This window comes from Talpa occidentalis, unplaced genomic scaffold (assembly GCF_014898055.3).
Source record: "Talpa occidentalis isolate TD23 unplaced genomic scaffold, MPIMG_talOcc4v2.1 talOcc4.6, whole genome shotgun sequence".
In the NCBI taxonomy this organism is placed as follows: Eukaryota; Metazoa; Chordata; class Mammalia; order Eulipotyphla; family Talpidae; genus Talpa; species Talpa occidentalis.
This window is the reverse complement of record NW_023604972.1, coordinates 118625221-118697309: the sequence shown is the minus strand read 5'-3', so window position 1 is coordinate 118697309 and position 72089 is coordinate 118625221. Positions and strand designations below refer to the sequence as shown.

At 36.8% G+C, this 72089-nt stretch overlaps 1 protein-coding gene across 1 annotated transcript; it reads right to left on the bottom strand.

Annotated features, from left to right (window-relative positions):
* Positions 1-11729: 11729 nt before the first annotated feature.
* C6 (complement C6) lies at positions 11730-69847 on the bottom strand. Its single transcript, XM_037529490.2, has 19 exons — positions 69763-69847; positions 66486-66574; positions 65952-66114; positions 64444-64600; positions 63066-63210; positions 52221-52362; positions 48114-48252; positions 42710-42910; positions 37513-37753; positions 32508-32630; positions 30453-30619; positions 28675-28900; positions 27348-27519; positions 26706-26817; positions 24984-25116; positions 23938-24126; positions 20431-20521; positions 19021-19262; positions 11730-13539 (listed from the first exon to the last, which is right to left on the bottom strand). Exons 2-19 carry the CDS (start codon positions 66508-66510, stop codon positions 13358-13360), a joined length of 2850 nt encoding a protein of 949 aa, XP_037385387.1. The 5' UTR covers positions 66511-66574; positions 69763-69847; the 3' UTR covers positions 11730-13357.
* Positions 69848-72089: the final 2242 nt, after the last annotated feature.

Sequence of the window (72089 nt, the reverse complement as noted above, 5' to 3'; positions counted from 1 at the left end):
TCTCAGCATTAGCACCATTCAGAGTGTTCATCATCTTTTCCTTTCCTAAAGCACTTCAGTTTTTATTTCCAACAAGCTGAATGGGAGTGACATAATCACTCTTATCAGATTAGAGAGGAAAGTGATCCATCACAACCTTTTGTCTAAATCCATCAGCAATTGGAGGATATAGCTTAGTCACCTGACTTTAAGGATAGTCTGATCATCAGGTCAAAGTCAGAAGCTGCTCCTGGAGACTTTTTTAAAAAGTAGTAATATCAAAACCAAGCACAAGGATGACAGCAAACATCAACAATATTCAGTTGAGAATGGTTAATATTAATTAATGTGTATATGAAATAGTAGATCAAATTGAAAGCTGTGGCATGAAGACAGTGCACATATATTCATAAGGCCTGTTTTAATCTTAGTTATATACATTATTAATTGATTGAGTTGGGCAAATTACCAATGATAATATTTTCTGCAGAATTGTTTTGAGTAGCAAATGAAACATTCTAATATGAGAGAGCTCTTTTAAAATGTTAGACCTGTTTCTCTGAGCCACCATGAAAACGCTTTTCTGGAGTGCTCTTATATTTTCAAGAACTTTTGGTCTTTGGCTCCTTTGTTTTACAAGTTTCTTTTTCACGTCAATCCAATGCCATATTTTAAAAATATTGTCAAGATTAAGCAGGATAGGGTTTTAGTGGTGTTAATCCTTGTATGACCTACTAACTTCCAAATAAGTTATGAAACAGCATGCTCATCACAATGGCATTTATAAAATAAAAACATTTACACAACTCACTTGTTCATTGCTAAAGAGATAATTGAATAAATTATGGCATATTCACAGCATAGACATTGTAAGAATTTAAAGAGTTAATGACATGGCATAGTAATAGTCAACAACCAGCACTAATTTATCAGATGGGATGCTGGCCATTATGCTGGAGTAGAGTTCTGGAATCCTCTAGCAGTGTCAGTTTCTGAAATGTTAGGCAGTCTAAGGAGACCACAGGGATGGAGTCAAGGCAAATTATACAGGAGCATATGGGAAGGTGTGGGGCAGTGACTATTTCCAAGCACTTTGGAGATATTTCAATATCTCAGTAACTGAAGTGTTCGTAGTGTGCATTCCAGGTGGATATCAAGCCATATGTGAGCTCAAAAGGATAATATAAAACTGTACAGTTTGATGCCATTATATTGTATGTTTATATTTATATGTGAAAACACCAAATATGATATAATTACATTTTCTAATTTTGTTGGCCGATATTTTTCCAAATTTTCCACAGTGAGATTTTTTTGGGCATTTGCCATTTCTAGTTTTTTACTGGAGTAACTTAGAAATGATATGAACATTTTTCACATCTTTAGGTAAAATGTACAGGAATTTCTCCTGGTTATACCCTAAGAGTGAAATTGTTAGAAAGTAGGATATATGGTCACTCAACTGCACAATATGCCACTATTTTCCCCTGTGCTATACCCCCATCAGTCCTTCATAAAGGATCACACTCAATGATAGTGCAACGGGAACAGTGGGGAGCCACCTCCGAGCCAGTAGGTGGAGCTCATAGTCAACTCATAGCCAACTTAAGTCCTTCAAGCTCATAGCTTTCTAGACTTCACCCCCTGGGGTCATCTTGATGGTAGAAGATGGAGCTTTAGAACTCTACTCCCTATGGGGAGGCTGATGAGGAATAGGAATGAAGCTGAGGATTTTGGCAATAAACTGCTGGGTTTTTGATGTAAGCTGCTGGGCTTCTACCAGTTAAGCTTCTGGTGAGCAGGAGTGTGGATAAGCCACCATCTTGCTATGTGCAGCTTTGGCTTGGACCTTGGTTTCTGCTCAGTGGGAGCTATTGCCAGCAGGACAGATGGCCTTTGGCCACATGCCAGCCTGTTAATACTCTCCTATCTCTCTCTCACAAACAGTCCCTCTCTCCCCACAACAAACTTTTCCTCACTCCCTGTGTAAGTAAATCCTGTCATTGTTTCACACTGTGTTTGCTTTTGGGTTGTGCCCTGCAGTTGTAAATACAGGTGAGGACCTGCCAACTGGATCATTCCCTCTCTGCCTCCAGGTTTGCTCAGTTTTAATAGCTATTTTCCCACTCAGAATTGCCAGATTTAACTTTTCCTAATATGAGATACATGCTATTTATTACAATAAATGAGTTATTAAATGGGTTGTTAAATTTAAAATGTTTGTCTTTAGTTTTAACATTTATTAAAATGTTTCATATTCTTTAATTCCTGAATCTCTTTTCATGTTTCTCTTCTAATTTGAATACTTTTTGCAAAGCTATTCAGTATAGGCTTTTTAAAATATCTTTGGAGACCGTTTATGCTTAAGAATATATTTATTAGGGCCTCCCTAGTGGTGCAGTGGTTGGGCGCTGGGTTGCAGCCTCTGCAGCGCCGGTTTGATCCCCGGCTGCTCCCTGGCCACCGGAGGAGGGTACCACATGGCGCGCACACCTCTCCTGCCGCCCGCTGCTCCCCTCAGCAGTGTACTTCGGTCCTTCTGCCTGCTCTGCTCCCCGCTCTGGCTCTGGTGAATTCTCTCACCCTCCCGCGCTTCTGACTGTACCCAGTGCTTGTATAAATAAATAAATATTTAAAAAAAAATAGCACATTAAACCTTTAAAAAAAAAGAATATATTTATTAAATCTGCACATTGGAATTACAATTTGAGCTTACACTTGAAAGCTACTTGCTAGTTTGAAACTATTATTTCATTTTCTTTTTCTATCCAGTGTTCCTGTTGGTGAGTCTGACATCAACCCGATTCCATTTCTTTTGTTTGGTATTTGCTCTTTTTTATTAGAAGCTTTGTTTTCCACTACTCTTAAAATTTACTGTACTGCATATAGGTGTGGTTTATTTCTCTCTTGTGCAATACTCCACCTGTCCTTTCATTTCGAACACATCCATTAGCTCTGGCGGAATTATACTTATTCTCGAAAAAACTCTTCCTCTTCTTTTTTTCTCTACTCTGGGACTCCTATTATACTGATGTTTCCACTTATAATTGTATATCTTTTTTCTGTTAAATTATATTTTTGGAATTTTGCTTTAGTTCTCATTTCCTTTTTATCTAAAACAGTTTCTAAAAGTCCTAGAAAAAAAATGCAGTAATTCCATCTTCACATAATTCCTGAATAATTCATTCTTTAATAATTCTGTTGTTTTTCTATGGAATTTTTACTCATAATTGCTCCCCTTGGTATATTATCATATTATTTGAAAATTCCTGGGTTGTTTATTGTAATAATTTCATTTCCAGTGTTTTACAATTCTTTTGGCAGTCATTGTACTCCTTAAATCTGCTATCATTTTGGATTGTGAGTCTATATTCCCTAGAGTATTAGCAACTTTCTCTGTAATGTATATTGGGTACAAAATAGAATACAGTGAGTTCAAGAATAAAGGAGATGGTGAGCTGTAGTCTAGAAAATTCATAAAACCATACTTTGGGAAAGTTCTCTCCCTCTTAGGTGGACATTTCTTTGCCATTCTATTTTTGATTGTTTTGAGGAATGTTTTGTATTTTTTTTAATTCAGTTACTATTTCAGAATTCTTCATTTATTTTTGCTAATAAAATATTTGCCATCTTTAGATAATCCCTAATATTTTTGACAGCTAGAATTAAAAATATATTTAATCTAATACACTTGGCTTTTTTTTTTTTTTTGCATGCCACCATTTACTGATTACAGCTTTAGTAAGCAGTTGATAGAGATGAGTAATTGAGGGTCACTTTTAATTTTTGCTTCTTCAAATCAGCATCAATTGTTATTCTCTAATAGCATGTAATTAGAAAAATAAAAGTTCATATGTGACCAGATTTTATAAGTATTTCTTCTCTTACAGATTAAATGCCATTCTGAAAAAAAACAATGCAGCCAAAATAGTATTTGTCTTTTTGTGCTCTCATATTGGCAAAGAAGGAAAATTTTGTAGTATTTAGTATGGGTGTGGAGTGGAAAAACAGACATTCATAAATTTTCTGTAAATTATTAAGTCTTTAAAGGAAAATTGGCAGTTTAAAAAACAAGACACTTTTAAAAAGTTGACTTTCTTTAAAAATAATTATTGTAACATTGGTTCATGTCAGTTTGTATATTAGAAGTGTAAGTTCTCCCCTTTCAGGTTTTCTTACCACATCGTACCCACCACCAAGACACCCATAGTCCACTGTCATTGATATGGTAGTCTTGTAGGTCACAAGCTTTCAAGAGTTTTCATTGTAACTTAATTATTTGTTTTATAGGTTACATTGTAGATTGGAGTTTTGTCCTTTATTTAATACATTTTCTAGCATTAAACATGTAATACTTCCAGGCATTTTATCAGAGATACACTATGCTGATATCCTGCCAAATTTGGTTCTATATGAATACATTTAGAAATTATAAAATTGGCAAGATATATTTAAGCTGAATGGCTTCCCAAGTGAAACATGCACAAATTAAACATTTTCTTTAAGCATTAAGCAATTTCATGAAACAGATTCAAAATAGTTCCTTCTGTGTAAGTTTTTTCCCATGGGTTTCTTGTTAAATATCCATATGTAAGTACCTCACTGGCAGTTTCTATTTGTGATCACCCTTTTTTTCTTTCTGTTGCTGTTCCTTGGGTGATGAGGTTAAGGGTTCTTGGAATCACATATCAAGAGAACAATAACTGCATCAGGAAAGATAATCCAATTAATTTATTTGGATTTTAGTTGTGAAAGGTTGGATTCATCATAATCCCTAGCTCACAATACAGTTTTGTCATTGGTTTATGCATGACTTTCTTTTAGCTCTTTATGTGTTTATGGAATAAACTTTAGTCTTCTACATGCTAATATTCATACAATTAGAGACATGTTGCTATTTCTGTGGGCAAACAAGAATACATATTGAATTTAGAATCGCTATCTTCTACAACAATCTCAGTCCTAGCTACCATCATCTCTTACTATGGCTTCTTAGATGGTTTGTTTGGTTCATTATTGTCAAATGCAAATTTATTTTTGCTTTCTTACTTAAAACTATGATGTAGAATAAAATTAAAACTTTACCATGAGCATGATCAGTCCTGTGTATATCTTCACTTTATTTTATTTGCTAATATAGCCCATCACATTGGTCTTATATTTCCTTCTTTTTAAAAACATAATTTTAACTTAATAATCATATGTATACTAATGTCTTATCTCTTAGCTCTAATATTTTGGTCTCATGAGAATATCCATTTTATTGCCTATTATTTTTTCCCCTTGATTATTGGTCATATAATCATTGTATTGGTCGAGACTGCTCATATGCCTAGTAATTTTTAGTTTAATAACAGACAATCGTGTGTATATTTTAAGAACTAGTAGAGGCTCCAGTTGATGTTATTACCCATCAAGATATTTTTGTTCTTCCTTTGCCAGGCAGAGTGCAGAATACAGCACCTCAATCCACTCCTTGACTGAGTCCAGTTGCAATTCACCTCCAGGTCATCCTGTTCTTAATGCTTGATACTTCAGGATTTTTCGCTGAAAGACTTGCAGAACTTGGTCTCCTCAATGATAACATATGGTCAGAATTTCCACTCTGACTTTGAGGGTTTTTTTTTTTTAAGCCAGCTTTATTGAAAAGTAATTTCTGTGTTTAAAAATTTACCCATTTAAACTGCACAATGGTGTTTATTCTATAGAGTTTGCAGTCATCACCACAATCAAATTTTTAAAATTTTGAGAGATTTGACTTAGTTCTTCAGGCTCCCATCTTGCATAATTCAGGACTGCCAAATGTCTTGAGGAAGTGACTTACTCTGTGTTTGTGTCCATGTCTCCACTCTTGCCACTCTTAGCTATACAACTAAGTTCTGCTGGCTTTTCTATCCCTCTATAGTGGCTCTTTGATAGGAATCCAGTCTAGAGTGTCAGCCTTAAATGGCTTATGTGCCATATTGGCACATGATCCTAAGTAAGAAGTGGGTGGGTGTTGCCAGGGTCATATAGCTCTCAAGGGCTCTCAACTCTTGTTCTCTTTCCAGGCCTTTTGCTCCTAAACTTTGGGAAACCGCAAGAAATCTCTCAGCTGACCATTTTGCCCTCCTGCTCTGCATCTTTGAAATTAGTCACTATTTTGAGGGAAAAAGCACCATGTGTCTGAAGCCATTCATTTCTCTAATTTTTCACTGCAGTCCTTCCCTAACAAAAGATGCCACTGGTTTCTCTATTCCTTGGCAAAGGCCCACTTGATCTTCAGCCAATGTCCAAGATAGGCATGTGCCTCCAGAGACAGAGGCAGATTCTCAACTCACTTCTCAAAGATTCTCTCTGAAATGTTATCTTTTTGTCCCCATTGCTTCTACAGCCCTCTATATTATAACTAAGTAGATGATTTTAAATTTTGTCCTGTTTTTCTGTTTGTTTATAGTAGCATGTCAAACTGAAATGAAAGTGGAAGTCAAAAAGCCTCATTACTTGGAAAAGTGCCGGATTCCTTCTCACCTCAGTGCCATTTCATGGGCTGGTCACAGCATCTGCTTCTTTCCCCCAAGACTCACATGTCTGCCGTCTTCCGGCTCTTCCCTTCTGATCACCATTTATAATAACTTATTTGTTAATAATCAATAATTAATTTTTGTCTCTACAATAATTTATGCACCATGAGACTAATAATAATGTGTGTCCTTAATAGTGCTTTTAGAAAGCTCTCACTTGAATGAATAAATACCAAAATGAATTATTGAATGAATAATTCAAAATAGAAAATTTGGCTTTATTCTCTAAGGGAAATTATTTTTATATAGATTTTTGTGTCAGTGGCAGACGATTTCCACATTTATATTTCTAATCTAATATTTATTTTCCTATACTTTTACTTTAATTAATGACATATATTTTGATCACTTGCCGGGTACATAGCTCTGTGCCAGCCATTATGATATATATTAAGATTTTTAACATAACACCTTTCCTCATGTATATTATGATCAATTTTAAGAGACACATTAGTAAAGCCTACAAATCTGTTAGGATGTCTCAAGCTGAATTAATTTTCTCATCCTGAAATCTCTTCCAGGTTATGCATACTTTTATCAAATTATTGTTATTTTCCTAGATAATAAAACAAGACACTTTAAAATGATCTGCAGTAGATAAATTAAAAAAAACAAAAACCCAAAATGATCTGCAGTCCTCATTTTCGAAAGCATAATGGATTTGTATTAGAATCCCAACTAGATCACCAAAAAACCAGTAATCTTTTTAGAAATTTACCTGTAAATTGTGGGTATTAAAACCCACTCCATATGATAAACATGTGGATCAAATAAAATATAGAAAATAAAAGAAATAAATGTTTTCCCAGCTATGGTAAGGAATACATACAAATACCTAATGTTTCACGTGGTTGGGTTAACATACAGGGCTAAGAGCCAAACTCTTTGTACTAGCTCCTATTAATAAAAGGTCAGAAGAAGAGGCATGCCAAGGTAGGACAAAGGGGCTAGTAGGTTTATGATCCAGGGCAAGAATGGCTCTTTACATTTTCTTGAGAACAACTGTGTATACAAGTAATTTACTACTGTGGCTTAGATGCCCCATGGTACCTGTCTACACACTAAGAACACCAGATGCTGATATCGCCAACCCTGGAAGAAGTTAAATTAAGGCTTCAGGTGGAAGCTGAGTTTTCTCTGTCTTGATCTGTCCACAGCTGGACAGCCTGGGCCTCTGGCATCCCTCACCAGACAGTCTTGCTGATTTCTTTTCATAAAGTCACCCCCGAAACAATCTGGGAAAGAAGTCAATTGGATTTTTAATAGCACCTTCAGCTTTTGTTGTAATAGAGCAGGGCTGAATTATAAGGCCCATTATGAGTACCTTTAGAGTCCCAACAAGTGCCTGGTTCTAGAATCCATCCTGAGCTCTCAAAAACAAATTCTAAGGTTCAGTTGGAAAAGTGGGTTGGAACCAGACTGTGTCTAGGAAAAGACCTGAGAGTATCCACATACCCTTCTGAAGAGCAGGTGGAGGGCAAAGCATGGGGCTACCCACAGTCCATTGAAAGTGACCCTTGGATCCAGTTTGCAAGGTGTTCATAAATGAGGAGGACTCAGCATGTGGTGGCTGTCCAAGCAAACATGGTTACAGGTGGCAGGTGGAGCAGCACTTAGGGCCTTCGTGAAGAGTCAGAAATGAGAGTCCATCTCTCCTGAATGTAGGGACGAAGGCATAATGCCTGAAATTCTACAAAATCCTCGGTAAAATCTGTATCATTCAGAAATAGCTTTGGGGCATGCGATAATATGCTGTTCATTTCTTCAAAGTGGGTCAGGGTGATATGAAACTGTCTATATAGGATCTGGTTATGTTAGGATTATATATTACAAAGTGCTTGATGCTACACCTGATAACACTGGCACAAACCTGGGAAAAGCTGTGGAGGCTTGGAAGTCTGTGTTAGAAAATGGTGGGTACTGCAATTCAGACCAGAGCCAGTCTTCAAGCACTCAGAGCACTGAGTAACTTAAACCAATTGCAATTTACTTCCAGTTTCTGGTGTGGATACTGGGACCAGACGTTAGAAACACTGGCCATTAGCAGGGAGCTGAATGGACTGGGGGCAGGGAAGGGTAATAAGTAGTACCTGCTACAATATGCTATTTTAAAGACTATCCAAGCACTAGATATTGGAGTAAAGAAACCATTTTTGTATATTTGCATTAATAGTAAATGCCTGAAATTCTTAAGAATGCAATTTTGATAAGCAATTAGTGTGAAATATAATAGGAATGATTTAGTAATCAAGCAATATGAGACTAGTAATTAACTTTGATATAGTAAACATTTCTAAACTTCTATAAAATTATCCAAAATTTTATGATGAGTATCTTAGACATATATTCAATTTTTGCATTTATGGGGATGGTCCTCGTGCTGAAGGACCAGCCACCATTTCCAATATGCCACAGGGAAAGCGGAGCTGTGGGAAATGTTCATGCCAGCAATTACATGTTATACCCAGAAGCTACACATGTACATCTGTTCACATTTCATTGGTCAGAAAGGGAGACACTCTCCAAAGCAGTCGTTCATTTTTGGTTATAAACAAAATAGAAATGCTCCAGCGCTCTCGGTCCTGGTGTTGTTATAAGCACTGCTTGACAAGGGAAAACAACTTCTGGTCTATGGCTTTGAACTATGATGTGGCTTTACTTGCATGTTAAGGATCATGTTTTAGGGTAGAATATATCCTTTTCTAAACTTACAATGTCCCTGAACACTGACAGGGTGGTAGCAAGCAAGTAATCCTATAAGTGTGTTTTCATTTTCTATTCATGGGTCTGATACCATATATTGTTAGGTTTATGATTGCAAACATTGGGCCATGTCCATTTATTTGGCATAAAGGGTGATTCATTCTACAATGAACTTAAAGCCTTTATTGCTGATGTTGCTCATTCTGCCCAGGCCTGCAAGAGCCAGTGAACAAACATATCTCAACAGCTTAGTCAGATGTGAAGTCTGAATGTTCCTACCATTTCCGTCCCTTGAAAACTCTAATAAACCCTGGGATTCTTAATAAATCAGCTTTCAACGTTAAGATTAGTAATAGAGGAAGTGCTTCATGTGACAGGAAATAAAGAGGAAAGTTCTGTCACTCTTCTCCACTGGTAAGAAGTAGTAATAAGGAGTACACATTTCATTCTAGACTCTTTAGTATTTGTTACATCTCTATCTGCCTATCTATCAGTCAATCAATCATCCATTTTTTCAGTCAATTCTCAAAACAAATAGAGTTAAATTGACTGGCTTGAACTCCAAAGTCACAAGTTGATTATAGAAAATTTAGAACATGCAGAAAAATGTAACTAAGGAAATAAAAACAACTCTAAACCCCCAAGATTTGTTTTCCCCGTCACTGTTTAACTCATTGCTATAGGTTTTCATCACTCAAATCATATATAGTTTTGCAGGTTGGCTTTCCCACTCTTTATTTTGTTCCTTATTTGTTTTAAAAGATGCTTGTCGGTGGTCTCCTTTTGTTCTTTCATATGGATGACCCATAATTTATTATTGGACATTTAGGGTCTGTCAATTTTTGCTATTATAATGTTGTGTTGAAACTCTTCCTCTATAAATTTTATGGGTATGACTTTCAATGCAACATCTGTCCCTTGCAATCCCTTGATTGGTGACACACACCTCTACTACCTGACATCTGACACATGGAACTGAAGCTGGGCAGTCACAACTTGTCGAGAAGACAAATAGGGGAGCAGTGACCGATCTTACTCTCATAAAACAGAAAGGATACAACTATAATTTTGCAGACAATTTGTACGGTTAGAAGGTTGATGTCTCATTGATTCCACACATGATGTATTCCAGAAGAATGAAGGTGACCTCAGTGAGAACCAGTCACTTAGAACCCAATTCATCAAGTTTCAGGTTATTTGGTGGTTAGAACCACCCAGAAAACCAGTGACAATTATCTTCCACTTTCTTGTTACACAGAACCAGAATTTAAGAAGGGATGCAGATTAGCTGTAGCTTTTAGGTGCTCTTCTGAGAATAACAGAGAGCTCAATATTTACAGTTATGGAATTTGGTTGGAGGAATTGCAGGCTTATGTAGAAAGGGAAAAAAATAGTAACATTTTAAAATTTAGTGAGCTCTACTGAACACTGTCAAAAAGGGGAAACCTTTTGTTAAACTTGAATGTCACCATAAGAGAAAAATGTAGAGTTAAAAATCACTCTTTCATCTCTATTTCCAGGAAGTCTAAAATACAGGGTATATCTATTTATAAAGATCTTTAAAGTGGGGTCTCATTTATACTGTTAATATCTAGCAAAATCAACAAAAATTAAAAGCCATAAGACCAACCAGAATTGGTTGCTAGTTACGTAACTCACAAGATGAATGTTTAGTATTCATCTCAAATAGCCTAAGATGATAAAACTTTAACCTTTGTGCTAGCATTTAATATTCTAAGATGCACTGGAGAGTCTAGATCAAAATTTCAGGGTTTTGATATGTTTCAGTTTTGTTCTCTGCCTCATGATGACAATTTTATCACTAGCTCTTAACACTTATTGTACTAAATTGCTATATTAATATTAATATCAGAGTGTGAAAAATTCAACTGGTAAGTGGTATGCAAATTACCCTAATGCAAACTTTAATGGATTAGAGCACTCAAAAATTCTTTGAAAGAAAGGTAACTAAAATGGTAAAAAGAGCAAATAAGCATCATTCAAAGAGAACATTGGTGCAAGTAAAAAAAAAAATAGTTTAAAGCAAGCATGCCTGATTTTAATCAAACAATATGAACATGATAGTTGGTATAATCCTGGATTATATTATGGGATAAACAGGAAATATTTTTTCTCCATCCTAGTGTTATGTTTTGAATCGTGTCTGCAAAAATGAGTATGTTGAAGTTCTAACCCTTGGTGCCTATGAATATAACCCTATTTAGAAATAGAGTCTTTACAGCTGTAATCCAATAGATAGAAGCATTAGAGTGGGTCTAATCCAACATGACTGGTGTTCTCTTAAATTAATGCAAATTTAGGCAGAGAGTCATTCAGAAGGAAGACAATGAAGATAGCCATGTGGTGATAGAGACTGCAATGATGAATCCATAAGCCAAGGAATTCCAAGGATTTCTGACAAACACCAAAAGCCAGCAAATACAAGGAAGAAATCTATCCTTTAGGGTTCAGAGAGAACACAGCTCCGCTGACACACTAAGACTGCAAATTTCTAGCCACCAGAACTGTGATATAATATACTGCCATTGTCTTAAGCCATCTAGTTCATCTTTCACTATCCTAGCAACCCAATTCCATTTTGTCTTGCCTCAAATAAGTCTAGGGAAGATTACATAGATTTTGGATTGGTTCTGCTTTAAAAAATTGACCCTGTATAAGTTTCCACTCTCATGTCTAATTTATATCTCCTTTCTTGCCTCAATTTCTTGGTCAGGCTTGTGGGTCAGAGGGTCTGGGGTTGGGAAGACATGAAGGCTATTCTTGTGCATTTCCAATCACTGCAGCATCATAAAAGTGATGGGGAGGAACCTGTCTCTGTCTAGCTTGCCTCTCCCTGCTCCATCTGCTGGGTCTGGTTCTTTGGTGTTGGAACTCAGGAACTGGATTAGGAGAGATGGCAGGAGTTTTATGTAACAATCAGTGGTGGGGCATCAACTTTGAACTTGTTCTTACTAAATTTGGTTCTATAATATTGGCAGGCCCTGTGTTTCTTGGGGTGATGCTTTGCCTTACTCCTACCCACTTAGTCCCCCCTAAACTTCTTGTGAGAGAGGTATCTATGTCTCCTTTTGGTGCCTACCATAGGGTCATGGTCAAAACTCAGAATGGTCTCAGAGCTCCTGCCTTTCCTCTTCATGTGCTCCTTCTCAGAACCACAAGAACCACCAGTTTTCCATCCCTCTGCTGTGCCTTGGAACTCAGATGGAAAGGGGTATCTACTTGTTATGGTGTAATATAAAAGCTACGACTTACTGTAAAATCATTCTTTCACAATTCTCTGATAATTTTCCATCCATCACACAATTCAGCTTAAAAACTTTGTGGTGCCCTTTAGCTGAGGCAAAGAGAGTATCTTTTCTCCTTTCTAAGAGAAACTCCAAAATTTATCCTTATCTACTTTAAATAAGATAATTTCCATTTGAATCCAGTCATCCTTCATATTACTATAAATCCTGTGGAAATAAGGTTTAATAATAGGATTCTCCCTTCTCTGCATTGTATTCTCCAAAGCAAATATAATCATCAAATATACTATACACTTTACGAACCTATTTTATTCTAATTTTTTTTTGTATCTTTTCCTCCACATGAATGTGACCTTCATGAAGGCAAGGGTTTTTGTCTGTTTTATTCACTATTGATTCCCCAGGGCCTTAAATAGTACCTGTCACATTGGAGGCATTCACAAATTATTTATTGAATGAATGCATGAAGTTTGGGTTTCAAGAACATGCTTCACAAGTTTTAAATTTCTACAATTATTTATTCAGTGAAGAAAATTATGGTCTTGTTCTTTTTCTGCTTGTGAGAATACTTAATAGCATAGGCTCCTAAACTTCTCAGAAGTCCCATCATTTTTGTACAACTTGAACAGAGGAATTTACTAGATAATGTGACTATGACTTAGCAGTATGCTACAGTGTTGTGGACTGGAAGTGGATAGGGGAGTCTAAGATAGCAGAGGCAAGGGAAATAATCACATGAAATGAGCACATAAGAACTTATGAGGATGTGCCAGTCTGCTGTTTGTACAAACATTCCCTTTTGCAGGGGTTATTTCTGGACAGTAAATCTGTTTACCAGTGATTGTGTTAGGCCAAACACCTCCCAGCATGCAGTATTTCCACTTTTCTGTTGGCACATCTTACAGCCCCTATTTCACAGATGTTCACTGTTTTCTTACTCACTGATGATCCCATTTTAACACAGTAGAGATTTTCTCCGCCCTTGAAGCACTGGGATGGTAATAGGCAGACACATTTGGAAGTGGAGGCTGTAATGAGAGAAAGACAGTATGACTCACCACAGTATTTCAGGGTTTGATTTTTAGCCCCAGAGTGACAAGTACTTAGTGGCAATGAATGAGGAAGCCAGAACAAAAGAAATACCTGAAAATCCAACTGTGGCTGAATGGAGTGATCTGGATGTAAAAGAGCAGAGTGCACTAATAAGTCTATAAGCTGGAAGAGCTGCGTCATCTTTAACCCCTGCTCTCTATCACTGTCCACTTCCATTCAGTCACTACATCCAGCCATACAACCTATTTTCTCAGTATCTTTAGTCCTTTCTACACTTTTCTCATAGGCACTACCTGGTACATTTATAGTTATTAATTACTGAGCTGTACTATGAACCCATACAATCTGCCAAACACTTAACATGCTTCATTTCATTTAACTCTCACAGTGAACATATGAACTATGTTATGCAAATTCTACAGGTGGGGGATAAGCTCAGAGAGACTAAGTGGTTTGCCCAGGTTCCACCATTAGTGTGTCACAGGCAGGTTTTAAGTCACTAATGACTGTCAGGATGGATGCTTTATAAAACTTACACAGCATTTGTTAACTTATTTCTAGAATATTCCTGGGTTATGCTTGGGGATCTGTATATTTTAATGAGTAGTTAAATTGGCTGCTTATGAGGAGTAGTTTCAGAGCCACTCAATCACTTCATCATTCATATAAATATTATGTTTATAAAATAGTTTGAAAATAATCATTTGGGGGAAAGTTATCAAAGCCAAAGATATTACATTTAAATAAATGGATATAAGCTTATCATATACAGATCTTACCAGACTTACAGTGGGTTAACATCCTGATAAGGCCATCCTAAGTTGAAAATATCATAGCTGGAAATGCATTTTTAATACATCTAACCTACTGGACATGGTAGCTCAGTCTAGCCTACATTGAAAGTGCTGGGAACACTTACTTTAGCATACATATGGGCAAAATTCCCTAACATAAAACCTATTTTACAGTAAAGTGTTGAATATCTCATACACTTTACTGTATATTGTGCTGAAAGTTAAAACAATCTGTAGAGTACTGGTTGTTCGTCTCATGTGACTGAGGGACTAACATAGAGCTGCCCCAGCATCATGCTAACCAGCCTCCTGTGAGAGTATTTAATCACTAGGAACAGATCAAAATTCAAAGTATAGTTTCCACCAAATATTTCATAAAAAAAAATAAGCTGAGTCATCATAAGTTGGGACTATTCATACATACGTGTTTAATCAAAGTTCAAAGTCCTCCACTCTGTGGCCTCAGCATTCCTGTTCAATGTCAAATTATTTCCTCCATTCCAGGTAGAACAGCTCCCTCTCTCTCTTGCGAACAAGACCCACAGCTATTCCAGTTTTTGTCCTTTTGCCAACACACTCCTATCAGCTGATGTGCTCTTTCCCACTTTCCCTTACACGTCCAGTTTCTACAAGTCTCACCTTTCCTGTGAAGCAATTCATAGCCACTTACCTTCACACAAATCTTTTCCTTCGCTAAACTTTAATGATGTAAATTTGCCAGCACTATGTGATGTCTTTATACCTTCTTGCTAATTAAGATTTTCACGTCTTTCTTCTAAAGCAAATAAAGGTGCTCATGTGTCATAAGCAGTAACTATGGCTCATCCAACTGTATGCCCCACTCAGTTCTTAACTAGGTGCTCAATTAACTGTTTCATCAATTGATTTCACGTCTAAATTTGAGGTGCAGGGTTAAGTATTCAAAAAGAAATGTATTTGATGGGCCTAGGACACATTATTAAATATCTGAAACACTCTGAGAATCAGCAGTGATGTCATTAATGAGTTGCTTTTAAGCAGTTATCAGTTCTTTCTCAGAAGTCTTAACTGATAGGACAAAGTATGGAAAGAATGTAAGAAGATACACAGAAACCCATAGATTTCCTGCCCTTGGCAGGAGATATTTAATGAAAAAAGCATGCATTGCCCTTCTTTTCTGGCTCAACCAGATTCTTAACCAAATAGATAAGAATCTATCAATAGTTGAGAAAAGTCTTCATCATTGGAAAGGACAGTGTTTAGTGAAGAAAAGGAAACTGTTCCATCCCTGGAGAGAATATGGGTTTCCCAGGCTTGTGGAAAGAACCTTGTCATTCCTCACTGCATTTAGTAAGATTATTTTCAGACTACAAGCACTGAAAGGTCCTTCCCACCACTTCCACTAATTCATGTTCCAACACTCAGTCCTCATGCTTAACAATCCCTCCAGGCCAGAAAATACTTTTCTCTCTCTCACAGCTCTTATCACATACTACCTTGCATGAATGTTGTTCATATAATTATTGTGTTAAAGTACTCCTCCAAGCATTGTGAACCATTTGAGTGTACAAAAGGTCCTTAATCTTCAGGCCTGTTACCATAACCTCTTCATTGCCTTCCACATATTGGATACTAAATGTTTACTGAATAAAATTTCCCCTTCTTTTAGATGATGGTGGATATTTTGAAATTCAGGATAAACATTCATCACTCATAAAAAAATAAAACCTCCTTGGGAAGTCATTTGTGTTCAAACTTTTGAAGTGAAATTCATCTTACATTGAACTTCTATTTTAAACATTTTATTTTAGCTAGAGAAGAAAAAGAGTAGCAAAGCACACCCTACAGTCAACACAATTTAAAGTGGCATTCAATTCAACTCAAAATTAATAGTATCCCAATTTGCCAAGAGTGGGTTGGGTATTAAATACATTTCAATACTTTCTCTTCATAAATGCTGAGGTTTGCACAATGATACTACTCTATAAATACAGATGAACAGAATTCTCTGTGACACTGACTTCTGCTACCAACTAAAGAAGGCTGGCTGGCAGTGGGGGAAATTGCTTTTAGTTTCTGATTATGTGCTAGATCAAATAATATTTTAAATGGCGTACATCTCATATTAAGAAATGTTCATGTTTTAGTTTGATTACCTTAAAAATTAAAAAATGAGTCAGTATTCAAACATTTTAGTGTTTTTTTTTTAAAGTTAATTTACACTCCTGGAGATTGTGCGATCTAGATAAACATACAGCAGAGAGGTAAAAGTAAAGACAGTTACTTTGATGTAACGTAGATTATTTTTCACTCAAATTTCAGAGAATAATTTGTGAGAAAATAACAAAAAACAGTTCTTTGCAGTAGAAGAGTTCCACGATAAACAAGGAAGAATGGAAGCTGATATTAAACATATTCCACATACTTATACTGCATAAATATTATAGTATACATCCATTTTTATTCTCCTTGCTACTCAATTTCCTATTTTTTTTGCATGTTTTTGACAATAATGTGCTTACACTATAATTTGCAGAGAAGAAGGGTCATATTTTAAATAAAAAATGATGTTGCATCATTTTGAATACTACCATGAATTATTGTTCCTGACAGAGGTATCAGGTGGGAAATGGAGTAAGTCAGGCAGCTAAACAATCAATAGTAATGTTTATCTACAAGGTGATTTCACGCTGATTAGAACTGGGCAAGGTGTACACTGGGCCCTGGTTTGCTGTCTTTTACATGCAATTGCATTGTTCAGGTGTGGCATGAAGTTTAGAAGCTCTGGACACTGACTTCTGAGTTGCCTCCATCATATGACCAGCTGACTGTGGCACCTATGTCTACCCTCTGTTATGAGTTCAGTCCTGCCACCTGTCAAGGGAGCTGAGTCTTGATCATCAGATTTAAGTGGATCAGGAAGGAACTGGATTTGGATAATAAGACTTCTCCCCTTTCCGAAGACCAAGCTGAAGATCATTGAAATGGGAAGTAAAGAAGAGTCAAAAGCAACAGTAAGGTTTTTGTCTTTGTTTTTGCAAAAGTAAGGTGGTTCTAGCACAAGTTAGATATAACAATTCACTAAGTTTCCATTGTATACTTTATGCCTCTATTATGAAGATGTGGCATAAGGGAAATCTGTTTATTGAGTTGTTAATTGAGTTGTTAAATCTTAATCCTCCAACCCATATTTACATATTATATGAAACTTTAGTTGGACTATTTCAGGGTCAAATTTTATCTTACAAATGTACTGCTGTGAAGTTTCTGCTTTCAAGCAATTCTCAAATGAATATGCCAATAGTCAAAACGCTTATGGAAAATGGAAATATAATGCCACTTTATAAGTGTCAAACTGGCAGTGACATAAAGGAATGATAGCTCCACATTTTGGAATTAGGTGGAAGGAAGTGTGTATCACAAATTGTCGATAGGGATAGAATATAATATGATATAAATTTCTGGAATGCAAGGTGATATATCGTATCAATAAAAACTATAATATAAAGTAATATTTACATAGAAATTCCATTTGCTAAATTATGTCTTAAGGCACTAACTTATAGATTTGTTTGTGATAGATTTGTCTATCATGGCTCTGTTTATAATAGCAAAATATAGGGGAAATCTAAATGCATACTATAAGTTTGGTTAATAAATCACAGAATATCCAGACTCTATCACATACATTCAAAATTATGTGGCAGAATAGTATATAACATGGAAACAGTTTCAGGATATTAAGTGAAAGACAGCAACACATAAAATAGGACTTAGAGTGCAATCTCATTTTATTTTTAAACAATTTATAATATAAACAGAGTCATCCTAGAGGCATTGGAGACCCTCAGGAAAATTTTCCTATGGGATACCTAACCATATAAAGAATTAAAATCACTCAAATTACAGTGTCAGCACCATACTAGCATGCACTATCAGCAAATCTTAAGAAAGAACACCCTGCTGACTTGGGCTCAGCAGACTGCTCTCTGAGAAGGAACACCTAGGTCTGAGCCAGGGATGACTCCATAGGCTTGATTCCTATGCTCCTCAGAGTACCGGGGTGACCCTTACATGGTAGAGGAGAGAAGCAATGGACGGTCAGAGAATGTTCTACAGAAACAAACTGTCTAGACCTTTGAGGAATGTTGTCTAAACTCAAGACATTCTGTCTGAATAACATTGCCAGCCCTTGCTGTTGCCACACACTGCAGGACAACTTAAACACATTGAGGAATGTGCTCCCAGCAATTGGTATCCATGCAGAACACACCTGAGGTCAGAGAACTCTACCCAGACAGCATGCTGGTGCCAGCCAATCCCAACTGCTAGAGGAAAACTTAGACAATGCTGATGAAGGTTCTCCAAGCTGTGGGTGGGGAAGTGTGCCCAAAGCATGAGATTGGGTCAGGCGTTCTTCCTACTGGGCTCTAAGGGTGGTTGGTTTATATGCAGAGAAAAAAGATTAGAGAGATTTACACCAAAATTGTGAAAGCAGATTTATAATTGTGGGTGGGTTATATTTTTCCTTTCCTCTCAAACCATTTCATAATTTTTTAAATAATGAAATGAAATTTTCTTGATGAAGGAAAGGCTATTTTAAGAAAGTATATACATGCAAGTAAGATGTTCTAGTTGACATGAAGATTAAGTGAAAACATTTCTAGTATTTCTAGGGCTTACCTGAACATTTTTCCCAGTCATAGCAGGTGTCATAGCCACAGGATTCTTTCTTTGTGCTACTGGATAAAAGTTTTGTCCTTTCAAGACCCCATTCTAACTCTGGACCATCTTGGCAGGAATCAATATGTAGAAAATGGAGTTGCCGATTATTTGAACATTTTTCAGCCAAAAATTTACATGCCGGTGAAGTAAAATAATGATTGGTGTCCATATCAAACACACAGAGATCCTCTGAATAATGGCTGCCCCAGAGAGAAGGCAAGCATTTACATATGAAGACCAGGAGGAAAAAACAGATAGTAGTCAATAAATATGTTAACATCCCACATAGTTTTCTTCCCTTTAACCATCACCCTTCCCCCTTCCCCTTTCTCATTTTTTCTTCATCAGACACCCTATTCATTTGCATCCTGTAGAATTCATGTTGCTCAAATTTCATCTTAATCTTGGCATTACTTACGTACACATTTATTTTGCAAGAGATAGAACTGGAGTTTAAACTGAAGCTAATGCTATTTTGGAACAAATTCAGTTGAAAGCAGCTCTTTAATTAATGAGTACCATTAGCACTCTTGGGGTTTTTTCTTGTAAACAAAAGGCAGTTATAACAACAAGAGGACAAGTCATGGAAGTCACATGAGGACATATCATATTTCCTCTTCTGTACTCTCCCCCTACCACTATGTGAATGAATAAACTGACAGAGGTGTGTGTGTGAAGTCCATGCTCACACCACTTTCTCTTCCCCACGTGTTTGGAATCACACTTGCCCTATGCTTAGGGGGTAAGAAGAAAGGCTTTGAGATAATTGAGTCTGAACTTTAAAAATGGGCAGGAATAAGTCTTTAAAACAAAACTGAGATTATAATAATAAACAAAAGCCATGCAAGCTGGAACTGGCTGAGAGATAATTAAGAAAGCTGGGGCCTCCCCGGTGGCGCAGCGGTTGAGCGCTGGGTTGCGAAGCTGCCCGCGGCCTCTGCGGCGCCGGTTCGATCCCCGGCTGCTCCCCGGCCACCAGAGGAGGGTCCCACATGGCGCGCAGACCTCTCCTGCCGCCCGCTGCTCCCCTCAGCAGTGTACTTCGGTCCTTCTGCCTGCTCTGCTCCCCGCTCTGGCTCTGGTGAATTCTCTCACCCTCCCGCGCTTCTGACTGTACCCAGTGCATGTATAAACAAAACAAACAAACAAACCAGCAAACAAATAAATAAAGCATGCCTCTAAAAAAAAAAAAAAAAAAGCTGGCCTCCCAGAGAGGAAAGACACATTCAAAAGTACATCGGGGGTATCAGTTATGTGAAATATTACTATGTGTTATGTTTGTGCTTCAAGAAGCCCAGTTCCTCTATCAAGCTGTTCACACTAGATTGGTTTTCCCAATTACCAAAGAGTCCAGAGAGGATCTCTTACCTGCAGTCTTCTTCAGGAGACATGCAGATGCATTCAGATCCTGACTGTTTCTGTCCTGGTTGACAATGGCCCCTCAATTTTGTCAGAGTATCTGAAACAAAAGAAAAGGGGGAAAAGAGTATTTCACAGCATGGATTCCAAGTGATAAGCTGAAATTCAGGAGAAAAGGCAGTGGTAAAAGGTTTATCTCCTGCTGATTAGAGCATTCATTTTGGCTGTTCCAAATACATTGTTAAGAAATAGTCCACCTGAAAGACCTTTTCTAGCACTGAGCACTAGCTGCCATTTATCAACCTAAAATTGTTACCAAGTACAGAGAACTAAAGAAAATTGGATTGGTGAAATTTTTCATTTGTTTTTCAAATATTCATTGAAACACTATGATATTTCAGCACTGTGTCAGGTTCTGGAGATAGTGGATTAAGCAAAATTTGATCTAGATCTTGCAGATGTACTATAGTACATTGCACTATAGCTTTGCGGAGGCAGACATACAGATAGAATTGCTTGTTATTGGTGATGTTAAATATAAACCATATACACGAGAATACTGATGTAGGTAGGAAGGCTAGGAATAGTAAACGGGAAGAAAAAATGGAGAATACTTGAAGCAAAGGAAATATCAGGCATGAAAGTCTCATAAGAGGCAGAAAGTGACTTTCCTGAAACTGAATGAGGGTAAGTTTGGTTAAGGAAAATCAAGATCACTGAAATTATGAGTTCCCCAGTAAAAGAACATAAGTGAGGTGAAGGGTCAGATTTGAGCTTTGAGGAATTCCAACATTTAATGTCCAAGCACAGTCAGGAGTCAGTGAAAAACAGAGCAGCAGCAGGAGAGGTAGAAGGTAAACAAGATGGTGGTATATTTTGAAAGCCAGGTAACAAATGTATGTGCAGAAGGTGAACACAGTTGAATGTTGAGAGATGAAGGGAGATGAGAACCAAAATAATGTTCATTGCATTTAGCAATATAGATTTCATACTGAAAGACAGATTTTTCTATAAGAAGAATAAATGGGGAAACATAACTCCTGAATGTAGTTATTTGTCTCTGCATGATGTTCTAGACACTAGGATATTACGATGGGGCAAAAAGAGACAAAAGTAGCTATGGTCCCCCCTTTTTTTCATTATTTTAAAGGATTGTGGGATAATCATTAATAAAATGATCATAGTTACACACATACTTAAGATAGAAACAGTTATTTTTGATAAAAGAGAACATGGTTCCAGGAGATCCTGTCATAAAAAGACGATGGCTGAGAAATGTAAGCAAAACTCCACAAGGAGATGATGCCTGAGTGAAGATGAGCAATCCCATAGTGCGTGTGTGAGGAAGGGGGTTAACATTTTCGCAAATTTCCATGAAAAATAGCCTGAAGAATTCTATGGTTATTCAACAGTTCAACTCCTCCTACCCTTTTCTTCACGTGTTATGAAAACCCAGGAAAAACAAAGAAGGCAAAATGACAAAGAGTCTGGGAGATTAGCTGAGTCTGACCCTAGCTGTCTGACCTTGGGTCTAACTGAACCACTGAGTCTGCAGTTTTTCAGAACCAAGATGGGCACATTCCTACCTGATCTTGCATTCATCCTCAAGGCGTCTCTGATTAAGAATGAGACATCATTTGCACAAGCATGTTGAGAAATTTGAAAGATATGAATGAGAAGCCTTCTGAAGCACCTTCCAAGAAACTGCAGACCAGCCGATGCCCTCGGGGCCTCCTGCCCTTCCAGCCACTCTCTCTGCTCCCATATGGCGCACTGTGTTTCCCAAGTCTGTTTTGTTTGTTTCCAAGTCCATTTATGCTAGTTTTTACTGTGACTGTGTAAGGTGAGTAAGCGTATAAACTGATAAAGGAGGAAAAGGGGAGTATTTTTATAAAAACTAAGCTGAAAATTTTAAACAACTAAAGATGATTTGTAAAAATTTTGTTTTGAATTTGTTGTGAATAACACTACTAGAAAAAAGGAATATAATAATGTAATTTATATATAATTTATACACATACACATACTCACAATGAAAAGGGGGAAAGGAAAAGGAAGAAGATGAAGAGGATGGTAATGGTAAGTTAGTTCTAGTGCAGCTTTTTTTTTTTCTTGTCCATAATTTATTTAAGCTCCCTGTATATACCCTGCTCCTTTTAGTTTTATTTATTTTTTCTCCTCTTCTCAGCCGGCGCCACACTCCAGCCTTCACAGTGACTAGCTTCTGCAGTTCCAGAGCCTTCCCTACCCTGCTCCTTTTAAAGAAAAAAGACTGAAATATAAGGCTGTGTAAGATCTGTTTTTAAACTAATTGTGTCTTTTTTGTGGGGGGGAGGGATACTGTTAACACTATGAAGTGTGTCTTTAGACAGCCTTGTCCTGCTGCTATTTTCTTAGTCACTATTCTTGCCTGGTAAGAGAATGGCATGGAAAGTTAAAGCAGGATTTTGTTGGCTCAAAGCACAAATTAGTTACATATGGGGGTGGTAGTTTTTCATCTTTAGTTGTCTCTGATAGAGCTTACATGAAATAATTGTTCTGTTAACTGAACACCACTTTGTAATTATCCCCCCAAAAAGTTGCAAATGTTCTGAATGCTTCTAAGTAAATGTAATTTTTTTATTAAAAAACTAAAAAAAAATTTTTCTAATCTTAAACAGGTGTGTATTGGTTGGTTTTTATTGTTATTTATTTAGATTTGCTTAAAAGTGCATTAAAATGATTTGATTACTGGATTGGTTTCCACTCTTTTTAGTGCTTCCTTTTATTTTTATGCATGAGGCATTTATATCACTGGCTTCAAGCTAATCTTGACTCTGGTTAGAAGTGAGCTAATGCTATAATACAGTCTTTTTCCATAGGTCATAATTCTTTTTCTTTCTTCTTCTTTTTTTTTTAATTAAGGTAACATTGGTTCACAACACTGTATATGTTTCAGGAGTACAGGATCACATAGGAAGAGGTATTTTTTGAAGTACCTCATGTGTAGTGTGAAAACCCAATGTTCTAGAGGAATTTACATCCCATAATTAGGTATGGGATAACATAGATAAGTTATATATTTGCTTTTTTTCCAAGGATGAAGTCTTGGAACTCTAATTGGAAATGAAATAACTTATTCTTATGTCAGGAAATTATTGAATACTTGTGTATTGCTAATTTAAGTTAAAATAAAATAATCATGTGGGTATTTTTTTTATAGTTATCACTTTAACCAAAATTTCCAAGAACCATCAATTCTGATTCTGAGAGAACTTGCACTCCCTCAACATACTGAAGTTTTATATTGGGAAGGTAAGTGACCTTACTCTCTAAAATTTGAAGATATCATTTTGACCAAGAACTTCTTATTTGCTGCCTGACCTCATGGGGTTGGTCAGTATTACTCAGCTCAACAGTGAACTCAGTCTCTCCACCCAAAGCACACTTAACAGTATAATTCCACTGTCAGTGCTAGACTACTAATTATAGGGGACGTTGCCTTAGCAGACCCCAGAATCCTGAGCTGCTATTCACCTTTTTCACAGGTAAGTGAGTCCGAAATGGGTGGTGTCCAGGAATGCCCACTGCAAGTGTAGCTCTTAGGCCCAGTAATGACAAAGCCTTTCGGGCAGGACAGTTCAATGGATGCACCAGTTTTATACACACTTCGATATGGTGAGACTGTTAGAGTTTCCCGCAAAACTGGTTTGAGGCACTCTGTCCCTGCAGAGAGAAAAACAGTTCAGATGTACTTAATGGTGCAGAAAACTCAATGAATATAGGCAAAGTTTATGGAACCCAAGTAGCAATTTTAATACAATTTCCTACATCGGATTAGCTTTAATGCAGTTTAAAAAAAAATAAGCAAATCTAGGGGTTTAGTATCTCAAGCATCTACTGATAAACTCTTTTTAGTGTCTTCAGGCGACATTCCCTTGTTAAGGAACTTCCATTACATTATTGGGACTTTTTTCTTTCAAATCTTCTTTCCTCTTCTCCCTAAAGGGTTTTCTCACAAGCAATTTACCACAGTGTGGGTGACACAAAAGCAGGACACGCTCATGGATACTGCAGCATAAATCTGAGTATCTCCACTTGAGCCTTGTTTGAATCTCATTTTGACTTTACTATAGGGTGAGAAGTGCGGAGTCCACAAACTCTTCCTGTCTTTTTTCAGCAAAGGATGTGGATGTGCTACAAACTGCATTTCACATAAAATTCTATTGCTGACAGATACATAAAGATGGGAAGTGTCATCTTCCTGGGACTCATCCCCTTCCATCAGGCCACACAGATGTCTGCCATGAGACACAGCAGACTTCCTGGATTTCTACTTAAGTTCATGCTTTGCAGTTCTGTGTATATAAAGCTAATATGCAAGGGCTGGTGAATTGAAATATGAAGATATTTTGAAATTTAATTTTAGTAAATTAATCCTATTTTCTGTGTCACTAAACCTTTTCACCAGAATTAGTAAAAGCTGATAAAATATATTGATCTAAAGGTGTGAATCTGCTCTACTTATGTTGGGCACATTTATCCCTTAGAGTCCCCATGCAAAGTGTTTGCCCCGTTCTCACGTTGGCATTCCACATCTCCTTGTCTCCAGGTTCTGTCAGGTAAGCATCTGAAGTACTGGTATCCAACAGCTCTGAATCCTGTAAAGCATGAGATTTCAACTTCTTCCCCAACGGAGTACAGTTTTTTTTCATTCTAGAATTAAAACAGAAACCAGAAAACTATTAATACTAATAATAATCTCAACACCTTGGGGTGATCCTGGATTCTTTCTATTCCTTTGCTCCTTATTTACTCAGTTATGAAGTCCTCATTATTTCTACTTCTAAGTATTTCTCAAAGTTCTCTTTTCCTTGTCATCCTCTTTGTCTAACTTAAAGCCTTTCCTGAGTTTAAGAACGTCAAATTTTAAAAAATAGTAAAATTGATTTTAAATATTATGTGCCTCCATATCAAAAAAACAAGCAACAACAAATGTTGGCGAGGGTGAGGTGAAATAGGAACTCTCCTACATTGCTGGTGGGAGTGCAAAGTAGTCCAACCAGTGTGGAAAGCTGTCTGGAGGTTCCTCAGTCTACTAAAATTGGAGCTACCATATGACCTGGCAATTCCACTACTAGGGATCTACCCAAGGGACACAAAAACATTGATTCAAAAGACCACCTGTACCCCTAAGTTTATTGCAGCACTATTTACAATAGGTAAAACCTGGAAACAACCTAAATGCCCCAAAATAGATGACTGGATCAAGAAGATGTGGCATATATACACAATGGAATATTATTCAGCAATCAAAAAAGATAAACTCATGCCATTTGCAGCAATGTGGATGGAACCAGAAGGAATTATGCTCAGTGAAATAAGCCAGAAGGAAAAAGGAAAACATCGGATGGTTTCACTTATAGAGGAACCAAATAAGACATCAATCTAAAAAAATAGTAACAGTACAAAACACAACAAAGCAAAAACAGATAATTACAAATCAGAGACATACTGCAAGGGAGGAGGGGGGAGAGGGATCAGAGGGAGGGAGGGAGGAGCACAGGGGACTGACGTGAGGGTGCACGGGTGCATTGGAGAAGGGGAACTACACCTGAGGGGGTGGGGAGAAGCAAATATTGTTTAAAAATGAAAAATTATGTAAATAAAAAAATAAAAATAAATTAAAAATAAATAATAAATGAAAAAAAATGGTATGTGCCTCTTGAAAGTTTATATCCAAAGCCACAGACCTGCCTGAAAAAATATTTTTCAATCATAGAAACATTGCGATTTAATGAAAAAGAGATAAAATTATAACATTTACACCAATTATATTAAAACTATAATGACCCCTTGAGAGTTCCACAGGTTTTTAACTTAGTAGGATATGACAGATGCAACACTCCTTATGACTGTAGCCAAGACAAGTTTGTTTCTCTGATAATATGCCTTAGATGCCTTATGCTTGAGACTCAGAAGTAAGCAGCCAAATCTTAGTTACAGATTCTGACAAGTCATTCAAAACCTATATTATGCTCAAATTCCATTCTCTAGTGACAGAAATATGCCATTAGTATATGAACCTAGCCGTGCCAGTGAACACAAGTATCTTTCATTCTAACAACTAGGTATGAAGAAAACTCCAGGGAATTCGAGAAGGAGTGGTGGAGCACTTCTAAATATTATTTTTTACTTTTTAAATAAATAGATTACTAAATTAACTCTAAATTAAAGAAAATGCATACTTATTTAGTTCTATTTTTCAACTCCAAACCTGAAATGAGGAAAGTGAGGATGCTTACCCAGATAAATCCATTTTCTGGAGGAACTGGCCGAGGACAACCTGAATCTGACTCTACCTCAGGAAGGTCCACTTCTTTCACTTCTTCATCATCACTGATACATAGTTGTCCACTAAAGGAAAAAACTAGTATGTATGCATATGTATGGAAATGTATACACATATGTGCATCTGTGTGTGTGTATAGATACAGCTGATCCTTAACTGGACACGGGTTAGGATTGCCAATGCCCATGCAGTGGGAAAATCTGCATATAATATCTTCCTTGTCTGACATAATTGCAAGTGCTGATCTCCATTAAGTTTTCTGCTGTTAATCCTTCTGTTGTGGGGTCTCTCCATGGACCTGCACAGTTGAAGCCCATATTGTTCAAGGATCAACTGTATGCACACATACTAATGTGTGCATGGATATGCATATATGCATGCACATATACACATTACAAATATGTACAAGTATCTGTAAGAGAGACACACATATGGGACAGGGATAGCAGCAGACCCAGTACCTCACTAATATGTTGTCCTGGAATAGGCAAAATTCTAATGATTTATTTTTTATTTAGCAGTAGGATAAAAAAATATCTTAACTCTTGATTTTAGTGGGAAAAATGATCCATTCTTTCCCCTTGCCCATCCTTACTTGTTCTCCATTATTGAAAAAGTACAGTCCTCCTCTTGGCGCTGCTTCCCTTCACAGGGTTTCCCTCCTTGCTGGGGGGCAGGGTTGTTGCATTCCCGGGTCCTTGATCGCTTGTAAGTAGCATCGCATGTGCTCCAGGAAGCCCAGCAGCCCCAGTTCCCATCAATTGCATCTGGAATAAGGGAAGACCCACCCAGCCTAGAGAATGGGGTTTTAAGCCAGGCCAACTTGGTTGCTGCTCTTTCCAGCCATGTGAACTGCTTTGTGGAGGATTAAAAGAAGTGACCCATGGAAAGTTCTACACATCACGTGCTTGCCCTTTCCTGTTCCCACAGCCTGAAGATAATGACAATATTTATGAATCTTCTCCAACTAGCAGCAACATATCACATACACAAATATATGCGTGCATATACATATATGCATAAATGTGAATTTTTGAATAGAATATATATCACATTGCATTTTTATAGGTGATAGAATTTATTCTCATTTCCTCGACACATTGTCTTTCTAAAGAGATAGGAGGTAACCATGAATGTTACTCATTCCTGTAGGAAAACCTTGGCTGACTTTAATTTCCTTATTACACAGCCATTCTCATCCTACATTATAATATATAAGATACTTATAACAGTGTCATCTATTTTATTTATTTTAAAAGATTTACTTATTTATTTATACAAGCACTAGCTACAGTCAGAAGCGCAGGAGGGTGAGAGAATTGACCAGAGCCAGAGCTGGGGGCAGAGCAGGCAGAAGGACCGAGGTACACTGCTGAGGGGAGCAGCGGGCGGCAGGAGAGGTCTGCGCACCATGCGGGACCCTCCTCCGGTGGCCAGGGAGCAGCCGGGGATCGAACCGGCGCCACGGAGGCTTCGGGCAGCTTCGCAACCCAGCGCTCAACCGCTGCACCACCGGGGAGGCCCTCATCTATTTTATTTTATAGTATGTTTTATTCTTTATTTTCTGCTGTAGGTATTGTGCTGTGTATTCTTTATATAAATTTAATAGAATGTATTATACATAATATGCAGTACTATATATATTTAATACTAGGGTAGATGTTGCTAGTAACCTCATTTTATAGATGACAGATTAAACCTTAGAGAGGTAGGAAGCTTTCTCAAAGTCACATAGTTGGCAGGTTACAACAGAGATTCTCATCAGGGCTGTTTGACTTTGGAGTCTAATATTTTGCAGGCTTTTTTTCCTTGTGAGTTTGAAGAAGGTGGAACTTTCGTTTTGTTCTATTTTATTAATTGACCAACCTAGAATGCCTTTTGGAGGGGAAAAGGCTGCCTCACCATAAACTGTTATTACTTACTAGATTTATAATCCGGGGAACGCTGTTCACAGTTCTCACCATAGGTGCCACTCTGACATACACACAAACATTCTGTGCCCAAGAGCATGGGGCGGCCGTTGTTAGGGCATGGAGCACACTGGCAAGGATCAAACTTGGCTGCATATTCTTGAAATGCTTTCCTCAGGTTGTTCCGTTTCGTCACTGCACAGGGGATGTTTCTTACCAGGTCCATGATGGGAGCAAGCTAAGAACAGTTAGCAGAGGTCCATTCCCAGCCACATCAATTTGGCAGATGTTGTCATCACTGGCAACATTTGGAATTGTTATAGAATGAGAGGCAAGATCTAGAATATCTCACCCTTCAAAGGGATGACTGCAGAATATAGCATATCTGGCTGATGAAAAGTAGAGAAAAATCCCTTTTTCATGAGGGGGATTTTTCTTACCCTTCTATGGTGGATTAAACAGATCTCTGCAAGAGGAGTTGGTTTCTGTTGTCTCTAAATTATGACAACTGTGATGATCTGGAGCTTACTTTCCCTGGGATTCTACTATGTTTTTCCAGGGACAGGATCAACTTTAAGAGGACTGAATGAGAATGTGTGGAATAGGAGTTAATGGAAAAATGAACTTGTCAGCAGGATCAATGGAAGAATTACAGTAATAAAGAATGAAGCTAACAAAAAAAAGGGCTCCTTTAATGAGCACTTTCAAATCCCAAAGAAGGACTACCCAGTGTGCAGTGTGTGACTCACACATGCCCAGATGGGTGGCTGGGCCTTGCTTTCCTACCATAATCTAGAACTCTCAGTGTATCCTCACACTATGGACAAATTTTTCCACTTACATAATGATTGAATGACTTTATTTAAATAAACAAATTAGCTTCTTTGGGGGTTTTAAAAATGTAGTTATGTTTTAGGCAAAACTGGTTCTAAATGGCATGTTGACTGTATGTGAGCCAAGTATTCCATTAATAATAAAAATCACCTTTGATGTAATTACAACAAATGAGAGACTGGTATATTTACTTAGTGGTGGATAGAAAAAGAAACAGGATATAGAATTGCACTTATCCCACAGAGCTATAAAGGAAGATCTAGGAATGCTCATCAAATAAAGAATTACAAGAAAAATACAAACATTAAATGTACTACATACATGGGGAGATGAGGAGCCTTACTCTAGGTAAGTTTGATCAGTTTTATTCACTAAATTCCCTTTCTGGTATTTCACACACAGTAGTAATTCTAAATTCTGTACCAGATAATGCTTGTTTGAATAGTAAATGCTTGTTTGAACAGTAAAAAGTAAATAGTAGATGTGTAATTTAATATATACTTTTTAAAAAAGCATGAGGAACATGCACACCAACAGAAGACATTTCCTTTATCATATGGAAGAAAAACGGAAAAGGAATTGTGTGACATATAATTTGGGCCACTAGAGAACTACTTTAGCTCTCTTAGCCATAATAACTTTTTTTTTTAAAGATGTCAATATGTTTTTTTTTTAAGATTTATTTATTTATTTATACAAGCACTGGGCACAGTCAGAAGTGCGGGAGGGTGAGAGAATTCACCAGAGCCAGAGGGGAGAGCAGAGCAGGCAGAAGGACCGAATTACACTGCTGAGGGGAGCAGCAGGCGGCAGGAGAGGTCTGCGTGCCATGTGGGACCCTTGCCCGGTGGCCAGGGATCAAACCAGCGCTGCAGAGGCCGCGGGCAGCTTCGCAACCCAGCGCTCAACCGCTGCGCTACCGGGGAGGCCCAGCCATAATAACTTTTTAATCTTACCTCAAAGTCAATCACAACAGGATTTTCCTTTACTGATTCTAACCAATCAGAAAATATCTTCTCCTCTGGCCCAGTGCGCCCTTTTTCCCATGCCAAAGCTGCTGCATATTCACTCCTCCCACCTTGAACCAAGGATATCGATTTCTCTGCTCCCTGAAGAAATGAACCTGCAAGGTGTTTCAGAAAATTACCCATTTAATTTTATTGCAAATTCAAACTTTAAAGAAAGTCTATTTGCACAGTAGGGAGTAGATGGTACAGTCATGTTGCCCATTAAGTAAGCTAAGTGAAAAGCAAAAAACAGTCCTCTTCATCTCTCTAGGGAGTTTAATAATAGAAACGATAATAGAAGCACTAACAACTACTATTTATTAAGTATTTTGTATATACCAAGCACTTTGCAAATATTATCTTATGTAATCCACAACAATCCTGAATATGTATTATTATAAACATGAACACTAAAGCTGGATATAATTTGATCTAGATCACATGGTCACTAAGAAGTGGGGCTGGGATGTAAATATAGATAACAAACAACAGGACTGCTTATAGTTGCTGGGTATGCTGGAGACTTCCAATTACAGAAAAAGCTGATAGGATGCTTGTAAGCCTAAAGACAGGAATAAAAAGCACAACTAACCAAGGGAAAACAAAGTAAACCTCAAGTTTAGAGTTGACACAATGTTTCTTTAGAATCAATGCCCTTTAAAGTTGAGTATGGGGAATATAAAAATAAAATTTATTATTAAAAAAAATAAAGTTGAATTATATAGTACAGATCTTTCAGATAAATTTTAAAAACAACTTCATTGACTAATACTATCTTTAATTAATATGGGTAGAATTAAGTAAAGGGAAATTGTAGTGAGAAAGAAAATTAAGTGAAAAGGAAGTGGGCGAGGTAGATGATAATTCATGGCAATAATTTGGTGTTTATGCTAGAGTGTCAGTAAAGATTAGACCTTGACTCCTGGTTTAGAAATTCTACAGTAAAATAATCTGGAATTATTAGAACAATGAGAAACATCCTTTCTTTGAAGAAAGTGGCACAGTGCTTTTCAAGGTAAGGTGCATAAGATAATACATAAAGGCATAAGGAATGTATTTTTAGAGATTTTATATTTTTTTAATAAAAACAGAAGAGAAATAAGTATTTGCCAATATATCGTACACTGATTGAAAGTGACTCTGACATCTATTTCATATTTGAGTTTCTTTCTTCCTTGGTTCCCACCCCTAATCTCCCTTATCCTCTAGTATCCTTAATTTTGCAATCATATTTCTTGGATTTATTTCAGTTTAGTTTTGTCAGTTCCTTGTTTTGTTTCTCTGTATTCCACATATGAATGCAATTGCCAGTATTTAGTATTTCTCCTTCTGACTTATTTCTCTTAGCACAGTCCCCTCCAGGCCCAGCCATGCTGTCATAAATAGCAAGAGTTGTATTCCATTTCCTAATCCAAATTTTCTTATCTGCCCATCTGTCTTTGGGCACTTATGTTGTTTCTATAACTTGAATACTGGACATAGTATGGTTCATTATTGTACATAATGAACATAGAAGTGCATATATCCCTTCAAATTAATGTCTTTGTATTCTCTGGATAGATACTAGGAGTCGACTGCTGGTTTATAGTCTAGATCTATTTTTAATATTTTGAGAAACAACTGTACTGTTTCCCATGAGGGCTGGACCAGTCCACATTCATACCAAAAGTGTACAAAGCTTCTTTTCTTTCCACACCCTCACCAGTTTTGTTTTTGTGTTTTGATATTACTCATTCTCAAAGGTATGAGGTGGTATCTCAATGACAGGAAACCTGGTTCACAACCATGTTTACTTCACAATGCATAATATTGAGTTTGGTCTAGGGGAAAAAATCAATAATCCCCTTTTATGTAGTCTGAACAATACTTTATTTATACCCTTCCTGCACTGCACAAGGTACATAAATGAAAAGCTAAAAACAGCACAATCATATGCAATATATCACTAACATCACTGCCAATCTCAGGACTTTCGGTGAACTGCTTAGAGAGAGTTATAGTTACCTTCGTATTTTTCTGACAGCCTGTTTGTGGTACAACGGTGTTCCACTTCTGTTTTTGAAAAAATAAAAAAGCCTTTCGTTGTTTCAATGGAGACACAATTTCGGGCTTCTTCTGTTGTTAAACCTAGGAAATAGAGCACAAACGAAAAACACTGAGAATGTGCCATTGAGAACTCAGCGAAGACCAGCTTGAAGGCCTAGGCACTGTGGTTTCCACAGGTTGTCTCTATCAGCCTCCATGTGCAATCCTACAAACTTGAGTAATTGCTTTTAGTGACAGATTCAGTCCCTTATAGAGCCTGACAAGAGATATATTTCTGAGTATCTACTTTCTCCCTACAAGTCGTCCTAAGAAGCACATTAGGTCACTGCGACCTTTCTCATGGGGATCATGTTGGTCTCTCTCTATTGCCTCGACACAGTGAACCTTTAAGTTTTCCCTTTTTACAGGTCACTCTACACCCCTGCAAATCAAGAGAGGGCACATGCACTGTTTGCTGCCCAGTATCAGGCCTTCTTTCTGGGCCACAGTTTAATCTGTGAGACCAAAGCCACAGTACATTTTTCCCTGTCTGTCACCTAACATGTAAACCTTATTGGCTACCTCTGCCCCTCCATCACTTACTTTCATACTTCTCAGTGCTTCCTCTCCTTAACCCAGCTTTTTACTCCAATTCTCCCTCAAAAATCTTTTATTTTACTTACAGAAATTCCTACTCTATGAACCCTTCTTCTCAAGGTTCTTGACTGCTCTATCTCCTGATGTTAATTCTAGACTGTTCTTTATAGTTTCCCCTGTTTTCCCCAAGAGATTGATACTGCCTCATTCCCTCATTCAGGTGTGCGAGGGGGATTGAGATTTTCCTATTTTTTCAGTGCTACTTCCTTAAGATAACTCCTCACAGTTTTTTAAGTCTTGTAAAAACCATGATGTTCAGAGGCTTAGGCCATTCAATTCTAACACCTTTAATCCTCATTGCTCTTGTTGTTTGCCAAATTTCCACACATCATTTGTTGAAGATTTTGGTATCTAAATCACGCTTTCCCACCATAATGCTTGCCACTATTTTCAACAAACTCGAAATATATGTAGGCTCTGGAAACAATCTAAGTCCCCCAAAATAGATTTTGAATCAATAAGATGTGGTATTAATACACAATGGAATTCTACTCAGTGATCAAAAAACTCATGACATTTGTGGCAACATGGATGGAGCTAGAAAGGATTATGTTAAGAGAAATAAACCAGAAGGATAAAGATAATACTGGATGCTATCATTTACACATGGAATGTAGAGAAACCAAACAAAGGTCAGGCAATGACAAACATTAAAACTAACCTTTGAAAGCTGATCATAGAACTAAAGCAATGAAAGAAGGAAGGGGTGAGAACAAGGTGGGGAGAGAGCACTATGGACTTGGTGGCAGACTAAAAGTGCTTCAGAGGTGGGTATGCTATGGTGGCTACACCTGATGGTGGAAATCCTATACTTCCAAAACACTAACAAGAATTTAAACCAATGATACTTTAATTAAAAAAAAAGTATGTGGATTTCAGGGATTGAATGGGATACAGTACAAAGAAATACATCTGATTATTTACAGACTGCATTGATATTGCCTACAGGGTTAAGTTAAGGGGCACCAATATTTCCTTTCACTTAATCACTTTACAAGTCACCTTACCTGCTACTTGCAACATCAAAATTAGAATCTAGTTCTATTGATGTTTAGTTAAAAATTGTTTGCAAAACACAAGCACATGAGAGATAGAGCTTTAATATGAACTCTTAAGCACTGTAAAGCTAAGTGAATAAAATACTGATATTTAGGGCTTTAGGCTATATTAGGCAGGGAAAAGTGTTCGTAGAAATTGGGGTACAGATTGGGTTCAATAGTAAAATTGAAACCTAAAGGCATAAACTCCTGAGGAATGAAATTGAGTAGAAGTTCTGCCTGTATCAGAGTTTTCAATAGTCGGCCACATTTGAAGAGATGCCTTATAAATTGGGAGTAAAAAGCTCTTGGGTAAAGCTCTCATTATACCTTGCATCTTTCACTCTAACAACACAAAAAAGATGGCTGTTTTGATCAGTCTAAATCAGTAAGTCATTTTTCTTTTGGTATTATTCTTAGAAGTAGGTGAGTCAAGTGCTAGTCCTTGACACTTACCCTTTTCTCATTCTTTCATTACGTTTGTATTATTTATAAGTGAAAGTTAAAATATATATATCCAATTAGGTAACTATAACATAATTTAACTGTAGACATAGCTAATTTAATTTTCTGAGGGTTCTAGGAAAATCTGTGAAGGGTTCACCATGGTCATACAGTGATTAAAATATCAAGGCTTTGTCAATGAATTTCTCTGAAATCCTCTTCCTCCCCACAGTAGGCTCTGCAGCTTCCTGCCTGACCTCTGTCCACAGTGGCCAAGGAGTTGCTTGGGACTCTCAAGCTTGACTTGTCTCTTCACTGTGGCCATAGGGATGAGTAGTTTGGAAATATCCTCAGCTTGTCTGACTGTGCAAAGGTGAACAATGCTAGCCAAAAATGTCATACTGGTAAATAATAGGTGAATAATTTTTCTCCTCTAATGGAGAGGAGAAAATGACTTCCCAACAAAAGAGTTTTAAATTGCAATCTGCATATTATGATTTTTTAAATTGTTTAATGTTTTCACTGTATACTTGAAATAATTTTCACCTTGCATACTGAAGCAATGTCAAGTTTTACTCAAGGTTTTGAACTGACTGTGGGACACTGCACAATAGAGAAATAAATCAAGGATGTAAATAAAAAAGCAATTTAGTTTTATTCTTCTTGAGAGAAAGAAAGCACTATAAAATATTCAAGTTTTTTTCCCCAAAATTAATGACAAGGGATATAAATCTTATTGAATAAAGCAAACAAAAACTAAGACAACACTCTAGGTAAAGGGAGAGTTATGGCTAGCTAAAGGAAGGAAGAATAGAAAGAAAAGGAATGAAGTCAAATTATAGGATCATTTAGAGAATGGGAAAAACTAGATAAGCACACTTGGAGAATTCCATTTTATTGATAATTGCTCTGTCTTAGTGGGTTTCATCTTAGCCACAATTAAAGTTGTGCAACAATATTATTGTCACTTTGAGAAGCATCTCTCCTTTTATTGAACATATATTACATACAAGTATGTCTTGTTGAATATATGTAGAGATATATACATACTATAAATACTATATATATACACACTATATATATGTATGTATATATATATACACTATAAATACTATATATACACACACACACACACACAGTGTGTGTGTATAAGTTGATATGTATGGTTATACATTTCTAGTTCCCTATCACATACATAACTTCCTTTTCTTTCTCCTTATGTGTATGTGTCTGTCTGCCTTCGCCACTTTATTTATAGAGAAAGAGATGGAAGGCAGGAATGTTTCAGTAGGAAAGTATAGTTTTTCACGTTTTAATTTGGCTATACAGGTTCAACTATTAAAATACTGGATGGTTGACTAAAGAACTAAAGTTCTTTAACTTACCTGATCTTTAAGCTTTAGCGATCTTACTCTGAATGCATAATGAGTATAGCTTATCAAGTGAGAAATTATTCTTTGGGCTACAGCAGCAGTGACCAGAATAATTTCATCCCAAGGGTGAGATGAAACCAAGTCAAGGGCCAGAGATTTCCCCTAGCAATTTTTGCCCAAATTAATGTTGATGCTATTCTTGGTGGCAATAGACATCAAATTCACCCTGCAAACACTGCTCCAGTGGAAAGGATAACTGAAAAGAAACAAAGAGGGTAGGCAATTTGGAAATCCTATCACAGGATAAATCTTTTGGATTTCTGTAACTCTGACAGGTACAAGTTTTTAAAGATACTCTTACTGAAAATCCTTCTTAAAAACATTTATGCCATTTTCTGTTTTAGAAAGTGTATCAGGAGGGATATTAAGGTTTGGAAGGACTCAGGGCAGAGCCATTAATCATTAGTATTTGCCATAGAGAGATTTAAGGACAGAGGAATTGGAAGTCTACTGACCCCAGATTTGGACTGATATTGATTTTTTAAATAAATTCCTGTTTTCTTTTATACAAATATTAAATGATCAAGAGTTCTATTTTATTTGGGAGAATTGGCCAGTTGGATTCTGATTACTATACACTTTTCTAATCAAGTTCTCAAGAAATGACAAATCATCTCATGGAAACTCTGTCATTTCACAGGAAGCTGAAAAGAAATGTATCCAAAGTTTCATAAACAGCAATAATAACCCATTTTTAATAATACCAAAGGAACCAAGATTTATTTATAAACAAAGGTTTGTTTATATTGTTTATATTGTTGTTTCATATGGGAAATATCACTGAATATAACCCAAAATACAAGGTTGCAACTTTTCCCCAAATAAAAGTTCTACCCATTTGGTTTCAAGTTTTACTACTATTAAATGTTATCTGGCCCACAATTAGCTAGTTTCTTGCCAAATCCTTAATTATCCTTTAGTGTATGTCCTTGACTTTTAGTTAAAATCAGTGAAAGAAAAAAGAATGCTAGTAAATGTATAAATGTGGTATAAATTATTATTCTATAAATTATCATCTATTATAAAATGATGTAAGTAAATTATTTTTTTTAGAATTTGGTTTCAGGACAAATTACATTTCCCTTGAGGTAATGGCATACATCTCCCTTTTTTGGGTAACTAACTATTACTGTGTAACTGATGATGGTCCTAGACATCAGGAACTTTGAAGATTAAATATGATGCCCAAATCACAGAAATTAGGCATATTTATTTTTCTTTTATTTTTGGTTCTAATTATCTATTTCTATTTCATTTACTTGAGTATGTACTTTTCATTGTTCTTCATATCATTTTGGAAACAAAGCAGGGTCTAAATAAGCCAATAAAAAAGAAAATTTTAAATAATAGAGCAAGAGGAAAAATGTATTGCATGTTATTCTATCAGAAAAATGAGGGCTGAAGAAAGCATACCTGAACTCTTTAGTTCCTCTCGGCTAAACTGATAGAGGAGGTCATACACACCCCCCAAGGAGCCAGAAGTGAAATAGTGAGTCCCGAAGTCATCAAATATCCGGCTGTACAAAGCAGAGTTGTATTCAAGGGGCAGATGGTTAAGTGCTTTTAAAAAGACGTCAGAGAGCTGCAGATCTTTAGTTTTCATGGTGAAATTTAAGACTTTGATCACTTTATGGATCCTAATAAAATTAGAATCCTAAATGGAAGAGTAAACAAAAAAAGATGATTACAGGTAATGAAAGTTTGCTATATCGAGAATTTAAATGTCATTGATTTTCACAACATTCACATGATGTTCCCATGACCACCACATCACATGACATTAGCATGACCACCACAAGCAGGCATGTGATGGTCATGTGAATGCCATGTGCTAGTCACAAACATCACATGACTAATGTGACAGTCATGGGAATGTCATGAAATCACCATGTGATGTCATGAGACATTAATGTGGTCATGTTAATGTCAGACAGCAGTCATTCTAATATTAATACAATGGTCATGTGAATTTAATGTGATGTAATGATCACACTAATGTCATGTAAAGGTTGTGTGATGGTCATGTTAATGTCATGGGGTTATTGTGCTAACGCTATGCAAATGCCATGCAAATGCCATGTGGTAGCCAGCCAAATATCATGCTATTATGATGTTGATATTATGTGGTCATACAAATGCCATGCCAATGCCATGCTGATGTCAGGTTATCATCATGCAAATGTCATGCTGTGGTCATGCTAATGTCATGTAATGATCACACCAGCTTTGTGTAATGGTCACACTATTGGCATGTGACCATCATGCTGATGTCATATGATGGTTACACTAATGGCATAATATGGCCATGATAACATCAAATGATCAGCACACAATATCATGTGATGGTCATGTAATTGCCATGCTGATGTCATGTGATGGTCATTTCTACCATAATATTACAACAATTTTAAGTCTACTGCAAGTTCTCACATACAAAATCATAATGTTCTCTTTACTTTTTAGTACCTGAGAGTCTTCAAAGTGCTAATCAGATAAGATTATCTCAGTAATGTAAACTGTGTTACTGAGCCATATATTCTCTACCCAAATTAGGTCAATTATCAGAAATGAACAATCATGGCTGCATCCTTACTGAGTTTTTACTTGTAATTCCTTGGCAATGCAAATAATTGAAAAAGGATTCTGTAAAATTTCTACTGGAAACTCATGCAACTAATATTCAAATCACAGTTTTGACACTGACTGGTAAAAAACATATAAATTCTTTAGACTGAGTTATCTGTGAAATGTTTCCCATTGCACAGATGAGGCCTGCACAGCAGGTGACATTTCACACTCCTTTTCACTCCAAAATGCTATGATTCAAAATTATTTAAGGGGTAAAATAAAACAAAATTATTTATATTTTCACTTCTCTACCCATAAGTAGAGTATCTGACTGAGGGTTGTTACTTGTTTATTGTTATCTCAGGTTCATTTACTATTAAGTGGTTCGCATTATGCTCAAAATCTCATTCCATCAGACTGTTCTACATAGCCAATAAAATTTATGATTGTATCCACATATACTATTCTTTAAAAAAAAAAAGTATACATCTGTCTGATCTCTCAATTTTAGCCATTTGTAGAGTGTGAGCAACTGTAATAGAGAGCAGAGCACATTTCAGCAAAACAACAACCACCGCCATTTATTGTAGCTAAAGATTATTAAAGTCACTTTCCTATATACTATTACTATATTACAAAATGGTTGTTAACAAGAAGAAAAAAAAAGTAATACAAGGATTGGAAAAGGCCCCGTTCTGCTTCTCTTTTCCTTTTCCTCTTCTTCCTTCATACCCTCTCTCCTTCTTGTCTTCTCATTTATCACTTACCTCAGATATTGTGGACACAGAAGTGAACAAGGAGGACAAGTTTGTGTCTTTGTGAAGCTTATATTTTAAGTGCCCATCAATTCTATTTTTAAGTTTAATACTTGCATTTTGTCACAGAACCTTAGTTTTTGAAAGTCAGAGGAGGGTGTACTTCAGGGAAGAAACACACTCACACCTTGAGTGCTTCAAATGCCTGTTTGGACATGGGTATCCAAATGGGTGGTTCAAATTTCTAGGTTGCTTTGAAACTGTATCTTCAAGTGGAATTTTGGTGACTCAGCTTAGCACAAGCATCCCACTTACCAGTGCATGGTGACTGAAAAAAAATTTTAAATTAAAAACATGTGCTAGTACATTATAAATCACATATGCATGATCTCTTTCAATATTTTGTGGGGTCTTGCTTTATATTAACCACTTTTTGTGAATTCAATTTCATAAAGTAAGTCAGAGAAGCACATACTCTTCCTGAGGTAACTGGTATTTTAACTTTGAAAGAGACTATCTGCCAAACAAATTTCAGCCTGATCTGTGATTGACAAAATAAGTAGATAAAGCACTAAGCTCCTCTGAAGGACATGGATTGATTCTGAAGTCAGTGGTATCTTGTTTTCACTATTTGATGACCAAGAGAGGTTGCAGTAGCATTTTCTGTTTAGTCTGATATTTCCTTATTCTGTTCAGATCTAATAAATCTAAGACAGCAGTCATATTGGGTTGAAACACATTAAGTTATTATATTTGTATGTCAAAAATAGTATCAGAGTTGCATATGTTTGCACCTGATATTATGAGTAGCCCTAAATGTTTACACTTTGGAGCAACTATTATAGCATCAAATAACAATGGTTTACCTACAAATAAGGGTTTAGAAGTATTTTCTAGCATGTTTGAAGCATTTATAAACCAATTCTGTGAAACAAGTCTTTATGTCAGGACTGATGATATGGATCTATGTGTCTATATATCTATATGTTATAGATATCTATCTATCCATCCCTCCTCATCATTGACTATTTTTATGCAATTATTTCTAAGCTTGAATGTGATATCAGAGCATGCTGGAGTACTTAAAAAAAGCCTGAACCTTGCCCAATGTCAGATACTCAAAATCAATAAATTAAGGGAAGTGGATATGTAATTTTATTTCTAAGTAATTTCTGATACTACTCTGTTTTCAAAATATAATTTGGTAAATATGAGGCTATCATATGACTCATAATCCCTTCAAAAGTGAAATAAAAATTCATGTTATAAAAGGAATGTATTTTAGTCACTCCCTTTCTTTTTACATGTTCATATCACCAGAGCTGTACTCTACATATTTTACTGAAATTATGAATAAATGAGTAAATGAACAAATAGCTTGAAGTATAATGTAATGATTTGAATTTTTAATTCTACTAACTTACTCATTGTAAGATCATAAGAAATAGCCTAGCTTCTTGGACTTCACTATAATGCCTGACATCTGGTAGGTATTTGAGAAATTCTTGTTGAATTAAAACTAAATATATAGACTAGGCTTTATTTTTCTCTTCTGCAATAATGGTATTAAAATATCTACCCTGATCTTTCAGGTTCTTTTGAAGTTTAAGCGAATGCTTAAAAAAGCCACCTAAAAAGTGTTTAACAGGCTCATGTTTTTATAAGTGTATGAATGAATTAATAAATAAAAATATGAGTGACACTATGGCAAAGGCAGGAGGAGTTACAGAAAGGTATCCTTCAGCAGTCTACCTCATTGCTTCCATATTTTATCCATCCTTTTCTCTACCCTCACAGGTTCTATGATTCATGGTTAAGTCTCTCCATTCATCTCTTTGGGAAGTAGAAATATTCCATAGAGTAGTAGTTACAGTGAGCAACAGTTACTTTTTTAAAAGACAGTTGTAGCAAATAAAAATCTAGAGGAAATCAAACCCCTTTTCTATAAATTCCTGGCAATGTTAATGATATTGGATTTATATGCACATATATCAGCCTCAGCACACCAGCCTGCACTTTGGAGAGTTTGGATCTCTTTCAATATGTAAGGATACATTTTCAAACACTAATATTCCTTCATCTGCTTCTTTTTCTTCTATAATTAAATATCTGTGGTATAAGAGAATCTGGGGGGAAGAAAATGAATTTGCTAACTGGTTAGATGTGAGCTGCCTGTTTGAACAAGGGAATTGAATCATTAATTAAGTTGCCCAGCATCCTGTTAGAACAAGGGAATTGGACTACTGACTGGGTCACTGAACATCTTGATTAAACAGGGAAATTAAATCTTAGTCTACCATACCCACAAGTCCTATACGAATAGGTGGACTAAAATTGTTGATTGGTGAGTCCTGCTCTAATCTCAGGCCCAAACAAGTGGGCTGCCAGACTAGCCAAAAGGGCCATACCAGAACAAAAAGTATCAAATCATGATTAATCATTGTCTTGATATTGAGTATATTAAATGTAAACTAGCTGGACTTTCCTAGCCAAGCCCTGAAAATTGCAGATTAAAAAGCAAAATGTAATAATTCTAAGAAATATGTGCTTCCTCATGTTGATTGCACCACTGTTTTGCAATAGCCAAGAACTAGAAACAACCTAAATGCTTATCAAGTAGAAAATAGACAAAGAAGACATGGCAAATACAATGGAATACTACTAAGCTATAAAAAAGATGAAACCTGACATTTGAAACAATATGTATGAAACTAGAGGGGATTACATTTAATGAAATAAGCGAAACAGAAAAAAAAGACAAAAACCGTATGTTTTCACCCACGGGTAGCATATAGAGAAAACAAATAAACAAATTAAATGCAACAAAAATAAGGCCAATTAGTCGCTAGCAGAAGGAAAGAGGGAAGGGGAGTTGATAAAGCAGGGGAAAGCAGGCAACGGTATGGTGAAGGATAGATTTGGATTTTTAACAGTGAACTTAGACATGTGATTCTCAATGACAAACACCTGAAAATTATATAATGCTATAATGCAATGTTACTTCAATAAAAAATAAAATATTAATGTCACCTAAAACAATAACACAAAGAAATGTTAAAATAAAGGAAACACAGCCATAAACACATGCAAAAAGGAAGCATCATCCATATTACCTGTATCACTTTTGAAGTGAGATATAACAAAACAAAGTTAAAACTTTTTATATCTGTATTAGAAATCCTACTGATTTGATATTAATAAAAACTCTTCCCTTATCATTACATGATTTCTGGAATTAATGTTAACTTTCAAGAGAGAGTGAAAAGACCTGGAGCCATTTTTATTACCTTACTGTGGGAGGCTTGAACAGCTTGTTTGAAGCTAGACTTATGGCGACTGCTTTGCATTTTACCTGAGAAATAAAAAATTGGTACAAGAAAAAAGTCCGAGTCTCCCCTTGAACCAGAAGCTTGTTGATTATTACTCTTTTCAAAAGGAATTAAATCCTCATAGAAATCTGTTTCCAAATCATCTTCCTTGGTTTGTACCTGGGGGAAAATTCATATGAAATAAGACATAACTTAGTAAATACAGGAGCGACCTATGACTATCTACTGCAATGATCTTTCATACCTCCACGCATGCAACAAATACTTACTGGGAACATTTTCCTAGCAAAGAAATAATGTTGGTCCCTATCTTCAGGGAGTCATTAATTAGGAGAGAGACAATCAGACACTTAATTCAATGTGCTAAGTATTGTGCTATCAATGGGACTGCCACAAACTATAACCCCAGAAAGGCAATAATAGAAAAGTCTCCCTCAAGGAAACTATCTCCCTAAACTGAGATTTAGTGGGGTGATAAGCAATGGGGGCTATTTTTAGCCTGCCTGTGAATTTAATGCTTTTTGCTATCAAATTTAAGAAATTTTTTTGAAAATTGAGCCATAGAAAAGGAGAGGGCAGATCTGCTTTAGTTCTATCCCAACACCTTTGCCTTCTTTTTTTTGCATAAGTAATTTCCTTATGTTATATTATACACTTATATATATTATTTGCATAAGAAATATATTTATATTAATTTTTTAAATTAAAATTTTCTTCTTACATCATTGTAGTCCCTACAGTTTTCCCATCACCTTGTCACCTTAGAACCATCACCATATTCCCTTGTGTTCTTTCCTCCCCCGGTTTGGCCCTCCACACCCTCCTTTGCTGTATGCCTCAGTTCTATGGTCAGTTGCTAGTTTTGACTTTTTCCTGATCCTTCATTCAGTTTCTCTATATTCCATATATAAGTGAGACCATCTGGTATTTATCTTTTTCCTTCTACTAATTTTGGGCAGCAAAATACCTTCCAGTTACATCCATGTCTCTGCAAATGACATGATTTTGTCTTTTTTGATCATTGAGTAATATTCCATTGTATAAATATATCACAAATTTTTGATCCATTCACCTATTTTGGGGAGTTTAGGTTGTTTCCATATTTGGGCTATTGTAAATAATGCTACAATAAACATAAGAATGCAGATTTCCTTTTCAATTAGTGTTTTTGTATCCTTTGAGTATATTCCTAGGAGTGGACCTGCTGGATCAACACCAACCCCTTGGCATTCTCAGGTTGTTGGACATTAGCACTCTACTGGCTGCGTCTATGAAACAAAGGAGAAGTAATTGGTTCTGTCTGTTGGGTTTAAGAAGAAGAAAAAGCAGCCATAGCTTTTTCATTTATTTATTTATTTTTCTTGTGGGACCCTCGCCGGTGGCCGGGGATCAAACTGGCGCTGCAAGAGGCTACGCTCAACCCAGCGCTCAACCGCTGCGCCACCAGGGGAGGCCCAGCCACAGCTTTTTAATGAGGGGAACAGGGTATTTCCTTTCCTTCTAGGAAAGAAGAGAACAATGGCTAGGCTGTTTTGGTTTTTTTTAAGTTGATTGAAGAGTACTTCTTTATTTTGAAATAATTTCTGGTTTGCAAGGGAAAAATTTCTCCTAACTTAAAAATATTCAGTATTAAAAGGCACTGTGAGGAAAATAACATGTCACAATGAAATAGTTTGCACAATTAGTCAGAGAAAGACAAAATAAGCCAGCTGCTCTTGCTCAATAATACATTACAATCAAAAGTTCAGTATAACTTTCAGATAATGCAGTACAGGCTAGTTAGCATTTAAAATGTCCACAAATGAAGCTCCTCAGTTGATAAGCAGCAATGCAATCATATCTAAATGCTGTTTAAACTTAAGTTGCTGTTACCTCTTTAAAAAACTCAGACCACAAATATTTTGTCTAATGAATTTACACTTACATAAGTAAAGGTGTGTTCATGTAGAGGAAAAGGCAATAGCATGTAAGGAAGGAAGATTTTCTGGGCAGAAGCTCAGAGAAAATCTGACCATGTATATTAGCTGGGTGGGAGGCCAGGTTTACAGGTGAGCAGTGCTACAATATTAGATTGAACTGGGAAACTGAGGTCAGGCAAACTTGTATACCTTCCCAAAGTATTTGGATTGAATGTGCATATAAATTCTTTAAAATATTAATTGAATGAAGAATTGGGAGTGTTACCATCATATTTGTGTTTTGCAAAAGTCAAGTGTAAAAATATTGCAATTTTTTTGGGGGAAATCCCCAACTCTTTCCATTTAGCAGGCCAGAGAGCAAAGCCACAGTCACAGGCTCCACTGTGTACACAGAAATCTGCTCTCTGAAAGTAAAGTCAGTCTTTTTACACCTACTGACAATCAGTCAGATAAGGAAGATATAATAGTGGATACCACACTTTTGCATCTCTGTAATGCAAAGATACATTTTTTTTTCCTTCCTAAAAACAGTCCTTTTTTAGGAACTCCTAAAAAAATAGTTCTTTTTTAGGAAGGAAGGAATTAAATCTTGATTGCCTTCCTCTAGCACCAGCATATCTTCAGGTTAGGACAGCTTAGAACCAGATGCCCCTCCTTTCAAGAATTTACATTCTTAAAATCAATGACACACTGTTCCTACCTATATAAACTAAAATTCAAACTTGTGTTTATTGGAGCAGCCCTGCAGCCCTCACAAGAATAAAATGGGTTAGAGTGCTTCCTAGGTTCAAATTCTCACTTTGATTATCTAATAAACTCTTTGTCTATCACTGACAAAAATAAACTTTTTGACACTTTATTTTCAGTTAACACATACTAACCATAATTAACTATATTGGAGTCAAGGAAATCAGTTTAAAAAGTAACTATTGTAATAAATGAGTAGAAAATTTAGGATGGAGGTGTCACAAGACCAGAAATGATGAACACAGTTGTCAAACCACCTATAGAAATGAAAAATTCTCAGGCTCTAAGGGCTATAGCGAGTACCTGCTACACAAAGTATCCAAAGGCAGACCAGAGGTGGGGATACAGAGATTGAGGGCCATTGTAGAGAATCACTGGTACTTACAAATCATCCTAGTCACACCCCAAAAGTGATTTATTTCACATCACATAACAATTCCCCAATGCAATTTCTGCCTTAGCAAAAGGCAGCTCTCCTGCCTGCCTAAGCAATTGTCTTCTCCTTTCCTTTTTTATATAATAAACCTGTCCTTTTGGATATTACCAAAAGTCTTTGCCAAATGGGGAAACTCACCACATGTCACTGAAAGGGGAACTTTAATGAAACTTTTCTCAGAAGTAATCCAAGGACCTGCTCACTGAACCCCACACCTCTTCAAAACGACATAAGGCTATGGAAGAAGTTAGGACAAGAGAAACTGGAGAATATTTAGGAGGTAAATCAACAGAAGTAGTTCACCAGGTAAATGAGTAGGGTGTGTGTGTGTGTGTGTGTGTGTGTGTGTGTGTGTGTGTGTGTGTGTGTGTGTGTGTAGGGGGGAGAAGGGAAGGGAGGGAGGTAGTGGAGTGGGAATCCTGTTCCATGAAAGGGAATATAGAAGCCAAGGAAACTTTTGAAAGGAGGAAGATGAGGTCTTCTAGTTGTGTGTAAAGAACCTCTAGTGTGCTCTGACAAACTCCATTTTCCCACATTTCTCTAGGAGATGATGTTAACCAGATTCCAAGAAAAAAGTTTAAATTTCCATTTTATGTATTATTGCTAGATTCCTTCTGAGCCCATCCTGACTATTTTATGGGCTGATATCCTTGACACATTTGCTTTTGTGTTTAAAGGAGGGAGAGGCAGGAGAGAATTAAGAGATGGGAGGGATGGAGACAGAGTCACCCCTGGTTTTCTGAGATGCAAGGGATAGAGATGAAACCTGCAGCTGTGACCTTCACAAGAAACTAGGGAGGATTTGAGGGATTGCAGAGTTTTGAAACTTTCAGGCTCTGGATGCACCAAGAGATCTTTGGAAGAATCAAAGTCTGGCAGTGTCATGCTCTGCAGTCTGCTGGCGACCACAAATGCTTAGCAGACAGTCAACAGCAAAGCAGTGACTCCTGGAAAGAAGGAACCTTCCTCAGTAAGTGATACAACTTTGGAGACTGAATTTATGGTGCCTGATCTCTGCATCCAGCAAGTTGAGGAGGGGGCAGGGGAACTCTGAGGCACAGAATTCCTCCTGTGTCTTCTATTCAAATTTCCAGTCCAACTGCTTCCATTCCCTTCTTTGCAGAATCCTCTCCAATTTTTATGCACCGCTCAGCCTGTCATCTCATCTGTCTTAATCAACTCCAATATTACAGGAGAAGGAAAATCATATGCTGCTGATGCTGAATCCCTCCTTCTCTATCATTTTCAATTTTCAAAGGTATAGTTTATATTTGCACAGCTGCCTGCTAAACCCATAAACAAAACCATGAAAAAAATGGAAGTAAACTAATAGCTTATGACCTTGGGTCTAGTTATTTCCAAATGTTTGCTTGAATAATTATCACCATGACCTTCCCCAGCAGTTCTATATTATTTAAAACTCAAGGACATAGAGTTGGAGATCAGCGTAGGTAGCTTCTTAAAATTGGACAGGTTTTAGAACTACAATGATAGTGAAATGAGTCTACCTTATTCTGAATTAGGATTGCAGTCTGTTTGTCCCTCACTGTCCTTGCGGTCCAGGCTTGGGTTACCAAGTTGTGTGGTGGACCCAGTGGTTTGCAGGTTAACGTTTAACAACTAACTCTCTGGATTGGGAGATATTCTGTGATTTCCCAGAGCATTTTCCTTTTCCCATGGTGTATAAACAAATGCTGATTTCAAGTTGCCTATGTGATTCCCTGAATTCAAACTTGGGAACAGATGCTCAGTGGCACTTACATAGTATTTTCAGGATATAGCTACAATAGTTACAAGTAATCTCAATAGCATAGTTGGTAAAAATGTGGCAAAGTAATTGAGAAGTGATACATTTTGAGTAATTAGCACCTCTGTTTTAAATGTTTTTATTTAATTATGAGATTATATGTTTAATATGTAGTAAAGGCTATGCTTCACTGTTGGCTGCAAAATTCCTGAAAATTTCACAATGGGCTCTGGTCTCTGGAAGAGGACTGAGGAGTTTGGACTTGAATCTGTGATTCTCTGCTGACTAGATCTTTTATGTTGGTCAAATAGGTATCTTAGATTTTTTTTTATTTGTAAATTGATATACTAATACTGACTTCCTGGGGCTGTGGAAGAAATAAACACCAACAAATAATAGGTAATTTAAAATGTTCATTACCTTCTATTCTGCCCTTTCATTCATAACTATTTTTAATTGGAATTTTAGTTTATAATTAAACTGCATAGGGTTCGATATGATAAACTGTCATACCTCAAAGTTCACATTTTCCAGATTGGCCGGAACACGGTATGGATTTCTTGCTCTACTGCTTTTGACAGTTTTACATATTCCTCCAGTGAAAGAGTTATCAAGAACTTCTCCTCTGGGCTCTCCTGCTAGATAATGGAATCTAGAAAAAAAGTAATGTTCAAGAATTCAATAGACATAGAGCAAACTGTAAAATTTACCTTATTCATATGAAAGAAATTCCTCTCTTAGACATTTTTTTGACTCATGATAAATGACTTGAAGAAAATCCCCCCCTTTTTTTTTTTAGTCTGTAATGGGTCTTCCATAAAGGCTGGAAGCCAAAAACTCGGCCACTCTTGCTCTGTTAGGTTCTCCTTATTCCACTCCATTGTTTTTGGCTTTCAACATAAAATAAATTTGAGGATTATAGTTACTGCATAACTCACAAAACCATTTGAAGCAGGGGATGAAATAAACTGTTACATAACTAATACCTTTCAGGATTTACTTCCTTCAGTGAGATATGGGGAAGGAATTCTTAGAGTTAATGAAACAGTAGTAGTCATATTTTAATAGAATTGTAACAGCATTAGTTTTTATTGATAACTATATTATTTAAAAGTTATTTAACAAATACATGCTATTTACTATAAGTCAAGCACCGTTTGACCTATATGTAGTAGTAGATATTTATAAAATAATTATAATAACCATATGACATAAAGATATTATCATACTCATTTTACAAATGAGAAAACTGAGGCATATAGAGATTAGGTAAGCACAAATCAAGTATTTGAGTTGTCTCGTGGTACATGAAAACCTTCTCCAAGATGTCAATAATGTTCTAAATTCTTTCACATGTTAATATGTATTCTGTGAAAAAAAGTTTTGTGATAAAATAGTTAGTAATGCTGAATTACATGTGATGAGGAAATAGAAAATATATGAAATGGTCTCTGCCCAAATAAACACGCTTTGCCTCTCTGTCTCCTGAATGCAAGTTAACACTGCAGATTGTGTGATTATATTTACATGGAATGTCTAGAGTAAACAAATTTATATAAACAGAAAGTAGATTAGTGACTGCCTAGGGTTAGGAGTGAGGTGTGGGAAGGGGACAACTGGAAACTGATTTCCGATTGGTACAGGTTTTATTTGAGTGATGCTGAAACTGTCAGAAATTAGATTGTAATAATTCAGACTGATTATCTAAATTTGAATATATTGACACTTAAACATACTAGTACATTAAAATAAAATATAATTGTATACTTTAAATTTTTAATTCACATGGCATGGGAATTGTACCTTAAAAAGTATTTTTTAAAAAAGAAGTTAGTCCAGTGGTTTCTCTAACAAACCTCTCATATTCAAATGGTGGCAGTGCAATTTCAGGTTTGTTTTCATTTACAATTGGATTTCTATCAGCGAGCATTTGAAGGAGGCAGTGTGAGGAGATTGTCTGGGAATAAATTTCTAAACAAGTTATCATGACTTATACAGGGGTGTAGCTCTCATACTTTTACATTTTCTGAGTTAGGAGGGATCATTGAGGACAAAAAAAATGTTGATTTTTTATGTTGCCTTTCACTATATACTTCTGAATTTGTCATAAATTCATAAGAAAGATTTGAGAAAAATGGCCTCCAGGTCATGAGGGATCTATGAAAGTAGCAGCGGCTTGCAGAGAGCCTGAGGGTAGAATATTTATGAAGGTGACTCTCAGGGCATCCCTGAGGAAACTTTCGGAAACTCAGTTGACTCTGCAGCAATTTTCAGCTCTATTCTTCCTCCTCCCTTCTGAGGTATTCAAATTAACTTTCAATATTTTGATGTTTCAAATACATCATGACCTTTAATATTTTAGGTACTGAAGTATTCCTGTCTAACTTGAGCCATATTTGGTAACTTTTGAATTTAGTTAAAATTTCTTATCTATACATATATTAAAATGCATGTGTATGCAAATATGTTTACGTGTATGTGCATATGTGTGTGTGTATTTGTAACTTGGCTGAGTCTCAGGAAAAACAAAATGCATGGTCTTATTGCCTGGTTCTTGCTTTAGGAACTGTGACTGTGATGGCAATGCACGAATTTTGCTTTGTCTTGTTAAATTCTTTCTTGGAGAGATACCATTTAAAAAAGAGGTAAGGCCACCCAGGAAGCTACCTCTTGTGGAGAAATGTATTGTGGTAGTAGAGATTCTAAGGCCAGAAGATTGGAAAGAATTCCGGTAAGCAGTACTCAAAATCCTCAGTCTCTAGGGAGGCTTGGAAAGAACTGGATGTGCCAGAGGCAGTAGGTTTTGCTCACTTCTGAGAATCCTCGGGACAACAGCTCTCGTTGGCAACAGGCCACACAGTCTTTCTGCCAAAGTACACATAGCATGTGGTGCTCCCCATCTGTAACTCCAAAGTCTAGACCAACTGGGCAAAAGGTGAGGGGTAATGTCATCTCTCATCAATCAGAACATCAGAAAATGTGATTATCAGTGGGAGTTTTGGCTGAGGTTTTCTTCCAGGCAAATGAAAAGAAGAAACCATTTCTGCATATTGATAAGAGATGTTGGAGCACTCTCATGGAAATTAATTCTAATTAAGAATTCTTAGGACAGAGCCTGAAATCAGCTTATAGTCATACAAAATCTGGGTCAGATGAGGAAACTGACCCAGAGATGCTCAATAACTTGGTTGTGATGTAGTTAGTACAGAACTAGGTCTAGAATCTCGCTCCTCTTACTTCCAGACTAATGGTGTTCTCTTTTATTGCTGTCCTTGCATTTGGTTCAATATCTTCTAGTTTTCATTCTAATCAAATGAGGTTATATTTGAGATACTGCTGCTTGGGGTGCCTCAAGTTTTCATATTATGCAAGTCTGGGGATATAGGTGAATACTTTTTTTAAAAAAAAGCCCAACATGAAGTTTTTTGGCCAAAAATTTGAGCGCTTTTGCCATAGGAAAAGGGAGATTACTGATTTTTCTTACACTTTCAACTAAGGCTTGGTTCTTTTGTTTTCATTGACTTTTCTTATATTCCTAAAGTTGTCTAAGACATTACCTCAGTTTAATGAACTCAGAATCTCTTCCCAAACTTCCAGTGTCCTAATGACCTGAAATAGGAATATCACAATTTCTGAAATAGGAGCATTAGAATTTCTGAGTACAAAGTTTGAGAGGAAAAGTGCACGGTTTTCCTCAAGTTTTCTTCCATTATAATTCCATTTCTAAAGTGGATATTGTGCTGAATTAGCATGAAATAGTCGGAATAACCTGGGTTCTAAAGTTTGGATTTGAGTCCTGCTCCCACCATTTGCTAGCTGGTAGACCTGGACAGGCACACATAGAATGAGATGGTCTTGCCTTCCTCCTCTGAGACTATGCTGACTTACCCAGGCAGTACATAGTCCAAATGAGAGGAAGTTTTGATTATCCTAGTTATATTCACTTTACTTCTTGCTATCTTTTTGAGTGGTTATCTGCTCATTCAAGACCCCAGGAATCCATCCTGGCACCTTCCTACTTGACTGGTCTCCCACCAGTTCGTCCCTATCCAGTCCAAAACTGTCAGATGATAGGTGAGAATTAAAACAAACTGTGTTTAAGAAGGTCTTATAGGGCATCCCTGGTGGCGCAGGTGGTTGAGCACTGCACAGTGAAGCTGTCCGCAGCCTCTGCAGTGCAGGTTCGATCCAGCGACAGAGAAACCCACATGGTGCAGCAGACCTCTCCTGTCTCACCTGCTGCTCCCCTCAGCAGTGTATTTCGTCAGTCTGCCTGTTCTGTTCCCCACTCTGTCTCTGGTGAATCCTCTCACCCTCCCGCACATCTGGCCTGTACCCCGGTTCTTGTATAAATAAATAAATCTTTTTTAAAAAAAAAGGTCTTATAGTGTCACTGGTAAAAACTAAATGCAAAATTCTTTTATTCCCTAGGTGTGAGAATCATGATCGGTTCCACTCTGAGCCTAACAGCCAAGTACAGAATCAGGCAGGTGGGAGTAATAAGAGGTTAATGGAGATGGGGTTAATGGACAATGATGTGTTTCATCACTTCACTGTTGCCTACAATTCACTAGCTCTGAGATGCCTTTTCTCCCTAAAAAATGAAAAGATGTTACATACCCTGTGCCCATCAGCTGTACACTCGGGATCGGGTCATACTTCCGAGGGCATATTGCTTTTGTTCTCCCACAATTTCTTTCATCTGAATTGTCTCCACAGTCATTTTCTCCATTGCATTCTAACTTGCTGTCAATACAGCGACCTAGTAAAAAAAAAAAAACAAACACTGACAAGTGATCATTTAAGAAATACTTATTAATTTGAAAGGAGTGCTTTAAATTCACTCACTTCACCTTCTACCTGATACAGTATTAAGAATTTAATTTGTCCAAAAATAATTCAATATAGTAAATTATATGTAGTAAAACAATTACTAGCAGCAAATATATATGTAGTAATTATGGATAGTAAAATAATTATACATATTATTACACCTAATTATTTTTTTTTTGGACAAGTTAAATGCTTAGATAGTACTGTATTACATAGTAGGTGAAGTGAGTAAATTTATCCAATAGTACAAATGCCGAATGCTCAGATAACTCCCTTCCTGTAAAAATTTGCTGAGTTTCATAAGGATTCTTGGAATTAGTATGTAAGTATGTTTTACAGAAATTGATATGCCAATAGACAATGACAGCCCCTCTCCTTCTCCTTCACCCCTTCCCTGTAGCGAGGCATGCTGGCATCATTATATACCATCATATACATTATACACATCATTATACACCATTGTACACAGGTTTCCCCCAAAATGTAAAATGTTTTACTTAAACTCATCTGGCTAACTATTTTAAGTTGTGATCAGCACCTTATTACAGTTATGTATGATTACTGCAACTAACTGAAATACTTGGGGGAAAGTGAGTATTACTCTGTTGAATTAATATTTTTTTATTAATAGAGAATTCCCCAAGAGTTTTTAACTCTTTTAGTTAATAATTTTCATTTAGAAGATAGAATATAATGAAAAAAATTAAATTTTCATTTGATTATTTAAAATCTTACTTTCAATCTGGGCCATTATTATAAATGGTTATTATAAAGAATATAGTTATGAACACCATAGTCATATAGACTGAAAATATAAATAGAATTGAATTTGTCTCAATCCCAAGATATAATCTGAAAGATGTTTTATTTTTAAAACAGTACATCTCCAGTTTTTTGTTTTTTTCCAGGGCAGAAAAGAATGGGTAACTTAGTTTGAATTGCAATGTTTTTTTCTTAAAAACAATATTACATTTTTAAGCATTTTGAACCTATCACTTACAATTAGAGCAAAAGCTTATTTTTGACATGGCTACATTAAAGAATATTCCAGTTTCCCTAGACAGATGTTGGGTTACAGGAGCAGGGTACAGTTTTCCTTAGCTTTGCTTTGTGAGCAGGTCACCCAACACTTTTGAATACAAGAAATTCTACCCAGTTGGTACTTCCAGGGATACTGGAGAACACCTATTAGCCATGGTAGGGACGAAGGCAAGAGGACACCTCTTGAATGATATTTAGAAATGGATGAAATGAAATAGATGACTGGATCAAGAAGATGTGGTACATATACACCATGGAATATTACTCAGCATTCAAAAAAGATAAACACATGCAATTTGCAGCAACATGGATGGCGCTGGAAGGGATCATGCTCAGCGAAATTAGCCAAAAAGAAAAAGAAAAATACCGGATGGTCTCACTCATAGCAGGAATCTAGAAAACTTAAATAAGGGACCAGGAAATGAATAACTATAAGAAAGTGAAAATCGGGCCTCCCCTGGTGGCGCAGCGGTTGAGCGCTGGGTTGTGAAGCTGCCCGCAGCCTCTGCAGCGCTGGTTCGATCCCCGGCTGCTCCCCGGCCACCGGAGGAGGGTCCGCATGGCGCGCGGACCTCTCCTGCCGCCCGCTGCTCCCCTCAGCAGTGTACTTTGGTCCTTCTGCTGCTCTGCTCCTGCTCTGGCTCTGGTGAATTCTCTCACCCTCCCGCGCTTCTGACTGTACCAGTGCTTGTAAAATAAATAAATAATCTTTAAAAAAAAAAAAAAAAAGAAGTGAAAATCAAAATCAACAAACAACTATGAACCAGAGACACTCTATGTGTGGTGGGGGGCGGGGAGGGGAGGGATTGGGGTCAAAATAAGGGGGTTGCAATTGTATGGGAAATATAAAATAAAATTTATAATTAAAAAAAAAGAAAAGAAATGGATGAAATGAGTGATCTAGCCATGGTGGGACTCAGCTGAGAAATGCCCCAGGCCATGAAATTTCAATGATAGAGGAAGTGGAGCAATACTGTTGGGCATGAATGTACTCTATTTCAAAAGAGTGATGGGAAAGGTGAAGAGCAGTTTCAACATTACAGGATTTGCAGAAATCAGTATGCTTTAAGTAGCACACACATATCCACTCAAACTTGAACTTATGCAATCGTTTAGAAATTGCACATGTTTTCCCTGTCAGCTTGCACTGATTTATAATATAACAATGGCATATTATTTTGAAAGCAGTTGCAAATTCTCTAGCCTTTATGTGTAAACTTAGGACTTTGAGAGAGGAGTTGGCACATTGCAAGGGTATAGTTTCGGGTATTCTCAAAGATCCCTGTGTACATTAATATATCATAGTCTTTTGTTTTAGGGACTCTGAATAGCAGCACTGAGGAAGGAAAAGGATGAAGGAAACTTATTTTAGGGTAGTCCGTTCTTCATCAATTAAGGACCAAATACAATCCTGAGTCAGACATACAATGGTCTGTTCAATTTTTTCTTCCCTTTAAGAATATGGTCTTCAGTGGTATATTTAACCACCAATATACCATGGCACCACCTTTTCAGAATGGATGCCCATGACATCTTGTGTCAGGATTAACTAGGTGTGACTGGACCATCGGAAGATCTTGCAGTCCCCAAGGAAGAGACCCGAACCTCAATACTTGGGTCACTAAGAGAGCTCAGGGTGTTATTTGCTTACCAGTCATTACAGATGCATTCCAAAAGCTACTTTTTTAAATCAAGGGAGGTGGGCATATTGCTGGTGAACTAGAGATTAATGGTGCTTACACTACAAACCTTTCTGAAAGCACTCATTAGGCATAGGTGACCATGGATATATATAAACATTTGTCAAATTTGTGAATATTTTTTGCATTAACAAAGACTTTTTGCAATGAATTTCACAGATTTCTCATCTATCAAATAAAATTCTTCCTGGTAATTTGTTCTAAATCCTTGCCTTAATATTCTGGATATATGTTTACATCTATATCCCCCTCAGTCTTCGCATCAAGATTTTTCTCACATTCTCTCTTTTGTCAATATGTGAAATGATTTTATTCACATGATGGTGTAATTCTCTCTACCACATCTCAACCTAATGTTACAGGTTGGGGTATGGGGTACAGAGGGAAAGCCCTGGAACCAGTCTTCCTGTCTGATACTCAGAAAACACTGGCAAAACAGGAGGCAGGAAGGATATAAGGGTCAGAGGAGAAAATATTAGAAGCAAGCCTGGGTCAGTTGTCTGGGGAATTTGAAATCTGGGGTCTAGTTATGAATAATATTCAGTATACTCTACCCACAGACACATTGTGGATTTTATTAATCTGAATGCTAATTTTACTTTAACTTCAAATTGACAATTCAGAGAAGAGGTCCATGAACTACAGCCCACGGCCTAAAACTGACCTGCTGTCTGTTTTTGTAAATAAAATTTTATTGGAATTCAGCCTCGCTAATTTGTTTACATACTGTCTATGGCAGCTTTGCTGCTGCAACCCAGCATTGAGTAGTTGCAACATACACCGTATGGCCTGCAAAGTCTAAAATATTTCCCATCTGGACTTTCTAAAAAAGTTTGCAGAGATCTGATCTAGACTGTTCAAAGTGGTGAGCACTGAAGTGCTATTAACTATCAAGAGAATATATATGATTAAACAATATATTCAAGATTTGATTATGATCTAATGAACCTTAAATATCAAAATTTGTGAAACTGAATAAATACTAAGCTTGATGTGAATGTTGCCATCATTTAAATAATTTTCAATCTTCTCTTTTGGAATTACCTTTGTAACCATTCAATGGCTCACCCAAGAAAATCTGTCACATTATCTCTGGTGAGCCCCCTGACTTCATATCTTAATATTAATATTGTTATCTTAAACTCTTGAAATTTTGTTTAATCTGCCACTCCTTTTCAGTGGTTTATTATGATGATAGATTTGTGTTTATAAATAGCCAATTAAAAGTATTTGCCGAGATGGGCGGAGCAACATGGCGGCGAGGAGACGCTGCGAGTAAGATCTCCCATTAAAAAAAGTTAATAGGGAGGAAAAGCGGCAGGTCCCAGTGAGAACCGGGACACGGAAGATAAACGGGTGACTCCAGCGAACTGCCCGAAGAAGAAAGTGGCCATAAAAGAGGACTAGAAGGGAGGGAAGCGCAGAACCCTGCTCCCCTCCCCGCACACAGAGGCAGCACTCTCCGACCTGCAGAGAGGAGGGAAACAACAAACCAAAACAACCAACAAGAACAAACGACGCAGCAAGCGGGACGTGAGTGGAAAGGAACTATTGCAGCCACCACACCCCGTGAACGGGAGCTGAGGCGAACCCTGCAGGATTCGCCACGGCGAGCGAACGGATCTGGGCGCCAATAGAGAAGAACAAAGACCCCGGGAGACGCGCACACAGTCCGGGCTGCCGGTAAGCTGGCGCGGAAACGCGGCGCGCTCGGGGAGCTTGAAAAGCAAGTGCAGATCGCGGCTGCCCAGGTCCCCGCGCCTGCGACCTAGGCTTGCGGGGAGACGACCTAGGCTTGCGGGGAGACACGCGGAGGTCCTCACTGAGGTGAAGGTCCCTCCCTGAGTGAGCAGGAACCAGGCGCCCAGGCACGGGAGCGGTGCAAAAGGCGCCATTCCCGCGCCACTGAACTGGGCTACAGCCCACGTCCTGGAACTGAGGGCTTTGAACTGAGACCCGGGGCACGAAAATTCGGGGCGTGGGTTCTCCACGACGGTGGGGCACAAGGCAGACACAGCACCCCAAAGCTGTTGAGGTGTACCCTACCATTCCCGCTCTGCTCCCTGTCCCACGGGGTTGGGGGGACGAAAAACAGCCCCCCAAGGACACTAGGAGAGATCTCTGGCGCCACCTAGTGACCAGGAAAAAAAAAAGTCACTAACACCCCATAGAACAGGAAATTTCTTAAGACTGCTTGAAAAGGGCAGAAGGCTTCTGCAGTGGCCAGCCGGGAAGTTATTCCACGCCAGGCCCCTTCCCACCAGCAGTCTGAGCCCACAGAGGGAGCAGGCACTCACGTCCGGGGCAGACCGGGTGCGCAGAAGAGTGTGCCTGAAACCGGAGGCGCAGGGACTGCATCCCGCTTCGCCATTTGAGAACAGGGACATTTCTTCAGTAAAAACTGCCTAAAACCAGCAGAAAGCTCCCCCAGAAGGCAGAGATGGCTCCTGGAAGAGCCAGAGGGGAGCGGAGAAGTTCACCCAAGATGCCAGTCAGTCCGAGCATCACAGTGTCCCAACGCATACGACAAATTAGAAAACAGACAGTAGGGAGTAGAAGAACCACACGCAACCTAACAACTCCTCAGGAAAGAAGCACACCACAAAAAGAAAACCACTCCCCAGATTGCAACGACAGCAACTTGGAAGAACTTCTGAGCCTTCCAGAAAGAGAATTTAAATTGCCATGATTAAAAAAGTGATAGATCAGAAGAAGGAAATTGAGTCCCTAAAGAGGGAAAACAATGGTCAGAAGAATGAAATTGAGTCCCTAAAGAGGGAAGTAAAAGAAATGCAGGAGATCAAAGAATTAATGGAGGAACTAAAGAACTCCGGGAAAAGCAAGGAAAGCAGAATAGATGAAATGGAAGAACGAATAAGTTCTCTTGAAGACACAGAAATAAAAAGAACCAAAACAGAAAAGGAAAGAGAAGTACGAAGGAAAAAGAATGAAGAAAGACTTCGAGAACTATCTGACTCCATGAGGAAAGGAAATATAAGAGTTATAGGAATTCCAGAAGGAGAGGAGAGAGATGTAGGAACAGAGAAAATATTCCAGGAGATAATTGAAGAGAACTTCCCAAATGCGAAGAAGGAGCTGAAAATTGATATACAAGAAGCAAGAAGAACACCAAACTTCCACGACGAAAGGAAAAACACAGCAAGACACATAATAGTAAAGCTCCCAAGAATCCAGGACAAGGAAAAAATAATGAAGCTGACAAGAGGGAAGAAACAGATAACATTCAAAGGAAAACCAATCAGGCTGACATCAGACTTCTCTGAAGAAACACTACGGGCAAGGAGAGAGTGGAGGGACATAGTCAACAGACTCCAAGAAAACAGATGCCAACCAAGAATACTCTATCCCGCAAAGCTCTCTTTCCTCCATGAAGAAAGAATATGGACCTTCCCAGACAAAGAGAACTCCGGAATTTCATTACAAATAAACCCCCACTCCAAAAAATACTACAAGGAATCCTAAAGCCAGAACCTCAGAGGGACGAATAACAACGAAAGAAGACCAAAAAAAAAAGTTATTAAAAGAATAAATAAAATCAAAGGAAAGACAAACATAATGGCAAATACAGATGCTAACATATCAATATTAACTCTAAATGTAAATGGACTAAACTCTTCAATAAAAAGACACAGAGTTGCAGCCTGGATTAAGAAAACAAAACCCAACCTTTTGCTGTCTCCAGGAAACACATTTAGCTACAAAAGATAAAAATAGGCTCAAAGTCAAAGGATGGAAAACAATCCTACAAGCAAATGGGCCAAAAAGAAAGCAGGAACAGCTATACTTATATCAGATAAAACAGACTTCAAACTCAAAAAAATAAAGAGACCCCAATGGTCACTACATTATGATTAAGGGGACAATACTTCAAGAAGAAATAACACTCATTAACATATACTCACCAAACGAAAGAGCACCAAATATATCAGACAACTGTTGTCCTCTCTGAAAACAGACATCAGAGAAAACACATACGTAGTGGGAGACTTCAACACACCACTATCAACAATGGATAGATCAACAAGACAAAAATAAGTAAAGAAACTAAAGCTCTAAATAAGGACCTAGAGCATTTGGGCTTAACAGACATCTATAGAACACTAAACCCAAAAAAAACGGAGTACACATTTTTCTCAAGCGCACACGGATCATTCTCCAGGATCGATCACATACTGGGGCACAAGACAAACATCAACAGATACACCAAGATTGAAATCATACCAACCATCTTTTCTGACCATGAAGGCATCAAACTAGAAATAAATCATAAAAAGAAGGCAAGGAACTATCCTACCTCATGGAGATTAAAAGTCACACTACTGGAAGACCACTGGACTAACGAGGAGATCAAAGAAGAAATTAAAAAATTCTTTGAATTGAATGACAAGGAGGACACCAATATCCTAAATGTATGGGATGCAGCAAAAGCAGTAATAAGAGGAAAATATATAGCAATAGAAGCTCACATCAAGAAACAAGAAAGAACTCAAAGAAACAACCTAATCTCGAAGCTCAAAGATCTAGAAAAAGAACAACAAAAAAACCCAAATCCAGTAGAAGAAAAGAAATAATAAAAACCAAAGCAGAAATAAATGAAATTGAAACTAAAAAAACAATCCAAAAGATCAATGAAACCAAGAGCTGGTTCTTTGAAAAAATCAATAAAATAGACAAACCCCTAGCCAGGCTCACAAAGGAAAAAGGGGAGAAAGCACAAATACACAGGATCATAAATGAAAGAGGAGAAATCACAACGGACACAGCAGAAATCAAAAGAATAATCAGTAACTACTATGAACAGTTATATGGAAACAAGTTCAACAATCTAGAGGAGATGGACAAATTCCTACAACTCTACAATCACCCAAAGCTAGATAAAGAAGAAATAGAACACATAAACAGACCAATTACAAGCAGCGAAATTGAAATGGTAATCAAAAACCTCCCCAAAACAAAAGCCCAGGACCTGATGGATTTACAAATGAATTCTACCAAACATTCAGAGACGAATTAGTGCCTATCCTTCACAAACTCTTCCAAAAAATTGAGAAGGAAGGGACAATACCAAACACGTTCTATGAAGCCAATATTACACTAATACCAAAACCGAATAAGGACAACACAAAAAAGGAAAACTATAGGCCAATCTCCCTAATGAACACTGATGCAAAAATCCTCAATAAATTTTAGCTATCAGAATCCAACAATGTATCCATAAGATAATTCACCACGACCAAGTTGGATTCATTCCAGGGGCACAAGGATGGTTTAACATCCGAAAATCAATCAACGTTATCCAACACATCAACAAAAAGAAATATAAAAACCATATGACAATATCAATAGATGCTGAGAAAGCTTTCGACAAAGTGCAACACCCATTCATGATAAAAGCCCTTGAAATTCTTGGGATACAAGGAACATACCTCAACATCATAAAGGCCATCTATGACAAGCCAACAGCCAGTATCATTCTCAATGGTGAAAAGCTGAAAGCAATTCCATTAAGATCTGGAACAAGACAAGGATGTCCACTCTCACCACTGCTTTTCAATATAATACTGGAAGTCCTAGCCAGAGCAATAAGACAAGAGAAAGACATCCAAGGAATCCAAATAGGAAAAGAAGAAGTCAAACTATCACTATTTGCAGATGATATGATAATATACATAGAGAACCCCAAAATCTCCACAGAAAAACTAATTCAACTCATCGGTCAGTTCAGTAAAGTGGCAGGATACAAAATCAACATGCAAAAGTCAGTAGCCTTCCTATACACAAACAATAAATCTGAAGAAGAAGAAATCAAAAAAACCACCCCTTTTATTATCGAAACAAAAAAAATCAAATATTTGGGAATAAATCTAAAAAAGAGGTAAAGGACCTATACAAAGAAAACTATAAAACACTGTTAAAAGAAATAGAAGAAGACACAAAGAAATGGAAAGACATCCCCTGCTCATGGATTGGAAGAATAAACATTATTAAAATGGCCATCCTACCAAAAGCAATATACAGATTCAATGCTATTCCAATCAAATCTCAATGGCATTCTTCAAAGAAATAGAACAATTATTGATGAAATTCATATGGAATCACCAAAAACCCCGAATAGCCAAAGCTCTACTGAAAAAAAAAGAAGGAAATGGAGGCATCAAACTCCCAGACTTCAAACTATACTACAAAGCCATAATCATCAAAACTGCATGGTATTGGAACAAGAACAGATATACAGACCAATGGAATCGAATAGAAGATCCAGAAATAAACCCACAGATTTATGGTCAACTAATCTTTGACAAAGGAGCAAAGACTATGCATTGGAGCAAAGAAAGTTTGTTCAATAAATGGTGCTGGGAAAACTGGGTCGCTACATGCAAAAGAATGAAGCTTGACCACTACCTCACACCATACACAAAAATCAACTCAAAATGGATTAAAGAACTAGACATAAGACCTGAAACCATAAAATACATAGAAGGAAATATAGGCGAAACACTACGGGATTTGCACATCAAAGACATCTTTACAGACACATCACCCAAAGCAGTGATAGTGAAGGCAAAGATAAACAGCTGGGACTACATCAAATTAAAGAGCTTCTGCACAGCAAAAGAGACAATAACAAAAACAAAGAGAACCCCACCAACTGGGAGAACATTTTTGCACCCAACACTAATGATAAAGGACTGATCACAAAATCTGCAAAGAGCTGATGAGACTCAGCAACAACAAAGAAAATAATCCAGTCAAAAAATGGGCAGAAGAGCTAAAAAGAAACTTCTCTGAAGAGGAAATGCAAATGGCCAACAGACATATGAAAAAGTGTTCAACATCACTTGTCATCAGGGAAATGCAAATCAAAACTACCATGAGATACCATCTTACACCAGTGAGAATGGCACATATTAAAAAAACTAGCAACAACAAATGTTGGCGAGGATGTGGAGAAAAAGGAACTCTTGTGCACTGTTGGTGGGAGTGCAAACTGGTCCAACCACTATGGAGAGCTGTGTGGAGATTTCTGGACCTACTAAACATAGAGCTTCCATATGATCCAGCAATTCCACTCCTAGGTATTTACCCAAAGGACACAGAAACATCAATTCCAAAGAGCACCTGCACCCCTATGTTTATAGCAGCACTATTTACAATAGCTAAGCTTTGGAAACAACCCAAATGCCCAAAAATAGATGACTGGATCAAGAAGATGTGGTACATATATACCATGGAATATTACTCAGCATTCAAAAAGATAAACACATGCAATTTGCAGCAACATGGATGGCGCTGGAAGGGATCATGCTCAGCGAAATTAGCCAAAAAGAAAAAGAAAAATACCGGATGGTCTCACTCATAGCAGGAATCTAGAAAACTTAAATAAGGGACCAGGAAAATGAATATAAGAAAGTGAAAATCAAAATCAACAAAAAACTATGAACCAGAGACACTTTTTGGGGGGTGGGGGGCGGGAGGGAAGGATTGGGGTCAGAATGGGGCGTTTGCAATTGTATGGGGGAATATAAAAATAAAATTTAAGATTAAAAAAAATAAATAAAAAATAAAAGTATTTGCCAATTCCTTCTTTTCCTCCTCCTCTCTCTTCCTGCTGCTTTGAAACAGTCTAGGGACCTGGGCACCAGTACCTGATGAACAAATGAATCAGGTAAGTGGTCAAGATGATTATAGCTTGAAAGCTGTAATTTCACAGATGAATAGCTTGGTAATTTGTAGCATAACACCCCCACCTCCCCATGCTTAAAATATGGTGGGCCTTTTCTATCATGACTTTTACTGGTAGTCAGTTGGAATAACTTTATTTAGTCAAGTCATTTTTAGTGGAGATAGAACACTTTCCAAAGTACATTACCACTGTCACACTGGAATTTATTCTTGCAGTCTACCACTTCAATTTTGCAGAGCTTAGATGGAAGGCATGCTCGCGAAGTCACCAGTGGTTCAGTACATGGTTCTCCTCCAAACTGATGGAGGCGTAAGATGGATCTAACTCTAAACTGGAAGTAAAGGAGAGCAGGGTGAGTAAATGAGGCAGGGTCAAAGCTAAGTGATTTTGAAGAAAACTGGGTTTCTCAATCACTGTGGTTTTTATTTTTTTTTATGATGGTATTTCCTACATTTATTAATAATTTTTCCAGCTCCATTATTGTGTGTCCTTAGAAAAGTCACCTCCCTGGGTCTCAGTTTGCCAACTTGTAAAGTGAGAAATGGACAAAGAGATTTCTAAGACTTCTAACTTTGAAAATCATAGGTTTCTAAATTAAATCAAAAGTACAAATATTTACTGAGTCTTCTGAATGTATTAAATTCTTTAAATAAATAACAATATTCCTTCTGCTTCTCAAAGATAGCATGAAGTGATAAATATGAAAGGATTTTGGGGTTCCTTCACAAAGGGAGGTCACCATGGAAATTGAGGTTGACACATTCTTCACACTTTAAAGATTTTCAATGGGAAGTAGTAAAACAGAGTCAGAGAATGCCAGAAATAAGGCAGGATTAAAAAGTACTGACTTTGAAGTAAAAAAAATCCAAGACACAATATACACCCTCTTTTAATTGATGATGGGTAAGAAGGCACAATGTGATATGAACTTTGAATAAGATGATGTGTGAGGTTAGAACAGTTTCCCTCAAAGAGTGAGTGATCCATGTATGAGTTTAGTTTTTAGCTGTCTTCCCAAATGTGTGAATGCTCAGCACTTTCCCTGTTTGGGATGGGGAGAGGCACAGTTCACATGGGCCACTCTCCTGGCAGGGAGGAGTCTGAGGTAGGTAAATATTGCAATTGGGAACAGCAAACAGAGGGGCTTTCCCACGCAGAGAGGAAAATTAGAGGAGGGCAAAGTATCAGGCTTTTGATTAATGTGCCTCCTTTCTAATTTTAAATCTTGGATGGAAACCCTCATTTCCTAGCACCTGCTTTGCTTTCTAAGCATCTAGAGGACAAAGACAGTGGAATTCAGGGCTGGGCAAGTTCAGTATCAATCCTGGGGCAGATTTTCTTTTTGATGCTCCTTTTTCTTTTGAATTCCTTTTGATAGTAAAACATATAAAATGAGTTCATCAAAATAAAAATATTTCTAAATGGAATTTTCCTGCAATGGAAGTTGGGATAGTTTATTTTCAGAAATTGAAGAAATTTGTCACTTGTGATTATTAAGTCTGGCAGGGAATGTGAGCATTTTATTATGATTCAGGTTTTCTGAGTGTGCTCATGTTTCACCTACCTGTTTTCCAACACAAGGATCACAGTCTGACCATGGTCCATAATCTCCCAGGAGGCAGTTGATAGGACAAGTTTGCCAGTTACACTGTCGGGTCTCCTGCTTGGTGCAAAGCTGATCACAAGAGTACGCCAAATAGTACTGATCTACTACTATTTGTCTGTAACAGTAAGGAAAAGGCTGCTTAGAATGAATGTGTTTACAGTGACTCTAAGTCCACTAAGCATTAATGTCATTAAGCATTAATAAAGGAAAGAATGTTTCATAGAAAATCGGGCAGGTTGGCATATGTGCAGTTGTGACTACTTAATGGAATTCAGAACTGGATGTACAATTTGTGGGGCCTAGTGCAAAATAAAAATGGGAGGGTCTCTTGTTTGAAACTGAAAATTTCAAGACAGTGACAGTAGAACATTAAGCCAAACTCAGAGACCTTCTGAGTGTGGGATCCTGTGTTCCTACATAGGTCACACATCCATAAAGCAGGTTCTAATGAAATTTCTGGGAGGGACTAGAAGGCAAAGACAAGAAAGAAGAAAGTGCCTTCAAATTGCTTAACAGATGACACCACAATGTAGTAAGAGCAATGGTGGAGAAAGAGTGACAGTGCTGGGGGCCAAAGATTCAAAGAGAAGGTGACAGGAGATATACCTTGGAAAGCTCTGGGAATGCTCAGACAACAAAGGGAAGGGTGGGTGCAGAGACTCAAGCAGAGGAGCATACCATGTCCATGCAGGAGTTTGTGGGATGGAGCTGAGAAGTACAAGATGGAGGTGGGTAGAACACCTTGTACTTTATTTCGTAGCAGTAGAGAGCCACTGAGGGCTCTTGAGTAAGAGGAGTATCATAAGCAAATCTGTTTTACACTTAGTGGATGGCTTGTTGCAGGAAGTCAATGGGTGATTTGATAATACATACGGAAAAATAATTTCCTAAAATAAGACTCTAAAAAGTACAGTAACAGTTAAAACACATTAAATATATGTCTTTCTACCCAAAGTCATGTGAACATCTCCATGGTACTTTAGAAACCTCTAACAAATTTAAAGAAACTGTGGGGGCTGAGTAATCTGAATTGGGGAAAAGACTGAATTATTAAATGTTATCAGTAAACACAGTCTTCTTGCCTTCTTGTACATGCCAACAATCAAACAAATAGCTAGCAATACTGCTCAATTGAGGTCCTGTTAATCTCAGTTTAATGAGTAGAAAATTCTCTATAATTTACTCACTAACTGTAGGCAAGCAGTTAGAGGCTGACTGTAAAAAAGCTTGAGTTAAATAGCTGAAAATATTACAGATTCTTAGTTAAATTTCTTTGAAATGCCTCAACTTTATGGAGAACAAAAGTAGACTTCATTTCAATCTTATGTTGAAAAGACCTCAAATTCCAACCAAATGGAATTCTTACTTTTAGATATATTTTTCCCGTTGCTTAGGGTAGCACTCCTGATATTACTGTAATTAACAGTTCCCATGACTGGAAGAAAAGCTACATCATTAACACTCACCTTTGTCTACTCTGGATTCCAGAATTACAAGTTTTTGAGCAGCTCGACCACTGAGTCCATGAGTAATGATCACAAAAACAGGTTTGGCTCTTGTCAATCACAATACTCAGTAGGATGAAAAACAAGATGGAGTATCTAGCCATGTCTTGAGAGCCTCTAGGCCCTGAAAAGGAATGGTATTTTATATATATATATATATATATATATATATAAACATACATACATATATATATATGAAAAACACAAGTATACACCTTCTTTAAATATATACACATAAAAGTGAACATCTGGTGCCTACTACTCTGAAATTTTCTTTTTTCACTTCATAATATACTTTGAAATCTTTGCATATTACTAGATGCATACCTATTTCATTCTTTTTAATGGCTGTATTTTTTTTTTTCAAATACTAGCAGGCTTTTATTTTATAAAATTGACAATTTGGTTCTTAAGTAGTGGGAGATGACATATCCATTCAAAATAAAACAATCTTGTTTTTCCATACTTATTTTCTCCATATACATCTTTCCTTACTTTTCCCCATGTCGAGTTGGTTCATTACAAATGGCACTCCATGTGGTGTCTTGTGTCTTGCTTCTCTTGGGTTAGACAGCAGGAGGCACCTGAGGAGATTAGTGTGCAATTAATCCTCCATTCCCTCCATTCCCAAATCCTCTGCCTCCCATCTTTGCTAGTTTTAGCAGTTGCCATTTTCTGTGATCACAGCTCCTGACGAGCAGCCCCCCATTTATGTGACTGTTGCCCCATTCCTCCCCAAGGCACTTGCATTTCTATAGTGGAGTGGTTACCACCACCAGCACCAGGCCCTCCATGCTCTAACATTCCTATTAAATAACACAATTCCCACATCCGAATGCTCCTCTCAAAGACTAAGTCTTTGCAGAATGAATGTGCTTTTAGTTTCTGGGACCCTGATCATTGTCTTGAAATCTTGGTGAACAGATCTGTGATACTTTCACTTGCTATATAAGAATATTCAATGGAAGAATTAATATACACACTGAAAAACTGGAAATATATCTGAACAGCTGGAAGTAATGCTATTAACGTCTCAACAGATAAATACATTGAATAAAAAAGTCTGCCTTCAGGGAAAAAGAATTTAAAATTGTCTTTTCTCCATATTGTCTATCCTGGATTCTTTTTTTTTTTTTCTTTTTGGCATAGTTTTACCTGTTGTATATGACTGGCCTCAACTTTATCTTAATTGTGGATATTCTGCATATGCACACACTGCAATAAGCATCTTTGTCATGTATCTTAGCATATTTTTGTATGCACATCAATGGAACAGAATTTTAGCAGCAGAATGGTTCAAATGATACATAATTTTAAATTTTTGATAGGTGTTACCAAATTGCCCTACTAAAATATGGCTCAAGAGTTTTAGAGGGTTTTTTAAAGTGGTTACTTTATGTTTCTTAGCTATGATAAAGGATACTTTAAAAAAAATGAAGTTCATCATTTTTAAAATTTTCATTCAAGCCCAAAACTTGAGATCAGATATAAAAATTGTTTCTCAAATATGCTCAGAAATTAGAATTTCTTAATAAATCGGTAAGCTTTTTGAATTCTCCTACAAATCAGAGAAAAATACTGGAATAAAAGCAACCAAATTCACTGACATTATGTCTGAACATGTCCTTCAATTTAAAATGGAATTGACATACATTTGAGTGTCTCTTCTGTGACACTCACATTGAGTGAGATACAAAGAAATAGAATCCATTATTGCTTTCTGGGGAAAGTAGACAGAAACTGAAGATGCTTCCCCATGTCTTTTATCCAAGGATTTTTATCCAACTCATAGATAAACCACTGCAACCACAGGCTATTTTAATCATAAAATGAGAGCCTCCTTTAAAGATCTCTACACTTGCCTGTTGATCTTAGTTCACCGGTAAGTAACACACCTTTCCTGGTTTTCCTCAGCAGCATAGAATCACAGCACATTAGGACAATGGTGTCCAGACAGAATTTAGGCTGTGATTGAGTCCCAATCTTCAGATACAAGCTCTGGATTGGGGAATTTTTCACTGACTTCAAGAGCCTTTGGGAGCTGAGGTTCCTAAACAATGGGAAGCTTTCCTGTTGGCTACTAGACAGACTACCACCCAATGTCCCTCTCCCCAGTTTGGGATCTTCTCATACCGGAACCATTTCAACAAGGAAAACTAAACGGAGGGGTTTCTTGTGGTTCTTTATTTATTGGTTTTTCTTATTAGATGCTGAAGTGATAGCTTCCCAAGCAATTCTCTCAATTGGAGGGAAAACAAATTTCTTAAAGCATTTTATGAAATTATCATGAAATGATTGGGAGAAGGAGAATTAAAAGAGATTATCAGTGCTCAGCAGATATTATCTGTTGTAACTGCAAAAGGTTTGAAAAGTATAGGTGATTTTTATTTCAATTATCATCAAAGACTGCAAAAATAGAGCCATTATAACGTATTCTGATCTATTTGGCCATAACTGTTCTGAGGCAATTTGGAAAATGGTATAAATTAAGATGGTAACGTCAAAGATTCTTAATTCAGAAATGCTAATAAAAGAGCTAATTGGTAGCTTCTTTATAATATAATATTGTTATGAGTAAGAATTGTTTTATATTAAAAGGATAATTTTCATTCAAATAGAGATAATTATTTCTCTAACTTTTTATTACTAATGTGACTCATATAACATCAAATGGATCCTTATTTATAAATTTCCAACATCTCTAGGTATTTGGAAGTTTATCTAAAATTATGTATGGACAGTTTACCATTACCATACAATTTTCATACAAACATGTAATAAGGGAATTTTAGTGAACAGTAGAAAATAGGAAAAATATTCCACCACATTGCCACACAAGAAGAGCAGCAATTCTCTAATTTTCTTATAATTTCCATCCCTTCTTAAACTCTTAAAAATCAGTGACCCCACTGAACCATTGAAGACAGCATTGTAGAACATTTAGAGAATTCTAGTGTAGAGAGCAGGTCATCTTATTCTGACCTGTTTTGTTCTGAGATACTAACCCCATGAAGAAAGATTTGACCAGAAGGCAATTCAACACATCTTACCCCACAGGTATAGACTATGATCTACTTTGCTTTCAGCCATAAGTTCTTCCTTTCTATCTGTTCAAAAATTTCTTGAATCTCTTAGCTTTTTCTCCTGTGTGTGCTCCTGAAGCTAAAGAAATTATATTTACCATTGCTCAGATAGATTGGGGGAGCCCAGACACAAAACTGATCTTTTAGCTAGCGGCTCAATTGTTTTACTTTTAACTATAGTTTAACTCATAGAAAAACTTGATCTCAACAAAGCAGTTCACTGAAAAAACATTTTTCTAACAAACATGAAACTTTGGTTCTTTTATAATATCAACAATGTAGTTATTTCTTGTTTTAAAAGACAAAGATATTCATGCTCAGTGAAATAAGCCAGAAGGAAAAAGAAAAATACCGGATGGTCTCACTCATAGCAGGAATCTAGAAAACCTAAATAAGGGACCAGGAAAAAGAATAACTATAAGAAAGAAAAAATCAAAATCAACAAACAACTATGAACCAGAGACACACTATGGGGGGGTGGTGCGCACGGAAAAAAGGGATTGGGATCAAAATAAGGGGGTTGCAATTGTATGGGGAATATAAAAATAAATAAAATTAAATTAAAAAAGATAAAGAAATGACTATAATCTGAGTTATGTATTGTCATGCATGAAAAAGTAAATTTGTTAACAACATGATCTACCATTTTGTAATATGAAGATTATAAATAAAATGACTTTGTCACTCACCTTTAAGCAGTCTGTGGTGTCCAGGGAGCTAGCCTGCAAGTGACTAAGAAACTACAGTTATTCACAATAAAAAGGGTTTGGATGATAATCCAAACAAAATTTCTTTCCCTAATGCTAGCTTCCACAAGGTCACATTCCAGAGATCTAAAAACACCTAGAATGTTGACAATATAAACATTCTGTGGAAACTCTGAACTTTGAAAATGATTACTTCAATCTGCAGTAACCCTGAAACTCTGAGGGAGATATTACACAGGGTCCTGAATTTTCAATGATTTTTCCACTCAAGGGGTATTGGAATAGGTATTGCTACTGCATTAACAAAGAAATAAAAACCAATAAAAGAACAACTCTGATTGCATTTATTCCTCTTTGATTGCTTAAAATCACCTTTCCCTTTAGTAATGTATACCCATTTAATTAAACTATGTATAGATTCTTTATATTCCTGATTAGAATATGTATTGAGGAAGATTTCAAAAATTGGAGAAGTATGAAAAAAGTTAAAATCATTTTTCATAGCCAGACAAAACTACTACTACCACATGGGGTAAATACTTCTAGTCAAGTAATGCTATAATGTACAAGTCTCCCTGTATAAGTATTCATACAAACATAGATAAAAAGTAACTTTTAAGTGATATTACACATCTTTTTGATCTAAATGCATGGAATTGATCACATTCCACAATTTGCAGAACCTTATCATCATTGATCTGTACAAAATCTTTTATTGTATGTCACTATTTCACTAGATTAGTTACATGTATTAATGTATTTGATGTTTGTCCTTACATAGGATTATTAGGATTATGTATATCCCCAAATAAAAAGGCTCATTTTCCATTATTTATATTTATACTTCTAGATTTTATTTTTATTTCATATTATATATAATTGGCATATTAATATTCATTATTTACTAATTAAAAATTAATAATATTCCAAGAATTATTATGTGTCATGTACAATTTTATGTTCTGTTTATATATTTGTACTTTGTTGCTATAATTTAGAGAAACAGTATTTTGCTAAAAGTTTTACTTGATTTCTTCATTCAACATTATGCTTCTGAGTCTTATTCAATATAAACCTACCAGAGCCTAGAAATTTATAGCATCACATTTATTTTCCCTATTCACTTTGTATGCAATTTTGTTGCCTTTAACTATCTGTAACTATAATATAGTCTTCCTTTTGAGCTTGTGAGAAAATTCATAAAGACTTCCAGACTGTTCTTTATAAAGCCTACACATTTAAGCTCTGACCAGCAGTGTCCGAGGGTGTCTCACTAGTCAGTTCTTAACTAACATTAGTTGCCTGTCGATCAACAGATACTACATCGGATGTATGTAAAGTGACATCTCATGGCTGTTTGAGAAGCATGTCTCTGATCAGTAGCGAACCTCAGCATCCCTGGATTTTTGCCAGACATTCTGATTTCCCATCTGTGAATTCATATTCATTGCTTATCTTTTATTGTGCTTCTTTACTTATTTTTTGTTTCCCAATTTGGAATTTTGTGTGTATTATCAAGTCATATGCAAATAGTATAGCTTTATTTCCTTTCCAATTTGGATAATTTTTATCTTTTAATAGATCTTATTAGGACTTCCAACACTATATTGGATAATAGTGGTGAGGGGGACATCCTTGTCTTATTCCTGATCTTAGAGGAAAATTATTCAGTTTTTACCACTGAGTATAACCTTGGCTATAGGTTTGTTATACATTTATTATGTTGAGGTATGTTCCTTCCTTCTTTCTATTGTCATTCTGTTATACACTGTTGGTGGGAATATAAATTGGTATAGCCATTATGGAAAACAATATGAAAATTCCTCAAAAGATTAAAAACTAAAATTCATAAGGTCCAGTTATCCCACTGTTAAGTATCCTCCACCAAATGCAAAACCACTAATTCAAAGGGTTGACTGCAACATGTTTATTGTAGAACTACTTATAATATCCAAGAACTGAAATCAATCTAAATTGACAAATGACAAATTGAACTCAAATCCATCAGTTGACAAATGGTTAAAGAAGATGTGGCCTATATACATAATGGAATAATATTTAGCTATAAAAGCTATGAAAGGATGAAATGTTGCCACTTCCAACAACATGGGCCTAGAGGGAATTATGCTCAGTGAAATAACCAGACAGAAAAAAGACAAACATTGTATGTGGTACTATAGAGAAAACAAACAGAAGAACCAGTCAAACAAAAATAAACTTTTGAACTATAAGACCAATTAGTAGTTTTATTGGACAATGGTATATTGATGCGTAGATTTGGAATTTCAGTGGTGAAGTTCATGTAGCAT

What these genes read in the sequence shown, in the direction of transcription:
- C6 (XM_037529490.2), bottom strand. Translation starts at nt 66,510, where the DNA reads ATGAACCAACTCGACATGGGGAAAA. An exon ending in TAAATTCCAGTGTGACAGTG is followed by an intron (nt 52,363 to 63,065) that starts GTAATGTACTTT and finishes TTTTTTTACTAG; the next exon opens with GTCGCTGTATTGACAGCAAG. An exon ending in TTTTCAATAATGGAGAACAA is followed by an intron (nt 26,818 to 27,347) that starts GTAAGGATGGGC and finishes TTTTTCCTTTAG; the next exon opens with TGGACAACTATGTATCAGTG.